Source organism: Uloborus diversus, chromosome 1, assembly GCF_026930045.1.
Source record: "Uloborus diversus isolate 005 chromosome 1, Udiv.v.3.1, whole genome shotgun sequence".
NCBI classification, from domain to species: domain Eukaryota; kingdom Metazoa; phylum Arthropoda; class Arachnida; order Araneae; family Uloboridae; genus Uloborus; species Uloborus diversus.
In genome coordinates, this window is record NC_072731.1 from 173,435,068 (window position 1) to 173,507,156 (window position 72,089).

The window sequence follows — 72,089 nt, forward strand, 5'->3', positions numbered from 1 at the left end:
AAGTACAAAGCTCCAATGACACGGACGCCAATTTTTGTTACTCAAACAAAACTTCGTAATCCCGGGTACAAAAATTATTGAAGACAACATGACATAAAATGCACAGGATATAATTCTTACATATTGAGCAACTTAAACGTAACTATCTTAAATATTTAAAACTGATCTCGTTTGTATCTATGTGAACGACAGAAAACTGGGCATCGAACCAGGTATCGATAGATTCGTAATTTTCTTGGCTACATGCTTAGCTATGTGGCATTGCTGTGCGACTTTAATTAGCGGAGATATTAATTAAAAACGTAACATATTTTCTTATCGGTTCTTTTTTCGGAAGACTTTTTGCTATAATTTTCCCCATCCTTCTGGCAAGAGGCTAAGCGGAAGTGACTCGCAGAGGGGTCAATCCATGTGAAATCATACAGGAAAAGAAAAATTTATCCTCTTCTAATGTACTACTATCTTCATGAATACGACTGTATCGCGCCCAAAAGGCAACCCAAGTCCTTGGCATTAGGTTATATTAGTTCAATACAACTTTGGAAGCTTCAACTTTCCAATTATAGCTGCATCAGTTGGCAAAGAAGCGTCAAATGTACTTCGACGTAAACAATGCTCGTATTCTATTTTAAGTTCCATAAAGCGATCCCTATACGTTTCCATTTTATCATATTCCTTATTGCTTTGCTCATAAATTTCCAATGTTTGAGCAAAAGCTCTAAATAAACGCTCGGCTGAATCCGCCAACTTATTAAAAATTACGTTCCTTACCTCCACGACTTCTTTCTCTCCTGTTTTCTTCCAAATTTATTGCAAACCGTGGTATATAACCTTCGTAAATTCGTTCTTTTTCTTTCCATAATATTTCAATTTTGTCGCATTTCTAGGAGACAACGACATTTTTGTTTTCGTTATCAAACATATTCGCTATCATATTCAAATCTGGAAGTACAAAGCTCCAATGACACGGACGCCAATTTTTGTTACTCAAACAAAACTTCGTAATCCCGGGTACAAAAATTATTGAAGACAACATGACATAAAATGCACAGGATATAATTCTTACATATTGAGCAACTTAAACGTAACTATCTTAAATATTTAAAACTGATCTCGTTTGTATCTATGTGAACGACAGAAAACTGGGCATCGAACCAGGTATCGATAGATTCGTAATTTTCTTGGCTACATGCTTAGCTATGTGGCATTGCTGTGCGACTTTAATTAGCGGAGATATTAATTAAAAACGTAACATATTTTCTTATCGGTTCTTTTTTCGGAAGACTTTTTGCTATAATTTTCCCCATCTTTCTGGCAAGAGGCTAAGCGGAAGTGACTCGCAGAGGGGTCAATCCATGTGAAATCATACAGGAAAAGAAAAATTTATCCTCTTCTAATGTACTACTATCTTCATGAATACGACTGTATCGCGCCCAAAAGGCAACCCAAGTCCTTGGCATTAGGTTATATTAGTTCAATACAACTTTGGAAGCTTCAACTTTCCAATTATAGCTGCATCAGTTGGCAAAGAAGCGTCAAATGTACTTCGACGTAAACAATGCTCGTATTCTATTTTAAGTTCCATAAAGCGATCCCTATACGTTTCCATTTTATCATATTCCTTATTGCTTTGCTCATAAATTTCCAATGTTTGAGCAAAAGCTCTAAATAAACGCTCGGCTGAATCCGCCAACTTATTAAAAATTACGTTCCTTACCTCCACGACTTCTTTCTCTCCTGTTTTCTTTCAAATTTATTGCAAACCGTGGTATATAACCTTCGTAAATTCGTTCTTTTTCTTTCCATAATATTTCAATTTTGTCGCATTTCTAGGAGACAACGACATTTTTGTTTTCGTTATCAAACATATTCGCTATCATATTCAAATCTGGAAGTACAAAGCTCCAATGACACGGACGCCAATTTTTGTTACTCAAACAAAACTTCGTAATCCCGGGTACAAAAATTATTGAAGACAACATGACATAAAATGCACAGGATATAATTCTTACATATTGAGCAACTTAAACGTAACTATCTTAAATATTTAAAACTGATCTCGTTTGTATCTATGTGAACGACAGAAAACTGGGCATCGAACCAGGTATCGATAGATTCGTAATTTTCTTGGCTACATGCTTAGCTATGTGGCATTGCTGTGCGACTTTAATTAGCGGAGATATTAATTAAAAACGTAACATATTTTCTTATCGGTTCTTTTTTCGGAAGACTTTTTGCTATAATTTTCCCCATCCTTCTGGCAAGAGGCTAAGCGGAAGTGACTCGCAGAGGGGTCAATCCATGTGAAATCATACAGGAAAAGAAAAATTTATCCTCTTCTAATGTACTACTATCTTCATGAATACGACTGTATCGCGCCCAAAAGGCAACCCAAGTCCTTGGCATTAGGTTATATTAGTTCAATACAACTTTGGAAGCTTCAACTTTCCAATTATAGCTGCATCAGTTGGCAAAGAAGCGTCAAATGTACTTCGACGTAAACAATGCTCGTATTCTATTTTAAGTTCCATAAAGCGATCCCTATACGTTTCCATTTTATCATATTCCTTATTGCTTTGCTCATAAATTTCCAATGTTTGAGCAAAAGCTCTAAATAAAACGCTCGGCTGAATCCGCCAACTTATTAAAAATTACGTTCCTTACCTCCACGACTTCTTTCTCTCCTGTTTTCTTCCAAATTTATTGCAAACCGTGGTATATAACCTTCGTAAATTCGTTCTTTTTCTTTCCATAATATTTCAATTTTGTCGCATTTCTAGGAGACAACGACATTTTTGTTTTCGTTATCAAACATATTCGCTATCATATTCAAATCTGGAAGTACAAAGCTCCAATGACACGGACGCCAATTTTTGTTACTCAAACAAAACTTCGTAATCCCGGGTACAAAAATTATTGAAGACAACATGACATAAAATGCACAGGATATAATTCTTACATATTGAGCAACTTAAACGTAACTATCTTAAATATTTTCATTTTATGAAGCATATCGTAAGAGCTGAGATAAGCCAGCAACGACAATCACATTGACATGTAAGTGTGATAACAGCTATTTATCTGCCTCACAATTTTATCAGATAAAGCAAACTTTAACCAAGGGTTTTTTTTTTTTTTTACTGGTGTTCGCTTTTCTTTGATACTTTTTATGATTTGTTAGCAGTCTTCAAAGGGAAAGGGTCATGGCAAGGTAAGTTGAATTTTGTAAAATTTTTAAGATTCGTTAATTTTTTCATAAAAAATACGCTATTATAATGAATTTTCATCCATTAACTCTAGCTCCTATTTGATATATCTTTACCTTTTCTTCATTTGTTTAATTTAATGGATAGTTTTACTCTTTGACACAACAAAATATTCACATTTAATAGACATCACAACATCAATAACATTTTTACAGTTACTTAATTTTAAGTTTTTCACAAATTGTCATACAGTTTCAATCATACCTTTTGACATTAAAACTGGATCACTGTCGAAAAAATATTGAGACTAAGAGTATCCATTTTCAGCGACTAATTTAAAATTAAATGCATAATTAAGATAGAAATGAAATCTGTTACAAAGAGTAAAGTTTGCTGCATTTAGTACAAAAAGAATAATAAACAAAATATAGATTAATAAATGAACTTTAAATAGATGTTCGCCATTGATATAGGAAAATAAACGCTGGCGCATGCATCGCTCGTGCATGTTACTCTTCTTAAATTGAAAAATGTTTAGTAGAAATTTGAAACGCATTTTTCATAAATGAGTATAATCTTTTAACCTCTCTTCGCGAAGAAAGTCACATTACACTTCTTATAACTGCCAAATAATTTGTGATCTGGATTGAGCAAACTTCATTACTTGATACGAACTTTTTAATGCCAATGAGCATACATTTTTCATTTGTAAAATCATTTTCATCATATTTTTAAAACTTAAACAATTTCTCTGACGGCATAGTGATAAAAACGATAATGGTATAATGAAAGTTCTCTCATGAAAAAAAAAAACTTAAACAAACTATAAATTTAATAAATAAAACAATCAGCAAACGTAGTGTTTTATCATTTACACAGCAGATCTAAAATTGTGTAGTTTTACTCGAAAATTTTGGAATTACAACGTTTTAAGATCTGAGTTGAATTAGTTTTTTCTTAAATGATTTTCAAACATAATAACAGGAAATTGTTTGAAAAAGAACGTTTATTTTAAAATTTATTTTCTCGTTTCGTCAAGTTGGATTGATATGAGAGAAAGGTACAGTCGACTCCCGCTACAACGCGATCCGACTTATGCGAAATGGTTATAACGCGAATTCTTCAAGAGAAAGAATTTTAGAGCTAAAGCGAATTTCTCGCTCTCAACACGAAAATATTTGGAAAGGAATCGTGATGGTAAGTTTCGGCTTTGTTATTGACTACAAAACATTAATTCGTGAATGTACTTTCATCCTTTCAGCATCACTGATGGCGCAAGTTCCCACATACAGCACTATAAACATAGCATTGTTAGTGTGTACGCATCACCACTCCTCATTTTTCATTTATTTATTCTAAATATGAAAGGTGATGAAATATTGTGGCACCTAGGCACGCTGTTTCGTCTAAAGTTTGAAGATGGTAACAAAAAGTGAAAGTTTGTTACAATTTAAGAAAATGCAAAGATTTTTGATACGCTTGAACAACTAAAAAGTGGGTCGAAGATAGCCCGACAATTAGGTATAGGTGAATCTTTCACAGGTATAATTAAAAGTCAAGAGAAGGTAATCCGTATAAGTCCGGGGGTCCCAGAGGGGTGTTACCATAGATGTAAATGTGAATACCATGTGGATACCATGAAAGTAAACGTAAAGCTACTGTATTTAAAAATATATTAGAATGACGATCAGATTGCCCAGCGTAAATCATCATCCTCAATTTTTAAGTTATAAAGGTAACTTATTGTATCTACTCTATAGTACTCTTACAGTGCACAGCTTTTTTTTACTAAATACTGTACGTACCGTGCTGTGTTATTTTTATATCTCTCTATCCCATTGATCATTCATTTTGTACATTATAACAGTATTTTATGTTGAATAATGCAACTTTTTTAAAAATACGGTAAAAATTCTGCTCTTTATGTAAGAAACGGTAATATATTGCTGAAAATGGTCAAAAGCAGTTCAAAAGGTGTTTATATGTCTAAAATGTTTGGGTATGTTAATAAAAAAAGATCACATACACAACACTTTGTCGAAATTTCGACTTATGCGAGAAGTCTTGGAACGCATCCCTCGCGTAAGTCGGGATTCGACTGTATTGCTGTAATTAAGCAAAGTAAAAGTTGATCGAGAAAGCTTTTGTATCACTACATTTTTCAAACTTTCGTGAGTATTGCTTAAGATAAACTAGCTCCCACATACAAGCAAACACAAGTACTGCTTTCTCTTTCTAACAGACAGTTATTAGTGAGCAAATGAAATTTCAAATAAATTTAACAAGCAACGAGTACAACATTATAAGCAGTATTCATTTAATTGATTCATACATTCAGCTCATATCTTCCAAATTGACTAAATCGGCGGCTCCCAGACTTTTTAGGTTACGGAACCCTTAGTAATAGGCTTTTACTTAAAGGAGCCCCATTTGTGTTTATGACTCTAACCATTTTCGGAAATTATCTGTTTGTGTTTCGCATGTATTTGACCGATTTCTTGAGGGCGATCTAACTCAAAACGTAGCACATGGAATTGAATGAAACTTGGTATACATGTGCATCTTCATGAGAGCTGGTGTTGATTAATTTTGGCACCAATCTCTTCAGAGGTTGACCCAATCAAACGAATTCCACCTTTAGCATGACTGCTGTCTGTCAAACAATAACGCAAGGATTCGCATAAAAGTTGGTACACATATGTACCTGAATGGTAGAGGTGGTGCAGATAAATTTTTGCCACCAATCAATTTCAAAGGGGTGGCACAACAGAATGATTTTCTCGTCAAGCATTTATTACTTCTATATCTCGAAAAATAATACAAAAATTCAAATAAAAACTAAAATATTAGGGACTTTAAATGAAACATTTCCTATTGCTCAAGAGAAGGACTTTGAATGCTTTTGTCATCAAGCATGACTAATATTGCAAACGTTTCCCATGATCATAAGGGCTCTGAAGGGAATACAAAAATGTTCATGATAAATTTTTATACAGTTTTGTGGTAGACATATAGGGGCCCCAAATATGCATGCCAAAATACCCCCACCCCACAAACCTATGAATCTGCCACTGGTCCTCCGTACCTTTCACAGAGGTAGTTTCATCAGTTTTTAAGGGACCCCTAAAGACAGCTTTTTTTTAAATCCTAACAAGGGACTAAGCAACTCCAGCCCACTTTCCACAGAGGTATTTATTTGGAAATGGAACCTTGGAAGATTTCGACCACAACTAATTGAAGGTGCACTTGTCAAATTAGCGCGCATGGTGGATCTTCGACCGTTATCAGAATAGAATCCGTGACCCTTTAGCCATGAACTCAGTGCTTTACTGAGCTCGGCTCGTATCCGCAGCGTACTATTTTACTATGTATCGAAAGTAACCATTTAAAACATTTTGAGGCAGCGTGAATAAAAAGTACTACCTTCAATTTGAAATAAGACCTGTTTATGAAAACATAACTTTCTTAAGAAATTGTTGCACTGTCCCTGCAACAAAGTACATTAATATGAAGAATGAAATTAATTCATTGTAAAAGCGATAATAGCTATTACATATTTGCTTTCTGTCGGAATGTTGAGTACGTACAGTAGGAGCAGCGTCCAAGAACTAAATTTGATTTTCGGGTACGCATAGACTGGAAAGCTTGTTTTGCATTGATAAGTTGTTACGAGCCGAAGAAGTTTTGAGCTACAGTTTTGTTACCCAATAGCGGTATTCATTTTCAACATGAAACAAAAATTTATTGAGTGAATCTGAATCAGAAAATTTGTTTAAAGCAGATGAATTCTGAAGTGCAATTTGATTCATACTCGGAATGGGTCATAGGTTTCTCAAATGAACAGTAATTGTTTTTATAATATCACAAAACAAAATCAATTCAGGAGTACTCGAAGTTCTAAAAGACTTGTTGAAACTTTCGAGTAATTGGAAGTTCCTTTCCCATCAACCTTCTCAAGAATATAATTTTTTTTTTCTTTTCATGTGTTCAACAACTATAGTTTGGATAAAATAAATTGTTAGTACCACACAAAAGTATCTTTACAGATAATAAATTTTATTAAGATACTTCGAAAAAGGAAGTTATTTTTGACTGCTTACATTGTCTTAGTGCATCTTAAACCGTCATTAAGTATTAAGTTTTTATATATCGAAGGCCCAATTTCTTATCTCTTGATTTCAGTTCATATTGCTTCCAAAACGTCTTTTCATCTTAAAAGCAGATTATATGAGTCATCCAAAAAATAAAGGCTACTTTTTTCAGTTTTTGGCAAAATTTTAAGTCTCACAAAGATTATTAGTAATAAAAAATTAAATTGTTGGCAACCGCAAAAAGTAGCCCAATCAGCTGCTTCTCACGTAATCGCGCAACACTACACAGAAAGGAACACTATTGTAAATGAGTTATCCCCATCATCATAAGCTGATAAACAAAGCAATGTGTTAAAGGAGAAAAAAAAAAACTTTTTTTTTTTTTTTGACTGCATTTTTATGCATAAAATGGAAACCAAATTCTCGTAAAGCTTCGACATAAAAGGAGTACGTTCGAGATATAGAGAAAACTTTGTTTTGAAAACACTAAATTATTTTAGAACCGAATGAAAAATTCGTGAGAAAGGAATGTTCATGTCGTAATGCTTCGAGTTATCGAGAGTCGACTGCAGTTGCACTGCGTTTTCTTCATAGAGATTGTTTCCGGCAGAAATATCCTTAAGAGATCAAATAATTCTACGTTGTTCTCTTTAAGCAGGGAACACAAAATTTTAGCGTTCCTTTTAACTATGTTGTTTTGTCTCTCACAATAAATGTGGTTACTGTTTCCCTTTGTGTAAAAATAGTCACTTCGTTCAGTTCACCAAAAATATCAGCAAAATATTTATCAACTGCCGTTCCTCATGAAAAACATTGATAACAGATGAAAATATTGATGCCTTTTGTTCCAGTTGAAAAACCCTTATTTCATCTGGAAGTTCATACAACCTTCTAAAAACTTTTGTTTTAGATAGCCAGAGAACGTCATGTGGAAAAAGTAGTGATTTGTACTGCTTACCCATGTCTTCATAAATCTTGCTAAATAGTCTTGACAGCAAAAAAAACGAGATTTGACAAAAAAAAAAGTTTCTGAAGCTTTACTAAGAACTTTCCTCAAGTCAGATAGTATTTACTTGATTATGCTGGCATGGTTATGCAAAACACTATGACGCCTATTTACTTCAATTAGAGCGACATTTTAGATCCTCGATATTGGTTATTTCTATTTTTTTTTTTTTTTTGAAACTAGTGGAGAATAAATTTATGCAACGGTTAACTTGCAGTGGAACCCTTTTTATACTTCTGCGGAACCCAAAGGTCCCGCGGAATGCACTTTGGGAAACGCAGGACTTAATCAATAATTTGGTTTCTTTATTTTAGTTACACTCCGATAAAACTAGCCCATTATATTGCTGAGCCAGAAAATGGAACAGATGCCCAACTGTCACCAATCATTTTCCTTCATGGACTAACTGCAACAAAAGAAATATGGGAGAAAATTCCTCAAATAGTAGCATCCAAAACGAAAAGGAGAGTAAGTTCAAATTTTCTATTTTAACGGTCAGCCTTGTAACTTCATTAAATTTTGCTGAAAATTTACTCGTAAATAAGCAGATGTATCAACAAAATTCATTAGATTTCGTCAATTTGATCGGAAGTAGGTGTAGACTTTTTAAACATACTTTGGTAATTATTTGCTTTTGATATATTTGATACTCTCTATTTATCTCTTAAACTTATTCTTTGAATCTATAACTTCTTGTTATGAACTAGATTCACTCGAAAAACATCTGGTTATTTTTAAAAACTTATAAAAATAATAACAATTTTAGTTTTTTGGGAAATAAGGATTATGAATGACAATACGAGGGTAGATCCAAAAAGAAGGTTCCCATCAATTTTACAAATAGACAAAAAATTTTATTCTAATAGAAATTTACATCGTTGAAAGATGAAACTTTCTTCTATTTTTCTACATAATCGCTATCTTTTTCTATACATTTTTGTAGAGGGTGCTCCAATTTCTGTATCCCAATATCATAGAACTCCTCCGCCTAACCGCTGAAAAAACTTTTAAACCTCTTCTTTAACTTCATCGTCACTACGGAAGCGTTGGTCACTCAAAACTGTTTCTTTAACTTAACCAACTATCAACTTAGACAGTTATTGTGCAACACTAGGAAAACTCAGGCGAGCTACAGGGTGTCCTGAAATAGACTGACTGATTTCAAAAATTTATAACATTAAAACGGTTAATGATAAAACCAATTCTTGCAGAAAATTCATGTGGTGGGCCGTAAATTTTTTTTTCTCCAGAATTCCAAATTTTAGTTCAAAAATTTTTTTTAGTAGATGGCGCTGCAGATAGTAAGCTTTTAATTCAAAAAGGAAGGATTGAAATTCGCCGGTTTTTTCCTCCGATTGTGACATGTGGTTGCATTCGGTGGTAGACAGTTTGAAAATACTGCTGTGTGATTGTGTTTATTTAAAACACTATTCGGAAAACAATGATGTAATTTTCTATCTTTCTTTGAATTATGATCTGCAGCGCCATCTATTGGAAATTTCTTGAACTAAAATTTGGATCTCTAGGGGACAAAACTTACGGCTCACCACATGAATTTTCCGCAAAAATAACTTTTTTATCATTAACCGTTTTCCTGTTACACATTTTTGAAAACTGTCAGTCTATTTCAGGGCACCCTGTATCAAGAATCGCAGGCAAGGACGACTGACAGCTGGTGTAACGCTGTTTCCCACATGAAACCCTACAACTTTTGACAGCCTTAGGGTGGATTGTCATATCCCACCCACCTTACAGTCCGGACCACGCTTCCGTAGTGACGATAAAGTCAAAGAAAAGGTTAAACGTTTCCTCAACGGTTAGGCGGAGGAGTTCTATGACATTGGGATACAGACATTAAAGCACCGTCTACAAAAATGAGTAGAAAAAGATGGCGATTATGTAGAAAAATAGAGAAAATTTTCATCTTTCCAACGATGTAAATTTCTATGAGAATAAAATTTTTATCTGTTTGTAAAATTGATGGGAACTTCATTTCTGGATCGATCCTCGTATAAAAATTACTGACGTGTGAGACGCGTACTGTATCTTGAATGACTAGTACAGTGTTAAAATTAAGTCTGAAATTTTACGATAAAAATTACTGGCATTCATGTTGCCAGCAACTTTTACCGTAAAATCCTATTTTACTGTAAAATTTTACGGTAGGATAAACGAGAGTTAAAAAAAGCAAAATGAGAGCAGAAAGTTTCGATCTCGGGATCATCGCATAGGCAGGCGGCTTTGTTGCCCACCGTACGAGTCGAGAAACATCGAGTGAGGGGAAATACGGTGTTATGTGCTTTGCACTCTAAGTCATGTGGTGTATCAATTGTCGCTGCAATCGTTTATGTTTTTCAGTACAATTTACTGTAATTTTTTTGTATATTGTAAACACTCCATTTTACAGTAATATTTGCCATAAAAAGTTTCCTGAGTTTTTAATAGGTACGATACGTGATTATATATCTGATAAAAGGCGTTGAGAGCAACTTTGGTAGCTAAATCCGTAACATCAATCCATTTTTAACGTGTTAGAAAACATTCTTTGCATGGAATCTGCATCAACACATCAAAAAGCATTTGCTAATAAGACTTTCAGTGGAAAGTAAACTCTCATTTACAAACCTCCTCTTTTATGCGCCTTCCGCCTTTTTCACTTATATGACGATTTTCAGTGGACCCGGCTCATTCTTTAGGATATTGTTTACTATTACTCTACGTAGAAGTTTTGCGCATGATTGCTGATCTCCAGAGATTCTGGTAGTTATTTAACTCATATCCAACACCGTCTAACTATATCTAGTCTATCCAGCAAGTCATTCATCTAGTTAGTTAAACCTTTCAGTAAATAATTTAAAGTAAGCCTGAAACTTAAGCCTGAATGTTGAGAAAGAAAGTTAAGCCTTTAAGTAAAGCCTGACAACTAAGCCTAAAAGTTAAGCGTTTACGTTAAGCCGGAAAATTAACTCGAAATTTAAGCTTTAAAGTTAAACCTTAAAGTTAAGCCTGGGAGTTAGGCCTTAATGTAAGCCTTTTACTTGAGACTTTTAGTTAAACCTAAAACCTAAGCTTTAAAATTGAATTTAAAAGTTAAGCCTTTAAGTTAACCTGAAAGTTAAATCTGAAAATTCAGCCAGAAAGTTAGGCTTTAAGTTAAGTAAGCCTGGAAGTTCAACCTGAAAAACATTTTAATGAAGCCTAGAAATTTAACTTAAAAGTGAAGCCTTTAAGTTAAACCTGAAAGTTAAGCATTTAAGAAAAGTTAAGCATTTAAAAAAATTAATCCTTTATTTTAAGCCATTCGGAAGAATTATCATCATTCAGCGGAAATTTGGATTTGGCAAAATTTGGAATTCAATTCGGCAAAATTATCATCAACCGGCGAAATTTGGATTCAGCAAAATTATTATCATTTGGCAGAATTTGGATTAAGCAAAATTATCATCATTCGACAAAATTCGAAATTATATTCGGAAAAATTATCATCATTCGGGGAAATTTGGGTTCCGCAACCTTATCATCATTCTGAAGAATTTGGAGTTCCATTCGGCGAAGTTTGAAGTTTCATTCCGCAAAATTATCATCAAAAGTTTGGATTCGAAAAAAATTACCATCAATCGGCAGCATTAGTCTTCGGCAAAATTATTATCATTCTGCAGAATTTGGAGTTCCACTCGGCGAAATTTGGATTCACCAAAATTTGGAATTCCATGTGATCAAGTTATCATTATTCGGCGAAATGTGCAGATCCATTCGGCGAAATTTGGAGTTCGGCAAAATTATCAGCCTTTATCAGCAAAGTTTGGAGTTCTATTCGTCAAATTAGGATTTTCCGCCCTCTAAAACATTTAAGTTCGGTGCGCCCCTCGACGTACACCGCAAAAAAGTGAAGAAAAAAAAACACGTTTTCGCCGATATTGAAAGCGTTTGCGCTCTTAATAACTCGACGAAAAAAGTCATTGTTGCCTCGAATTTCAACAATGGTCACCGCCTTAAAGCGCTAGTGCTCCAAATGCGGCCGTGGTTAAGTCTGAAAGTAAGGCCTAAAAGTTAAGCCTGTAAATTAAGGCTTTTTGTTAGGCCTTTTAGTTAAGCCTGAGATTCAGGCCTGATAATCATGGCTTTTATAGCTAAGCCTTTTAATTAAAATCTTTTAGTTAGGCCCTTTAGTTAAGCCTTTCAACTAAGCCTTTTAATTACGCCTTTTAGTTCAGCCTTTTAGCTAAATCTTTTGATTTTAAGCTTCAAAGTTAAGCCTTTTAGTTAAGCCTTTTAATTAGGCCTTTTTAGTTACGCCTTTTGGTTGGGCCTTTTAAGCAAACTTTTTAGCTAAGCCTTTTAATTAAGTATTTTAGCTAAGCCTGAAAGTTTTAAATATTTTAAGCCTGAAAGTTAAGCCTTTTAATTAGACCATTTAGTTTTTTACTAAGCCTTTTAGTTAGGCCTTTTGTTAAGCCTTTTAATTAAGCTTTTTAGTCAGACTTTTAGTTAAACCTTTTAGCTAAACCATTTAACTAAGCCTTCTAGTTAAGCCTTTTAACTAAGCCTTTGAGTTAAGTAATTTAATTAAAACTTTTAGTTAAGATTGAAATTTAAGCCTTTTAATTAAGCCTTTGTTGGGCCTTTTAGTGAAGCCTTTTAACTAAGCATTTAGTTAGGCTTGAAATTTAAGCCTTTTAACTAAGCCTTTGTTGGGCCTTTTAATGAAGCCTTTAAATTAAGCGTTTTAGCTAAGCCTTTATGCTAAGCCTTCTAACTAAGCCTGAAAGTTAAGCCTTTTTGTTGTGCCTTTCAATTAGGCCTATTAGTTAATCCGTTTAACTAAGACTTTTAACTAAGTTAGGTCTTTTAGTTAAGTATTTTATCAAAGCCTTTTAACTAAGCCTTTTAATTGGACCTTTTTGTTAAGCCTATCAGTTAGGAATTTTAGTTATGTCTTTTTGAGAAGCCTTTAAGTTAAGCCTTTTTGCCTTTTATTTAGCGATTCGTAACTATGCAATAACGTCAAAGGGAAGTTACTTTTAATGTCTAGCTAACAATGTAGTAAACATTTTCCAAATTCATGTAGAATCTTGTTAGGCATTTTAAAGGAAATCAAAAGTTAGAATTTTACTTTCACCATTGAAACATGGTTGGTAGTCCAATTAAGACAGGGAGATGAGCTGAATATGGGATCCACGAAACGTCTATGGATTTTTCCTTCTGTAAAATGTTTTGAAAAATAATTTAACTATAACAGCTTTGAATTTATTTGAATCTACTATTGTTATTTTCTTCAAGGGAAGAGCATAAACAATATTATAATACTTTCACACATTTGCAAAAGTCAGAACTAGAATATCAAATCATGAAAAATAAAATTTTAGTTTTAAGAGGGTCTAAAATTGACGAACTAAATGTCTAAGGTTCGAAAACGAATTCTTTCAGAAGATTTTAAAACGGTCAAAACAAAATCAGTATTTTTTTTTCTCTCCCCTTTTAGGCATATGTCGTTGATCAACGAAATCATGGAGATACTGAATGGACGGATTTATTCAACTTTGACATACTAACAGACGACTTGTTACATTTTATGGATGAAAAAGGGATTGAAAAAGCAGTGCTTATTGGACACAGTATGGGAGGAGTAGTAGCCTTAAAGGCAGCTCTAAAACATGTTTGTAGCGTTTTTTAATTCTATATTTCGACGTATCAGTCTTTTAATTTACAAATGGTGAACACTTTTCATTCAAAGATTTTTGGGTGCATTTTCAAGGTAAATAGGATGGTTAAGGTGGTTCAAAATTACGTGTAAAAAAAGTTTCTCCTAGATAATGGGACACCCCTAAATATTTTTAGATTTGTGGATAGTAATATACTGGAAGAATAGGGAAGTTTTCGATTTTTCAATATTATTTTTATATGATAGATATGTAAGAACATCATAGGTGAAAAAAATTTTGCGATACGATAAATAGTTTTTTTAAATTATTTTTTAAAGTTCAAGCGATTGTGACGTCAAATGGCACAGGAAGTGACGTCATACGCTCTTCCACCGCGGGAGAAGCCGAAGGACGTGCAGTTGACTTCGAAGACGAAACGTAAGGCTTACCTCCTCGCTTTTAACTCCTCGCGTTTCTGGAACATTAAACCTCTCATCCTCTCGGAAATATTCGAATACCATCATTGATATTACTTGAGGAAGATTATTAGATTGTGCTTTAACGAATCCGGCCCCCATAGCATGTTCAAAAGGATTATTGAATTTCTAAAAAATAAAAAAATCAGCGCGCTCAAAATGTCCTTAGAGAAAACAAGGGATCTTCGGTGGAAGGCTGCCTATGAGTGCCCTGTGACGTAAGATCGTCACGTTTCAGATAAGCGCACTTTTGCGCGTGGATTTTTAAAAATTCATTAAAAATCAATCACGGTGTTTTAAAATTCGGCGATGGTGAATTTTTTAGTTTTGAGGGTCAATTAACAATATCCAATAGTCAAAATATGAACATTTAACAGGTTGCAACTTCCCTATTATATCTTTCTATTTCAACTAAAACAGGGTGCTCAACCGCCGCACCCAAACTTCATACGTATGGGGAGGGGGGTTAAAAAAGTACATTAAACTGAAAAAACAATGCTACATATTATAATGCACACTGGTAATATGCATGTACATTGCATTAAAACAATGGTTTACAAAAAAAAAAAAAAAACAACTGGGAAAATTAAATGTTTCTAAACTTGTAGCATTTTTTATACTATACTGCCGTGTGCAGGTAAAGGGCAGTAACTTCAAATTTTTCTTTTTTTTTTTTTTTTTTTTTTTTTGTCATCTGTTGTACGTTAGCTTTACTGAACAAGCTCGCTTAATCGGTTTCCGCTGAAAAAAAGAGCGAAAAGACGTCTAATTACAACATTTCCCTATTGTTGGTATGAAATCCAAGACGCGTTTCTTCAAATATCTCAAAAACACATTTCTGCAGATACTGTCGTTTACCTGCACACGGCAGTATACAACGGCTAATGTTAAATTAAGGGGTCTTTGAGCACCCTCTTGAAATTTGAGTAAGAAGCTAAAACTTTCACATCATAATACTGTTACTAAGTCTACAGAAAATAAAGGGTGTCCTGGACATAAACTCGAAAAAAAAAATTGAGCCACCCTAAGGATGGTGGATGGATGATGTTGAAAATCGCTTAAAAACTTTAAATATTAAAAACTGGCAACGAGTTGCTGCGTATCGTTTGAGTCGCAGCGAGTTGTCGAGGCAGCCAAGACCTGCAACAGGTTGTTGCGCTTATAACGAAGAAGAATTAATTCTATGCGTGCAAAGAATTTCACAAATATATTTTTAAGTTGTAATAATGATCATCAGCAGCAGCAACTGCTCCAAGAATTAGGCAATATGTCTGTTCCGGCCTCATTGATCCATCCACTTTTTTTGGGGTCTGCCACGGTCTCTTCTGCCCTCAGAAGCATAATTGAGGGCAGCCCTAGGGAGTCTTGTACTCGGCATGCGCTACGTGATGACTTTTCCACTTGGTAAAGTTGTAATAATGTACAAGAAAATTACATTTTAAAACTTACAAAATAACTGAAATTTAACAAGTCATATTAATTTTATTACCGAAATGTATTCGCAATACCAATTAACACTCACTTAAAAGTTAAGATCTACTATAAGAGTCAAAAAAAAAAAAAAAAACTTTGGATACTTTTGAGCAATTGAGACAATGAAAGGTTTAATGCAAGAAGGGTATTTATTTATAGATGCAACACATAAGCTGATATCGAATATTTATTTACTAGTGTTCGCCCAGTGGTCGAAATTCGACCATATTCATAAATAAATATTTGAGAAACCTTGTATGAATTTAACTATTCCCAACATTTTTATTTCTACTTTTACTCTTGTTTACTGCATATCTGGAAACATACAATTTTTATACGTACACACAATAACAAAAGGTAATAATTTATTCCAATCTTGATTTTTGTCTGTTAATCTCAAAATATATGGATGAAAAGGAATATTCCGGTAATGGGTCGTTTCTGAAATTTTTAAAGTGTTTTTTTTTTTTTTTTTTTTGAAAGAGCAAGCTTAAAAAACATGGGTTTTAACCATTTTTTAAATAATTTTTAAAAATTTAATATTTTTTAACGCGCGCAGATTGAAATTCAGTTTTTGCGCTTCTGCACATGGCATCAAAAGCGATAAAATGCCATTCACTGATGCCATTAGCGCACAGCGTAAGTTATCACAGCGTGGAAAGGCGTTTGACAGCAAAGCGTAAACATTTAGCACGGCAATGAAGTAGCGCGCCAAAGTACATCACTTGTAAGTTGTAACGTCATAAAGATCACGCTTTAATTCCAAAATCAAACGTTTGAAATAGTAATAAAAAATAACTGTCGAGAAAACAAAAGTTTTTCTGGCTCCACGTTATTTCTTTTGCTTATTCTTTCAAATTCAGTGAATAAAAGTAGTACTTTTGACTGAAAAAAACATCCCCATTGAGAAATGGTGTGGCCCTCAAATTCTTGGCTTAAATAATTTTATTTTGGATACCATGTTGCTTTGTGCTAACCCTGTGCAAATCTCTTTGTTTACGAATGCAAAGGAAAAACATTTTTTGCGCTGGCATTGGAAACAAAAAAATCGACGCCAATGGATAAAAATCGTCAATAATACAATTGTTTTCGAAATATTCCCGTATGAAATGAAGCATCAAAACTCCGTATATACGAAAAATTTCTGTGTGAACAATATTACTTATAAAACGTCTAATATTACTGAATAAGTAGCTTCTTCGTCATTAGAAATATAAATTTCTAAGTATCAAATGAACGAACTCTACTTGTGGCAACATACAGTGGCTCCCAAAAGTGTTCGTACACCTACGATTTTCAATGAAATAGACCATTATCCATTGGTTAGAATTAATATTTCGGAATAGGTATTTTATTATAAGATCTATGATCTATATTTAACAAAACTGCATGAAAATTTTTAATAAAACATTAAAACATAATTTTTAAAAAATCAAAAACCAAAAATTGCCGGAAATTTTATTTCACAAAAGTCTTTGTACACTTTGAAAAAAATGTCAAAAAATTAGTAAATAATCTAACTTTTTACAAAGTTATTATTTAGTAGAACATCATGCAGTATCAACAAGAGCTTTTAAACGTCTGGGAATAGATTTCATTGTTTTTTCTTTCTTTTTCTGCGTAATTTCTGAGTAAGTGTTCAACCACAGTTTGAGTCTTACTGTTTCTAGCTCTATTTTCGTTTCAAAGCTGTATTTTCGTAATCTAGAAACCAGATATATCTAAATATGTTACATTAAGTTCAAATCTGGAGATTGAGGGGTATTTCTAAGCTTAAGGACAATTTTTGAGGCACCAAACGCAAACGTGTGCTTCTTATCGTTATCTCGATAAAAAGCAAAGTTGTTTCCGATTACCAAATTTTGGGCTAATAGTTTAAAATTGCTTTTTAAAATATTTAAATGAACAGCATGATTCATTATTCAATCAAAAAATTCCAAATTTCCAAGTCCTGATGCTGTAATGCACCCTCACACTAAAACACTTTCACCGTCCTGATTAACTGATCCAACGAAGTTCTTCAGATTAAATTCCTCATTTTTTCTTTTATTTACAATTATACAACAATTTAACCCCAAAATGTTAAATTTATTTTCATCTATAAGTAAGACGTTGTTCCAAAACGTTTTGGAGGTTATTTATCATTGATTTTGTGACGGAAAGTGTAAGCTTACTGTTATTCGCACGAACAATAAAATTTCTGCAGGAAGAGGTCCCATTTAATCCAGTTAATCAGAGAACTTGGCGAACAATTTTAAGTGAAAATTAAACGTAAAATGTTTCATTCAATTCTGCAGAAATTTTTTCAGCACTCAAATGTGTATTTTTCATAATTTTTTTAACTGTAAACCTCCGATCACGCATTGTTAACTTTGCCAGTTGACCTTTTCTTACCGTGTTTTCGATCCTATTCTTGTCTTTAAAGCATTTTATCAAGCACTTCACTATAGAATGGTATAAATTACGTAATTTAGAGACATTTCAAACCAATTTACCGCTACTGTGAGTAAACAATTCAAATTTCGAATGGTGTTTGTGGTGTTTTTCAAATACCAGTCATTTTAAAGTAATAAGCACAATATTAAGGAATAAATAAACAAAAAATTAAAGCCAAATGACTTTTAAGGGTCAACACAATGCAAAAATAATAAAAAACTAACATATGATAGTTTTAATCATGAATTTATTCGAAAAAATTTGAGTGTACGACGACTTTTGTGGTGTATTATTTCTCCGTCTCTTCATTTTTTGACAAATTTCAAAAATAAAGTCTGGCAATATTTTGAAAAAAACTACCGAGTGTTATTCAGAATGGCATAAGAATGGTGTGAAAAAAAAATTGGACTTCATATTCAAATTCAGTTTTGCGTTATTTTGGTTTTACTACAAAATTTCAAGGTGGACGAACACTTTTGGGAGCCACTGTATAACTGTCCATTCGAAAACACTGGACGTCGCAATAAAGGTGCAGTTTTAAAAAAAGGCCATCTTTGAGATTTGTTTATGGTTGAGGGCGGTGCATAACTGATGTCACACTTTTCAACATTTTCGACCCTCTCTCCTCTTTGTCAAAGTTTCGCAGTTAACCATACCCCTCTTCCTTTTGTCACATGTCACGCTGTTTACATAAACGTTCCTATTAGAAAAAGGCTTGTTGTCACATTCTCCCATTGTATGTCTCTCTTGTCATTTCTTTCCTCTCCCTAGTCACAAACTTTTATTATTTCGTGAACCCCACCTTAAAGCGGGACTTCATTCGTTTTGTGGTAACCGTATGGAAATATGTATTTCCCTACTCTTTGCTTACGTATGCAAAGAAAAAATATTTCTCGAAATGCAATTGGTGTCAAAAATTTGACGCCAATAGATGAAGAGCCCTCTCCCTTGTCACAAACTTACTATTTCGTGAACCCCACCTTAAAGCGAGACTTCATTCGTGGATAGCCCCTGTTTTGTGGTAACCGTATGAAAATATATATTTCCCTACTCTTTGTTTACGTATGCAAAGAAAAAACATTTCTCGCGCTGCAATCGGTGCCAAAAATTTGACGCCAATAAATGAAGAGCTCCAATTTTCCAATTATCAAAATCTTCCCGAATGAAATGATGTTGCAAAACTCAGATTATACGTAAAACTTCATGAACAATATTTCTTTAAAAAGTTTAATATTATTGATTAAGTTGCTTTGACCTCTTCCATTAGAAATATGAAATTTCAAACAGACAAATGAACGAATGATACTTGCTACATTAAAAATTGTCCATTCAAAAACACAGGACATCGTAATAATAGTGCAATTTTATTTTTAAAAAAATCGTTTTTGTGATATGTTTACGGTTTAGGAAATAACTGACTAATGCACTTTTCAAAATTTTTAACCCCTCTCCCCTTTGTCACAAAGTTTTACAATTCACCATGCTCCCTGTTCCCTTTGCCAGTTGCCACATGTCATACTGTTTTTTATAAACTTTCTTATCAAAAAAAAAAAAGGCTTGATGTCACATTTTCTCCATTGTATGTCCCTCTTGTCATTTATTTCCTCCGCCTTGTCACGAACGGTTAGAATTTAATGAACTCCACCTTATAGAGGGACTTTATTCGTAGTCAGCTCCTTGCAAATAGACATTTCTCTACTCTTTTTTTTTTTTTTTTTTTTTTTTTTTTTACGAATGAAAAAAAAATATTTCTCGCGCTGGCATTTTGGTGCCAAAACTTTTGCACCAATAGATAAAGTTTGACAATTTCACAATTATAGAAGTCTTCCTGAGTGAAATGGTACCGTAAAACTCCTTTAATACGTAAAACTTCTGTATAAACAATATTCTTTGTAAAAGTAGGCATGACCGTTGCCGTTAGAAATATAAAATTTTCAACAGTCAAATGAACGAATTCTACTCGCGGCAACATCATTGTCCACGCGTCCTTCAGATTTGTTGCTGGCGATAGCAAATACAGGTATTATTGTGAGAAGAAGGTAATTTTATCGAAACTGAAAGCCCGCCCTCCATCACTCCGTAAAATGATTTATTTAAATATTAAAATCGCGAAAACATAATCAAAACGAAAATATTTCTAATGCCCATAGTTACCCAAAAAGCCTCAATAATAAAAAAAATGCAAGTATTTCATTTCTTTATGCTCAAGCGAGGAATGGCAACACCCTACTAAATTATCCAGCAATTTCTTCACGCTATGTCGCGTGAAAAAGCAAATAAAAATGAATTTTCACTCATTTTTAATTGCTTCTAGTTCTTTTTCCAGTTATCTTAGCGGGTTTTCGTTTTTTTTGCCGTAAACGGGAGGTAAACGTTTTTAGAAGTAGTTTTCACGAGCTTTCCAACCATACCAAGCTCAAAGCATTAAAATGCATTTTTCGTGTAGAAAAAGCGGTTTAAAAAATGAATTAAAACTTAATGCTTCACGAACAATGAATTTCCAACAATGAATTTCAACAATGGAAAAGTGATAAAATTAAAATTTTTGAGTTTCGCTAACTAAAAAACGCGTATAACTTTTTTTCTAGTGGATTTAGGTTATTGGACCTTGGGCGCCTTGACAATTTTTTCGTGAGGAGTATTTTTTAAAGATCTTTCCAACCATATCAAATTCGAAAAAAATGGACCATCCGTTCGCGTAGAAAGAGCCATTTAGGACGAAAATGCGTTTTTTTATTAATATCTCCGTTAATTAGCGTTCGATTTCAAAAATTCTTGTTGATGACACTAAAACTCGGCAGTAGCTACCGAACAGAAAAAGAATGAAAGAAATCGGATTACAAACAGAGGAGGAATCGGTACCGAAAAAAACAGCTTGCCTATTAATATATAAAGATTGTCGATTAGAGAAAAATTGAAGACTTAAAACTCGTAATAAACTGCATTGACATCCTCAGTAATGTTATAAAATACATTAGGAGTTCACACGTGAACGAAAATTGATGCATTTTGTCATTTAAGTGTAGAAATTTCATTTCGATGAACTGATCATATTATTTGACACTTTAATTTCCAAACATTTTATCTATTCGTGAAATACACCGCCAGTTCAGTCATTTCCAGCCGAGGACTGCAGTTTCGTGCTTATTAGCACTCATCAGCCAGGCATAGGAAAGTGACTGAGCTGGAAATGGAAAACCTCTTAAGGAAGCCAAGAGTGCCAAACAAACTAGGGATGCAACGAATAGTAATTTGGCCGAATACCGAATATTCGGCCATAGTCAAGGCCGAATATTCGGCTATTCGGCCGCCGAATAGTTAACTTGTTTTTGTCTAAAAACAAAGCACAGTTTGTATTGAAACCACATTTGTGTGCATTAAACAGCTTAAAATACTATATCATACTAGAAAAAAAATGTTTTGGAGTGAATTAATTATTTTTTGAAAGCATTAGTATTATCTTTAACAATATTCGGCCGAATAATTACTAATAGCAGGCACTAAGAGCAATCCTATTCATCTTATGTAAACCTATTTAATTTTCTTTTTAAACTGGTAATCTAAAAAATAAAGAATCTATTCAAATAAGCTTCTTTTTTTACCTCCCTTTCATAAGAACTTCCTTTTTCAACATTCCTCTTTTACTTTCAAAATCTGTTCTTTTGACTCCCTACCAAATCTTGTTCTGTATCCTTTCCCCCTTAACCCCTTCTAACTAATGGACTGGTTCTAACTGATAAGGGTTGTAAATGGCAAGAAGGCAGTAGCTCTGTGCAGATCCAGGTTTTGGTTTAATCTGGTATTACATTTTTTTTTACTTTACAAACCTGTTCTTTCAATAGGCTCAATAGTTGTTCTGTCACTACCCTAACCCCTTTCAAAAGAGTGAACTAGTTCTAACTGATAAGAACCCCTCTCAAAAGAGTGGAATAGCTCTAACTGATAAGGGTCAGTAATATTAGTTGCTCTAAGCAAGTATTTTATTCTGTTCTGAGTTCAAAGAAAGCAAAATGGATTTTTCTGTCAATAAAAGAAGTATTGTTTGGAGCATTTTTGAACCTATACCAAATGATTGCACAAAAGCAAGATGTAAATTGTGCAAAAGTATTCTGTCAAGAGGAGGAGTTGGAAAAAAAGCAACTACAAGCTCACTGATGAACCATTTGGCTAAAAAGCATCCAGAAGAATATAATGAAAAAAGCAAAAACCAAACTTGTGATGCAGTTGTGAAAGCAAATATACCATCTACATCTACACCCAGTACAAGTCAAGGCGTAAAAAGGAAGCAAGAAACCATTGATTCACTTTTTGAAAAGAAAAAAAAATGGGACATTAATGACAACCGATCAGTAGAACTGCACACTTTAATTGCGGAAATGATAGCATGCGACAATCAACCATTTAGTTTTGTCGAAGATGAAGGCTTCATTAATTTAATGAAAAAAGCTCAGCCACAGTATAAAATTCCCAGCCGGGAATATTTTAAACAGAAAGTTATTCCTTCTCTTTATGAAGATTGCAAAAAAAAAATTGTAACATTAATATCAGATGCAGAATTCATATCACTAACATCGGATATTTGGACTAGTTCTGTCAGCAATGAAAGTTTCATGAGCTTTACTGCCCACTGGATATCAAAGGATTTTATTTATCATCACGCTGCCCTGGAAGCGAAGCATTTTCCGGGAAGCCATACTGGTGAAGCTATCTGTGATATGGTCAAAACAGTGGTTGACGATTGGAAAATGAATGACAAAATCCACATAGTATTACGTGATGAAGGATCAAATATCAAGAAAGGAGTACGTATTTCAAACTTGAAAAATGAATCCTGCTTTTTACACTCCTTGCATTTGACTGTATGCGATGGTTTAGCATCACAAAGATCAATAAGCGATTTAATTGCTCAAGGAAAAAAGATTGTTAAACATTTCAGTCATTCTCCCTTAGCATGTTCAAGATTGAGAAGCATTCAAGCGAATGAGTTAAAAGTTCCTGAGAAAAAACTAATACAAAGCGTGTCTACTCGATGGAACAGCACATATTACATGCTGGAAAGATTATTAGATCAAAAAAACGCAGTTTCTCTATATGCCTCTAAATTTGGGGATATAAGCAACTTAAGTTCAAATCAGTGGACAGTTTTGGAAAAGGTGCTCCATCTTCTGAAACCATTCGAAGAAATAACAAAACAAATTTCACTATCAAAATCATTTATTTCTGAAGTCATCCCAATACTTACAACATTAAAATTATATTTGGATAAATTAAGCGACTTTTCTGGAGTTGGTACAATGAAGGATACTCTTAGCCAAAGTTTAGAGAAGAGATTTTCATCAATTCAAAACAATGAACACTACTGCATTGCTACAGTGTTAGATCCGAGATTTAAATTATTTTTTTTCAACAAAATTGAAGCAAAAGACACTGAAGTTAAGTCAAAACTTATAGCTATTATGAAAAGTACCAGCACTAAACCAGCTGAATTACTGGAGAAAAATATTTCAAGTTCATTCCTTCCAACATCTGAAGCACAAAATTCTTTGTGGGCGTGTTTCAATGAAATTGCAACGCAACCACTAAGTGAAGCCCCGGAAGAAACCTCCACTCAAAATGAAATTGACCGATATCTTTCCCAACCACTTTTGCGAAGAACTGACTGTCCCTTAAAATGGTGGGCGCAAAACACTGAAGCTTATCCTAATCTATCTCAGTTAACCAGGAAATACCTTTCAGCACCAGGAAGCACTGTTTATAGTGAACGATTGTTCTCAGAAGCTGCAAACATTTATGAGAAAAAGAGAAATAGACTTTCTCCTGAAAATGCTGAAAAATTATTGTTCTTACATCATAATTTGCGTGCGTATAAAAATAAGTAACTGTTTTATGATAACATATGATAAAATTATGATATGTTCCCAAGTCCCCAAAATTATTTTTTTCAAGTTTCAATTCATTTTTTCCCGCATTTCTTTTTTCTAAGTAATTGTGTAATATTTATGTTTATCATTTTAACCACTTCTCTATCTCTAGTTGTTGTGTCCATTCAATTATTTTTGAAGAAGCCAATCTACACTAATAGTTATTGCTTAATGCCAAGAGGGGCAGTTTTCACCCCCCCCCTTTTTTTTTGTTTAGTGCAAAAAATTCCATTTTTAAGTGATAGAATACTAGGTTAGATTAGAAATACTTGTACTCTAAATGATTTTTATTTTTCTCTCTGCCTTTCTAATTAAAATAATGATGCATTTTGAGATTTCGTAAAGTTTCACGACACTGAATATTTTTGCAATATTTTTTAATTTTTTATTTTCGTTTGTTCTAAAACATCCAAAGAAAACAGTTCCACTTTTGCAATCATAATTTTTTTTTATTTAGCTGAAATGTAATTTTTCATATGGTGTTTATAAATCAGTGTACTTCTGTTTTTGTATTGATATTTTTTCCCAAAATATGTTTATACCAAAATTTCTGAATCCTTTAGTTAGTTGTATTTTAAAACTTGATAAGTCTTATTTCCTTTATTTTGTAAATATCACATTCACAATTGACCATTACACCTATTCTTGGTCCCTTGATTTAAATTTTTATTTTTAAAATAATGATTTTGTCCCTCTATAATCATGCAATGTTTCTTTTTCCCTTGTGAAGGCTTTATAAAAATGTTCATTATTTGGTTAAAACAATTGAATCTAATTTTTAAACAATCATATAGTATTTTAATATGAAACAGAACTTCATTATCTTTGAAAAAAAAAAAAAAAAAAACTTATTGCAGTGTCAGGATCAGGATTATGCATATGCAATATTTACTGCTAATGAACCAATTGCTCTATGTTATTCAAAATGAAAATTTATTACTTACAATTACTTTTTTTTCTCATTCATAATCTATTACTTGAAAAATAGCATTGTCACACTGTATATATATTTTTAATGTTTTAGTTGGATTAGTATATAAAAGTGGATTAAAAGACTTTTTTAATTTTTATGTATTAAGTTTAGCTATTATACAAAGTACTAGTAGTTTTAGACTTCAGGTCCCTTTTTTCCCTTGCGGCTAATTAAAAATCTGGTTTGAACCTGGACATATCATACTACTGCAGACATTACAAAGGTGGTTTTCAAAATGTTGTAAAAGGAATCTTAATACACTGCTCAAAACAATTAGGGGAGCAAGCAAAAACGTGAAGAAAACCGGGCGAGACGGCCATGTATTGGCATACAATGGATAGTACACGCGTATCAATGCGCAATACAGAAAAAAAGACGTAAAATAATTGGAATTAAGTTTTAATGCTTTGAAAGTATGGAAAAAAACGCTAAAAGATGATTTAGGGCAACAATTTGGTTACATGTAAATGATGAAAAAAGACACTGTTTAGACATGATGCATAAGTTTTAATAAGGCGTGTGGGCTCCTCGAACACCTAAGACTGCTGCACACCTGTTTGCCATGGATGCGATGAGGTTATCTATCTGACTTTGGGGAATACTGTTCCACTCCCCAAGAAGTGCAATTTCCAAGTCTCGAACAGTAACAGGCGGCCTTGATCGCGCAGCAATGCGTCGTCCGAGCATGTCCCAAACATGCTCGACTAGATTCAGGTCAGGAAAGCACGCTGGTCATTCCATACGCTGTATTGTTTCAGCTTCAAGCATGTTCTCTACCAGACGAGCTCTATGCGGTCGGGCAATATCATTCTGGAAAACAACGGAATCTCCAATGGCTCCAGAGTAAGGGATGACATGAGGTCGCAGTATCTCGTATGCATACCTTCGGCCAGTCAAAGTGCCATTCCGAATGATATGCAGGTCCGTACGTCCGCCTATGCTGATTTCACCCCATACCATCCAACCAACTCATCTGTATTGTGACTTTTCACGAATGAATACGAGGTTATTTCGAGTGCCCCTGTCCCTCCATACCAGAAAGCGTCGGATGTCACACTCTAGGCTGATTTGGGACTCATCTGTAAACAACACTTGGCTCCAATCATGTTGCTCCCAATCTCGATGTTCAGCATCCCATCATCTTCGGGCAGCACGGTGGCGTGGGGTCAACGGAATGAGGACCATTGGCCTACGTGCATAGAGCTCTCCCTCATGAAGCCGATTACGTACTGTTTGGCTGGACATCCTTCGTCCTGTTGCCAAGAGTAACTGTCTTTGCAGCTGCGTAGCATTCTCTGTTCTGTTTCGACGGGCTATTAACAGTATATACTGGTTATCAGTTGCTTCAGTGGCATGTGGCAGACCTTGCCCTGGTCGACGTCTAACATTTCCTGTCTCTTGGAATTGATTCCAAAGCCTTGCAACAACACTTCTGGAGACTCAAACAGCGTCCGCGACACTACGTTATGTTTGCGCGGATTCCAGTCTGCCTATAAGATGTCATGTCATGGATTCCAGTAAATCACTCTGTTAAGACATTCTCAAGTAACCTTGTCTCAAGAAAAAATACTGTGCAATCGAATTTCACAGTTACGGCAATAAAACGGACGTTTCTGCAACATCTCGATTTCTGCTCTTATCTCCTTTTTCTGGTTTTTGACGTCATGAACACTGATTGGCATATAAAGTTTTCTTTTTCCGTTTCCTGGTAGGCTTAACATTATGGATGTTTATATGTACATACATTTTCTGTTATTTATTAGTATGCATCTTTGCGTAATTTTGTTAAAACCATGTGCTCCCCTAATTGTTTTGAGCAGTGTAGTTTATGTCTGGACGAAATTTTGTATTTTAAAGAATAAGAAAAATAAAAGTTTTTTGAGTCTTTTTATTTAAGTTATTCTTAAAGTATGGTTTATCAGTACATTATAATTACTTTAATAAGAAGTATCAACCCTTCCTAATATGTCAGGGGAAAACTATTTTGTGTGGTTTTTTCAGAGGTAATTTTGTAGATATATCTTAGTAACCATTCATTAATGTCCACCATTAAATATGACAATGCACTGGATAATGAACCTGACAATGTGCTAGAGGCTGACTTCATTGAAAATATTCAACAAACATGATGAATACAAATTTAAAGATGTAAAATTTTCAACGAAAAAGTGACAAACAAGCTTCTTTTCAAGTATTCGGCCAAGGCCGAATAGTAAACTAGGTATTCGGCCGAAGCCGAATATTCGGCTGACAGGCCGAATATTCGGCCGCGGCCGAATATTCGTTGCATCTCTAAAACAAACTGGTAGCTAATACAGAATTAGCACTGACCAGCCGAGTGACCGAAGCAATGGTTCGGTTCAACTCGAATTTTGAAGGCAAGGCAGGTATATTCAGTAAGTTACCGCCCTTTAGCCAGGGCTAAGGTAGAAATACGTGAAATACACCGCCAGCTCAGTCATTTCCAGCCGAGGACTGCAGTTTCGTGCTTATTAGCACTCATCAGCCCGGAATAGGAAAGTGATTGAGCTGGAGATGGAATACCTCTTAAGGAAGCCAAGACTGCCAAACAAACTGGTAGCTAATACAGAATTAGCACTGACCAGCCGAGTGACCGAAGCAATGGTTCGGTTCAACTCGAATTTTGAAGGCAAGGCAGGTATATTCAGTAAGTTACCGCCCTATAGCCAGGGCTAAGGCAGAAATACGTGAAATACACCGCCAGCTCAGTCATTTCCAGCCGAGGACTGCAGTTTCGTGCTTATTAGCACTCATCAGCCCGGCATAGGAAAGTGACTGAGCTGGAGATGGAAAACCTCTTAAGGAAGCCAAGAGTGCCAAACAAACTGGTAGCTAATACAGAATTAGCACTGACCAGCCGAGTGACCGAAGCAAATGACTGAGCTGGCGGTGTATTTCACGTATTTCTGCCTTAGCCCTGGCTATAGGGCGGTAACTTGCATTTTATCTATTGCTCAATTTGATTACACTCAAACTGGTTCTTGTGCGACGGATAGGAGCCACATAAAAAGCGCATAAATCGTTCAAAACTTCACGGTTTTGCGGAATCATCAGACAAAATTTCCCAAATAAGGAAATTTTTGGGAGGTCACAGTGACCTCTCATCGAGGTGACACTGTCGTTTTATGAATAATTTCATCAATTGATTCCCAATCTGATTAAAATTTTCATATACCACGGGGAAAAAAAATCGCACAAAAAAAAAAAAGACCCCACAAAAACAGGTTTGAGTGTGAATCAAATCAGATTCTAACTTTAATGTGTTAAATAATGAGTTAGCTGAAACTTTTAGGTCTACCCAATATTGTAACTTATTGATTGATGATTTTGTTAACTTTTACCAAAAAAAAAATGTTTTTTAGTCTTTAATTTAACAAAAAATCTAACTCATCAAGTCCAGAAAAAAATGTGCTGAACTTATTTTAATTCGCATGCTAATGCCCTGAAAAATGATATAAGTTGTTCTTAAGTCTTTTTATCTTTTTTCAGCCTGAAAAAGTTGAAGCATTGATTGTAGAAGATATGATTGTTGGAAAACTACCCAATGACAGATTGAAGTTCCTGAAGTCAATGTTACATAAAAGTCGTGAATTTGTTCAAAAAATACCAATAGAAGTTGATGAAAGTCAAGCCGTTTCATTATATAGAGACTTTCTGCAAGAAATAGCAAAAACGGCTTCAGAAAACATAGTACGTTCTTTTATTAAAATCAGCAACTAGTATTTAAATTATTTGGTTTGTTTTATGAGCAATGCCCTATTACTCTAGAAAAGACTTTTGCTCCCACTGCAAAAAGTAATACGTACTAACATTCTAGCAAAATCTATGATGCAGTTAAATAATAGAACTCCAATAGCACTGGTCAAATACATTTCAGAATATATCAGACCAGATCACACAAAAACTATGTAACCTGGCAAAATATACTTTCGTTTAAATTATATAGGGGAATGCGCAGCAAAGTGAAATAGATAATTTACCTTTTTCAAACTGACCAAATTGGAAATTTTGTTTTGAAAGTTATATACAGAAAGATTTATCATTAATTTTAAAGATGTATTTTATAATAAAACCTGTATTAACACGTTATTTTGTTTTATGCTCGGCAGTTAATTTTTACCTTCCAAAAAATGTTGCAACAATTCGTTTTTTTTTCTTTTCCTTATGGCAAAGGTAAAAATTAAATAATTTGTGAGGAAATATTTTCTACTAGCTTTTACCCGCGGCTTCGCTCACGTTGATGTAGTTTTTTTCAATCGATTCAAGTTCATGGTCAACACAGGCAGAGGTCAAATAGTTACCAAAAAATGGTTTGTCCCCAGTTTCGCCATTGTTGCCATTAAAGTAGGGACATTTATACCGCAAAATCCTAATTAGCATCATTTATCCTTAAAAACACACTCACAAAAAAAAAAAAAGAAAGTTTTAAAGTTTCATAACAATTTACAATAATTCGCCAATGCATTAAAGTAGTCGCCTGGTGAGACTAGAGATAAAAAAAGAAAAGATTTGGCGAATTAATTTACATTTGATTAGTAGTTTTAATCTCATTTAAGCGTGTTGTTTCACTAATTTGGCGGATTAATTTTAACTTCAATACCTGACACATAGCATTTAATGATCTTTTAACAAAAATTAATTTGGCGAAATTTTCACATTTTAATGCAAATTTTGTAATAGCTGTAGCGCCAAGACTTTTGAACACTCGTCCCAGAAAAAACATTGCATAGTCTTTACCTTCAAAAACAGCGACAATTGAAAAAAAATGTCTAATGCCTTAGCTATTGAAATGATTTCGCAAAAAGCGTTTGGCGAGATTCCTGCTGGTCGATCAACACAAACAAATACCCAAATCACCACAAATAAAAAAAAATAAATAAAATAAAAAACCCATTAATTGCCTCTAAGGTGCGCTAAACTGGAAAATAATCACCCAAATCCATGTATTTTTTACTCCATCTTGTGCAAATACCTTACTTTAAGATATAATTTGAGAAAAGCCTTCAACAGTCAGACGAAAAGCAAAAATAGTCAACAATATCATTGTCGCTATCGACAGGGAGTTGAGATGATACACTAAATACTATATTGATTTAATGAAAGCCTTCAAACATGGAACTAAAAAGCTTATAACTCGTTTTTTATTCTACTTAGAAATTTCGAACAGGTGCCATCTTCAGCAGAAAAATTAGAGCTTTCGATGGACATATAATGTTAAGATGTGCAAGTATTTTTTCACCCCAATATTAGAGAATTTGTATGAAAATTGTGCATTATTGCCCCCTATGGGGGTTTTGCCCCCCATAACGGGACGAAACGTATCCTATGTGTTATTCTGATGCATAAGCTATGTTATTGTAAAAATTCATCAAAATCCGTTCAGTAGTTTTTGCGTGAAAGAGTAACAAACATTTATACAGACAAACTTTCGCATATATAATAGTGGTAAGATTTAGATATCAAAAATATGTTCGAAATGAGTAAATCAAAGAATGAATGAATAAATGAAAAGATATAACGGAAAAATAAACGAATAAATCAATAAATCAATTAATTAATGTATTGAAAAAATAAACAAATGGATAAATGAGTGAATTATTAAACGTAGGAATATAAATTATCTACTTAATAAATAAATTCGCAAGTGGTTTGATAAATAATTGAATAAGAGTAAACGAAAGTAACTATTTCGCTTTGCCCTGCATGGTTGTTTATTTGTACAAAACAGTTTTAATAAAAATAAGCTAAATAATAAATAAACAAATGCTTCACCAACTATTAGTTGGTCTCAATTAATAATTAAAAGGTTAAAAACATTTTTATCACTTAAAAAAATAATTAATTTTTGATTTAGAAAACAATATTACAATGTGATTGTTGCATGTATTATTATATGCTTTGATCTTCAGAGTTAACTTTTTCCTGAATGAAATAGACAAGTGCTGCTACATAGTTAAAATATTACCAGATAGATGCCGCTAAAAATAAAATAAATATTTTACTACTTCATGTTGCCCTACGTTACCCTGCTGTATTTATTTTAAAATGAACTTTCCACTTCCAAATTGTTACGGTCGATATTTTTAGCATCAAAAAGTTGCCAGTGTCAGTGAATGGGCTTGCTTCGCAATTTAATTACAACTAGTCTCCAGGTGGGATAGATTTGCCACCTACGACGGAATGGTGTACACAGCCTTTTGCAGTGTACTTCGGGGGCTTCGTCCCCTTCATGCCACCTACAGTGGCTCGTCCAACCTAGCTGCTGCGGATTGGTGTTGTACACCGCCCAAAAGCAGTGTACTTAAGGGGCTTCACTTCTTTTTGCCAAATGCGGCCATACCGGTACATTAATTAGTGAGCAGTGCATTAATTTTCGGCCAGATGCACTTCTTGAGTCATTTTATTCCGCGCGCCTTCACTTCATCATTAACACGAACCATTCAAAGATCGAAACACTTCCGCTAGGAGGAAAAAAGAGAGAGAGAGAGAGAGAGAAATTATAAGTCTCTCTAAAAAGAGGCCATACTTTTGCTGAGGCAAAAGGCGAATTTGGGAAGGAAAATTTCAGTAGGAGAAATTGGCACGCTGCCAATAACTGACCGTCTTTGAGAATGGATATTTTAATTAATATTTTCGCTATTTAAAGTCATAGAAAAACAAAAGTTACCCAAATATGACGTCCGAGAAATTTCGAATCTATCAATACCTGGTTCGATCATTAATTCTCTGGCATTCAGATGAAGATAGAGTGACATAGATAGATACTTAGATTCATACACACACTTATTAATAAACAAGATGATAGGTGTAATGTAATGACGAATTTAAATACTATTTTCCAAGGGCTTTGCCAACTTGATCGGCAGGATGGAGAGAATGAATCCTTTACCCTTCTTTGTCGTACTGAAGAATAATAAAAATGCATTTTATAAAACTTATAATAAAGTGATTTGACTGTTCAGTAATACTACACAGCACGCAAAAGAACTCGAAATAAACGTAGCATTCTGTTGAATTCTTGTACGTTAGTAAGGAACATGGGATTTGAATATTTTTAAATAATTTGCCAAAGTTTAATAATTTTTAAAAATTATTTTAAAGGGTACGCGCAGTTTCAATTTTATTTTTTACGCTTCTGCAAATGACATTACAAGTGATGGAATGCCATTCACTGATGCCATTAGAGCAGAGCGTAATATTTAATTCGCATCTTTACTTACATGTGTATACTGGCAACAATATGGTTGATAGCAAGCGTAGAGCTCAATATTTAATTCGCTTCTGAATTATCATATCGTGAAAACGCAGTTGGCAGCAAGCGTAAGTGTTCAGCGCGCCAGCGGAGTACGCGCCAAAGTTGTTCATTTGCGACGTCATGGAGACCATACCTTGTTTGAAAAATCGGACATTTAAAAAATTAATTACAAATTAAACGTTTTGAAAATAAAAGATTTTTCTCGTTCCATGCTTTTTTTTTGCTCATTCTATCAACTTCAGAGACTAAACTCCATTCCTGCCAAAATGGCTACGCGGTAACAGATGTGCAACATGAAAGAATGGATAACAGCTCTTAAAAATGCATTAATCTACAAATGGAGAGAAACTAATACGTAGCCCCTTTATAAAACATACTTTCCTTTTTTCCACACGAATTTTGAAAGTTTGTTCCTTTCTTCGTAAGCAAAGAAAATAGTCCTTCCTATCTGATCTAAACAAGATCGGGCCTTCTACGTGTTTTAACAATTTGTTAACAATAACAACAAACAATGCCTGATTACCCAAAAGGCTCAGGAAGCTTGAGCTTCCCCTCAGAATTAACAGGGGGCCCAAAAATGACTTAAAAACTTCGAACTATACTTTTATCACATTAGATAAATTATTTTATGAAATGATAAATCTGAAACAATAACTAACCAGTCTTATCTGCTGCGAATGGGAGTACAAAAATATGTAATGTACAAAGGTTGAATGTATCTGGGGGGGGGGAGGGGATTAACTTAAACTGGAAGTCTGCTTTGCCGTTTTTGAAAATAATACATGTAGCATTAGTGAGTTTTGTTTCAAAATGTGCATAGAGTTTTTAAAAACTATAACTTGAAAGCAAAAGGTGAGGGGCCCTGAATTGAGACTTAGCTTCCTCTAACTTCAGAGGTTAATTGGGCCCTGACAACAAATACTGTTTAAACATGCAAAATTCCAATACATTTTTGTACAATTGAACTGTTTTTGGAAAGCACTTATGACTAATGAAGAACATTTTTGTTTTAGAAAAGACAAATAAAGAAGAGAGACACTGGTCCGGACTATTTAAGACTCAGGCGCGATGAAAACGGTCGATGGGACTTCAAAAGCAATTACATTGGAATAATTAAAGCTCTTAGTGATCCGGATAACTTGGTGTCAGATCCTGAAGGAACTTATAATGGACCAGCGTGCTTCATTTATGGAACTTTATCACATTTGCCAATGTAAGTACATAAGTAATTATTGGTTTATGAATACTTTTCAACAGTTAAGCTATAATTAGCGAACGTAGTTGGTTTGCGTATGAGTATGGCGTAATTTCACTGAACGTTAAATAATGTGAACAGAACAAAGCTGTTAGTTAAATAAAGTCAACAGAATAAAACATGGTATTTGTGAAAGTTTTGGAATTTTGAGTGATGACGGCTTAACACGCTTTAAGGTTTAAGAGGTGCTGAACACATTTTGAATACTTAAGAAAATGTCCGTTGTATCACAGGAGGAGTCATTCCGATTAAATATTTGCAATCAGCGTATTAGTAGGTTATATTTTTTGTGAAATTTTAATCACAATTACAATCCAGATATAAAATATCCGTATTCATAACCGTAATCAAAAGTCATAGATTTAGTCATAATTCTAATTTTTAACTCATTCATCCTGTTACTTCGATTGAAAATTTAGAAAAGAAATTTTATTTACTGGAAATCTTTATAATATTAGTAAAGAGATAATATTAGAGGGCGGATTTTTGTGTGTTTATATGTTCGAGGTAATCTCCGGAACCACTGCACCTATTTGAAAAATTCTTTCACTATATGAAAGGTACTTTCTAACTGCGTAACATAGGCTATAATTCGAAAAAATCCGATAAATAGTTTTTTAGTTCAAATTAAGGCCGAAATTTCACGTAAATTGCCTATTATTGGCTATTAAAGGGGTGAAAAATTACTTGCACATATTAATATTATATATCGTTAAAAAGGGTAAAATTTTCTGCGTTCTAAACAATTTATTTCAATGCTCTAACTTAATTACGGCGGGAGTAATTTGCGTTTTTAGCTCGAACTTTTTTAGGCTTAACTGAAATTTAGGCACTACTTTCTTTATTAAATCTATCAATAAAAAGTGAAGGAATTGTCCCACAGTTTTCTTTTTGACAGCATTGGAAAAAGCGGGATTTTTTACTCCAGATCTTTCTCGACCTATGGTCGGAAAAATTAGCCTCTATTATCAAAGGAAAAAAGTTACAAGCGTTTTTAAATCAATTTCGAAATATGTCATTTTGATTCAGGTTGTCAACTATTTTATTTTCGCGTTTCCATGGTTACGCTTTTAAAATCCATCTTTCGCATTTTAATTTCTTAAAAGTATTTTAATATCTGTCGTCATTGTTTGGAAGGGTAATTTTGCATGGTGTTTGTTTTTTTTTTCCTTTTATTTAAGTTATTCTTTAAGTTATTAAGTTATTCTTTTAATTAATTGTTGTTGAATATATGTCACTTGACACAATTTTTGTTCTCAAGGTAAACCGGGCAAAGTTGGGCAACGCAGCTCATAATACATAAAGATTTGAAAGCTACTTTTAATGTGATTTTATACTTTTTTGTTTGTTTGGCGAAACATTTATTATTGTCAAAGAAAAAACATCCGCTTCACTCGCAAAAGGGCTGGGTTCCGGTAGCTTGGTCGCTTAGCACGTTAGGCGCTGAGCAGTTCAGTCTAGGGTTATTGTTTTAAGGCAACCATTAATGTAATACATTGATTTGGCGATTTGTTTTAAAAGAAAAGAAACTCTTGATTTGTTTATATCCGAGTGAAATGTACGACATTTTCTTCTTTTTTTCTGACGATGATTTTTGAATGTTCCACGGGATGTTTTTTTTTTCGTTAGACAGATGGATTATGATAGCGTGGTTGCTGGGCAAGTTTGGCGATAAACAATAGAGCTGCAGAATTATTTTTACATTTGAAAGACATTATTTGATGTCTTTTTTTTGTTTATTTGGCGAAATATTTTAAATTACAGTAAAAACCGCTTCACTCGCTAAATAGAGTTTTAAAGCAACTGTAAATCTAATTTAATGATTTGACGAAAAGTTTTTTTTTTTTTTTTTGAAAAGGTGTGTACTCATTTTATACAAAGAAAAACGATCATTTCACATCAGAGGCGGAGGGGGCGTCAATTCTTTTTATTCAACGGACGTCCATTATATTTTTAGCACGGGCATCGCTGTGCGGGTACTGCTAGTGTAAAATAAAAATGCAAAAGATTCTCGACTATTTGTTGAAATAACAAAAAAAAAAAAAAAAAAGTAGGATAGATTGTGTGCCTTGATCCTGAAATGAAAACAATATCTTTGTGTTGACAGTATTGGAACTTAACTCCATAACAGCTCCATCAACTTCTTCTTCTCTGTAAAAAAATTTCGAAACGTTACTGAGTACTTCCGTGTAACGTTTTGGGATTTCAATGGTTTTTATCCACTTCCTGGAAAAATCAAGCATCATGGTCAAAAGTTTCCTGAATTGCAACAAGTTGCGCCAATGCAGACTTCTCACTGTTGTAAAAATTATCTTTAGCTCCCAGTTTAAAGATTAACTGAGCATATTTATAAAATGTATTGGCTGCAATTCTGTTACGGCTCGTCCAGACTGATTAAGGTCCCAAATGTATCGATAAGTCCACGGACTACGTAGCTTAGCAAGAATTGCAGGTGAGTAAAACTCTTGATATGTACTTGCAATTCTGTCTTAGCTTTGGCCATGATTGCTATACTGCAGTTAAAACTTCCTTGATAATTCAGGAAATTGCCAAGCTATTGTATTATACCAACTAAATAAGTTTATTCTAAAGTTCCAGAGACACGACTGGCTTTAAGCGGGAAGATTTCTGAATTTTTCAGGAAGCTTCCAGGATAACTTCAGGAAGGTTACTGAATTTTAGTGGAACAGGTTCCTGGTTTTTGCAAGATATGTTACTGGCAAAAATTGGGCACATCAGCTGCCCATTATTTACCACGAACGTTTCTGAATCGTTCTTATAGGGCATTACTTTATTCATTACTATAAACCAAGGGTTCCTCTTAGGTAGTTCAGACAAATCTCTCAATGGTCAAAGGGGTTCCCAAACTTTTCCAATCCGCGGCATCCTTTGAAGACTTCAAATTTCCTCACGTCACCCTAGTCTAATCTTATTATATATATTGTGAAATCCATGGGTGCCATATAATTTAGTCCTAGTTATACTCATAGGAGTGTAAAAAAATTAAATGTATAAATTAAATTATATCTTTACGGGTGTCCTAATTTAGGAACCCCTGCTATAAACAGTAGTAATTCAAAATCAAAGTATTGTACAATAACATTTACTTTACCTCTCCAGACCAGCAAATGAACCTCAGATTAAGAAGCACTTTCCTAATGCTGAATTGGTGCCAATTGAAGGAGCAACACATCATATTACTGCTGATTGCCCAGAAGAATTGACAAAGGCCTTTTTGGAATTTATATCAAGCATTTCATAGTGAAAGAGAAATTTTTGAACTCTTCATACACTTCTAAAGTTTTTTTTATACAATTTTTTAATAAAACGAATTCACCGCGCTAAAAAGATTTCCGAGTTTTTTTGGTTTTACTTCTACAGCAGTCAAATCCCGAAAAGGAACTTTCGGGACTCGAATTCGAAAACCTACAATCCTCTCCCGATTCAGGGTTGTTGGTGAAGGTACGACGTAAACTGGTTCTGTTTTAGAGGTGGGCAATGTTGTTCTTTTTAATGATCCGTTCATCAGAAGATCGTTCATTCTTTTGATCCGTACATTTAACTCATCATTTGAATGACTTCGTTCATTAAAAAAAGTTGCAGGTGATCCCTCTGCACGACATACTCACGTACATTCGATATATGTTTCATTAGATCAGTAATATTCTTCGAAAGAAAGAATAATTTTGCGGAGCAGTTCCGTACTTTGAATAAAATTCAATAAAAGAACTAAAACCACTTGTCTAAAATTGTCTCATAGCTTTAATAAATCATTTTAAGCAAGAATATAAAAATAATAAAACAGTTTGAAACACTATTTCAAGTTTTGAGTACAAGCATCTTCAATGTCCCATATTTACACATTTGTTATGATAAAATAGCAAAATTTAAGCTTGAAAACTTCCGGCCCGGGAAGTGTGGAGAAAAAGAGCTTTTGTGGAGTCGTAGAGTTTCGCCATTTTTGTGGAGCAACTCCGCAAAATGCGGAGCAGTTGGCAACCCTGCTAACACTAATTCCTGTGTAAAGTTTTGTGACTCTGAGTTAGTATTCTACTCTGGCAAGACTTTAATTTTTGAGATTTTTAGAAAAACATCAAATAAAGAGAAAATTTACAAAATATTTTAAATTCCGTTGAACTATAAGCCCTGGTGCGGTAACTTTTTAACTTCCTAACACAAACTACTCGTAAAATTTCAAGCCTGTGAGTTATTTGTTTCAACTCTGGCAAGAGGTCATACCTAATACGCTGCAATACTTCGAATTTTTAATCACATCAATGGTGTAAGACCACCCCTAGATCCATTTGTTTTCTTTCTCTGTTAGGGTGAAGGAAGTCAATGCCCCTCCCTTATTTAAAAAAAACTAACGTTTTTACATATAAGTGGGCATGGTTTTGTAGTTTTTAATAAAATTTCATCGAGTTCACGCCCCCCCCCCCCCATCTCCTCTGAAAATATTGAAATAAGCGGCCTGTTCTGAACTGAAGTAGGCTCTATTTCTTTGTTTATACTAGGAAAATGATAAGAAAGTCATGTGGTTCAAATATTTGTGAAACCACGTGACTTTCTTATCAGTTGTCTGTTGTATCTGCTAATGCATATTTCAAAATACTTTCAATTCACTACATTAAAAGCTGGAATCATTCGTCAATTGCAGTAAAAACTTCGCAGACCCCTCCAATGGGCTGTTTTTCTTTTACATCTTAACGAACTTTCATTGCGGCATCTCCTCCAGTTTTTTTAATGGTTCAACATGAGACTGCAAATCTTACTACAGTAAAATTCAGAAAAGGCTGTACGACTCTGAAAAGTGTCCCATAGTTGTTTTAAGCCATTATTCCTATTCCTATTCAGAGTCGCAACTGACTACAGTCGAGTCCTGACTTACGCGAGGGATGCGTTCCAAGACTCCTCGTGTAAGTTGAAATTTCGTGTTGTGGAAAAATATATGCATACAAATTTTTTAAAGCATACCAAATACTTTTAGGCACTTATAAACACACCTCAAACTGCTCTAAAGCATTCCTTAACCATTACAGTTTCTTCCATAAAGAACTGAACTTTTACTGTATTTAAAAAATAAAAATCAGTTATTCAACATGAAATACTTAAGATGCACAAAATGAATGACCAATGGGAATAAAAGATATAAAATAAAACAACACAGTACGCACTGAATGCAGTAAAATTAAAATGATACACAAAATAGTACTGTACAGTAGCAATATTTACGAGTTAAAAAATGAGGATACTAGTGATGATTTATGCTCCAAGATCAGATCGTTATTCTTATCTAATACATTTTTAAATACACTTCACCATTTATTTAAAACGTTTCAATTTGTGGCTACGTTTCCTCTACCTGATCTTTTCATTAATCCACAATGCAAGAGTGCGGGTGGCTTCCATTTTCATAATTTTTACTTTGCTAGACTGCTCTGCAAGCTTCAATATTGAAACTAAGTTCTAAACTTTTACGGACATCTTTTTGTTTTGACTTTTAATTATACATATGGAAGATTCACTCACACTTATTGTCGCGCTACCTTTGAAGTTTTGTAATTGTTCAAGCATATCGAGAATCTTAGCCTTTTTAAATGTTTTATCAGAAACTTTCTTTTTCTTCACATTTTCAAACTTTAGATGAAGGTGACACTAAGGTGCCATTATGGTTATTTATGCACTAGACTAGTTTGGGGTGGGAGCTTTGGCTGTAAGTGATGCTCAAAGGGATGTAATAACATTCACGAAATCAATATTTAGTAGCCAATAACAAAGCTAATACTTCCTTCTAAAAAAAATTCATGTTGTGGGCAAAAAATTCGTGTTAGCTCTAAAATTTGTTACTCGTGAATAATTCGCGTTATAGCCATTTCGCGTAAGTCGGATCGTGTTGTAGCGGGAGTCGACTGTACAACTGTATTTATGTCGAGGACTGCATAGTAAGTGCCTTGCCTCCATTATTTTATATACCGATAGATGGCAGCACCATTACCGGATCGAACAGTTAATGAGAATTTAGAACTAGTCCAGGAGCTAATAGCTACCAGGTGCTAGCACCCCCAGAGGTATCGTTTCACTTGGAGGACATTGAGACCACGAGCATATTTAACGTCGCCCAGTCCCCTTTAATGACGACGGTGGGTCTTCGACCATCGAGGTTCGAACTCAGGACCCTCCGGCCCCGAATACTGATATGTGTAGCTGATCCGTTTGAACATGTCCAGTCAGCCACTAGGGTTTCCAATCCAGCACCGAATTCAGCCCCGCAGAATTGTAAGAAGCCAATCCAGCAGGACTGAAATTATTGTTCTAAAAACTAATTTTAATGTCAAATAGAAAAAGTTGTGCTTTTTAGGAAGGACTGCTTTTGTTACTTGAGTTTTCCCGTCCGTACACCAATTGTAGAGCACAACAAAGTCAGATCCCAATTAGAAATTGTCATTTGGTACACAAAAGTGAGCCCTATAAAGTTCAACTCCTTTTAACAAAGCATTGCTCCTACCGAATAAGAAAAGATTTTCGCTCAAATAATTATGCGTTTGATGAAAAAGCGTGCTGTGGCTGCTGTGCAGTTGGATGTACTGAGATTAAATGACTGAGGTAATTTAGCAAAAGATCCTCATTAACTTCTTAATCTTTTTTTGCAGTAGATTTTTTTTTTAGATTGGTTTTTGGTCAAAAGCTGCAATTTTCGAACAAAAACAATGTCTACTGCATATGTGTTTTGCTGTATCCAATTTAACTTTGTGACGTGTTCCTTTCCACATCTATACTGATGGCCGACCTTGGAAGGTCACCAAGATTGACAATCCACACCGGCCAGTCTGAGTAGTGGATAGGCTGGGATACCGGAAGGTCCTTTGGCGGTGTCGCACATTTTGAGGGCCAATATTCACGGTCGCGTGTGATCTTGTGCCATGATGCCGAGTGCAATGGGCGGGTGTAGACTTTTTGGTGGCCTGTGGTCAAGCAAATCAAATCTCTTTCCGACTTAGTTACGATCGCAGCGCCAAGAAGTCCACCAATTAAAATAAAAATTGGCAAGGGGACGCCTCTGGTTAGGTTCCGGTGCCAAGAAGATTTTTTAGTGGAGCGGGGAGACGATGTCTGGACTCGGTGGTAAGGAGTCGGGGAGAAATACCTGTGGTCTCGCGTACTTGGTGTACGGGGCAATTTTTTATAAAGTTGGGAACTGTGTTCCAGAGGCACGACTCTGTTGTCGTGCCGCTACAGTTGTAAAGTGTGAACTGCATACCATTTCTTAAAGTCCTCCGTTTGAGGCAAAAAGGGTGATTAAAAAATAACATATGTTAATTTTCTTGAAGAAGACTGTAAATAGTGTAAGTACTTGCATATGCATATAATCCAAAGAGTACAAATAAATTTTTAGTCCTTAAAAACTGTTGTTACTGGTTGACGCGTAACACAATCATTTCACTACGCCACAACTTGCAGTGAGAATAAACTTGTGGCTTCATTAATATTCATAATTAGAATACTTTTGTGGCTTCATTCGTTTGTCATTGAATTAGTGCATTTGGTTCATTACAGCAAGGGGTGAGTGCTACTTGGTTAGACCAAGTCGCAGTCTCAGTAAAAGTTTTTTGACAACTTCGCTAATTTTACCTCTCACTTTAAAGATACATTCAAAAACTTGAGCAGCTTAATTTATTGCGCTGTCATTTGAATTATATTGTGTTCTTCATCCAAGTTTCTGTTGCCTCTTTAAAAGTTATGCCGAATATACAAATAATGTCAGGTTTTTCACTGCTTTCTTCTTCGGAGCAAAATATTGTGCACATTTTGGAAGTTAAAGGTTTTGAGTGTATTCTTTAAGCTTACAAAGTGCTTCAACATTGCATTCAGGCTACTCCAGCGGCAATCAGCAATGCACTTTTACTCGTTTATAAGCGGCAAAAGTTGGAAAATGTTTGAATGGAAAAAATTTGCGGGATTGGGATTTTGCCCTAAATCCCGCGGGATCAATTCCGCTTAATCTAATGCGGGATTGGAAACCCTATGAGACAAGTTCTAATTCCTTTCTCCACAGCTGAATTTTTATTTGAACCCGTTTAGCCTATCCATACATATAAACAGAATCTTTCCGTGCCCCTGGATTCTTTGATTCAGTTTGCCAAGATTCTCAAAAATATCAGCCATGTATGTTTGTTTTATCAGACAATATTTGTGCAGTAACTAATTAGTAGGTTTTGTTTTCTAGGGAAACATCAGAAATTAGTACCTCCTCACCCAACTCCAAAACACTTGGCTAGAACTTGCTTCTTAAAAGCCAGTGATCTCTCGTGTGAAGAAGTAGGGAGTGGTAACATGCCCTCACTCTTCAGAAAGTGCAATAAAAATATGAGAATTAAGGGATCTTGATTGTATGATAAGGATTTTTTCGCCTTCAACCACAGCTGACTTCAGCTAATTTGGCATATTGTTTTCCAGGAGAGGTTCAGGATGGGGGAAAACTGATGGATCTAAATCCAAGGATACTTGGATTTAGATTTTTTGCATCAAACTCTTTGTTATTTCCCCTAATTGCAACTGCTCCATCTTTGCAAGTGCTTTTGAAGTTGTAACACTGTATCCCGTTGCTTTCTATTTATTCATCTGCAACACGAAATAATTCACCACCAGTTGCAATTTGAGAAAGTTCTAGGCAGAAAATGTAATTATTTTGAAAGTTGTCTTCATGTTAGTCTGTTGCTTCATCAGCTCAAACTAAAAATTTTCCAACTTTTTGTAGTTCATCAGCCAATGTTTTTTAAATGTCACCGCCCCCCCCCCCTTATCATGTCATTAATTCATCACCTCTTGCCTGGTAGCATGATCTGGAACTGGCACTCTGATCATCTCATACATTGCATCAGAGCATATCATTCATTCCCTGTATGACTTCTTTTCAAGCAAGAAAAATTAATTTTTCACTGTTGGTATGCAGTTTTCAGTGTAATTTGACAATTAATTAAACTAGCAACATTATATCTGATTTCTTGCGGAGGTAGAATACAATTCTGTTTTTCCTTTTTCTACAACTCCGAAACTACCTCGGCACACCAAGGATCTTGTCGCAGCACATATAATGTGCTGAGGCACACTGGTTGAGAAGCACTGCTTTAAATAATGGTTAGATTTGCAAGTTTGTTGCACACACAAACAAACAAACAAAAAATCAAATTTTATAGAACATTTGTGGGAGCAATAATGGGTTTTCTGCAGTGAAAAGTCATGGTATAAATAACAGACATCTTATTATTGTTACTTCTTTGAAAAAGTAAAATTGAGTTTTGTTTCCTTCCACAATTTTAGAACCTTAGACTTTAAGAGCCATTATTTTGAAGTTCAGACAAGGTGTGGCAGTGACCATTTTTGATCTTTATAATTTTTTTATATGTCAAAGTAGGTCATGAGAAGTGAACATTCTGAAATTTTTAGCCTTCCAAAAAAATTTTTTCGCTCGTTAAAAATTCCCTAAGTTTGACGTTTTTGCAGCGCTTTTTAGAAAAATTCTAAAAGTCGCGTTTCAGTGCACTTTAGCTCTTTACAGAAACACCACCCCACGGTTATGTTTATATTTATTGGTTGTACTGTATCTAGTGATGATGACTTCATAGTTATTTTGGTTGGGGATTGTTGCTTTCTTCAGATAAGGGGTCGCAAAGTATGGATTTTATCCGTTTTCGCGCAAGTTGAACCTGCGTTATTTCCCCCAAAAAGCCACCCCCCGAAAAAAATGTAACATATACTGAAAGTTTATACTATGAAGAGAGTAAATGACACAAAATTTGTTTGAGGTTTAATTTTGTTTAGGAGAAAAATACCCTGATATTTTTCAAATTATCAAAAATTGTGCTTTTTTGATCGCAATTAACTCAAAACAGCATCACTAGGAAAAAAAACCTTTTATATATTATGGTACCTGGCTATGTGTAAAACATCATGAAAAAGAAAGCAGCATGGGATCTCTTCTTGTTTTCCAGAAAATAATTTTTTTGTAGCTCATTTTATGCGTTTTCTCGTACGTAAAACATGTGTCCAGTATGCAGATTAGAGCTTCTAAAACTTTAAGGATGTAGTAAGAATGTATATATGTGTGTATAGAGAAAGAAAAAGACTAGTATTACCTTATTTTTCTGATTTTTTCAAATTGATGTTATTTTAATTGCAGGTAAATCAGAAAACGATAAATCGATATTATATATATATATATATCAGGAACAATATCTGCTTCACTTTCCTCTAAATGTCTATTTTCTATGTCATCTTCAAATACCTCTAAAAGGCTGTCAGTTCTTGATAAATCAGTATTATTCGCTTTTTCTTGCTTGGGATATCAGCTAAAAACAGTTTGAATTTGACTTTTTGTCAGATATTCGTTCGGTTGGGATATTTTTATGTCTTCAATCATCTCTGTTCTCATTGTATGTTCTACTTGGTCGGACGTCTGTTTTCTGCCGGTTTTTTTTACCATAAAGAAACTTTTCATAAAGAAATTCTATTTGTTTCAATGAAAATTGTGTACTTTTACGAGTTGGGAGAGCCCACCCCTCACATGAGATTTCCAAAATGTTTTCTTCTTTGTTTTCTCTTTTGTTGCAGAACATGCAATGAGAATAGAGATGATTGAAGACATAAAAATATTCCAACCGAACGAATATCTGACAAAAAATCAAATTGAAGCTGCTTTTAACCGATGTACAAAGGGAAAAAAAAAAAGAGCAAATAATACTGATTTATCAAGAACCGACAGCCTTTTAGAGGTATTTGAAGATGACATAGAAAAAAGGCATTTCGAGGAAAGTGAAACAGATATTGTTCATGATATTTCTTCCATTGCTACGGACATAAATAAGAAAGAATTATTTTGGGATTGATACGATAAACCTATATGTATATATATATATATATATATATATATATATATATATATATATATATATGATATCGATTTATCGTTTTCTGATTTACCTGCAATTAAAATAACATCAATTTGTAAAAATCAGAAAAATAAGGTATTACTAGTCTTTTTCTTTCTCTATATACACATATATACATTCTTACTACATCCTTAAAGTTTTAGAAGATCTAATCTGAATACTGAACACACGTTTTACGTACGAGAAAACGCATAAAATGAGCTACAAAAAAAATTAATTTCTGGAAAACAAGAAGAGATCCCATGCTGCTTTCTTTTTCATGATGTTTTACACATAGCCAGGTACCATAATATATAAAAGGTTTTTTTTCCTAGTGATGCTGTTTTGAGTTAATTGCGATCAAAAAAGCACAATTTTTGATAATTTGAAAAATATCAGGGTATTTTTCTCCTAAACAAAATTAAACCTCAAACAAATTTTGTGTCATTTACTCTCTTCATAGTATAAACTTTCAGTATATGTTACATTTTTTCGGGGGGTGGCTTTTTGGGGGAAATAACGCAGGTTCAACTTGCGCGAAAACGGATAAAATCCATACTTCACGACCCCTTATCTAAAGAAAGCAACAACCCCCAACCAAAATAACTATGTAGTCGTCATCACTAGATACAGTAGAACCAATAAATATAAACATAACCGTGGGGTGGTGTTTCTGTAAAGAGCTAAAGCGCACTGAAATGCGACTTTTAGAATTTTTCTAAAAAGCGCTGCAAAACGTCAAACTTTGGGAATTTTTAACGAGCGAAAAAAATTTTTTGGAAAGCTAAAAATTTCAGAATGTTTACTTCTTATGGCCTACTTTGAGATATAAAAAAATTAGGAAAATCAAAAATGGTCACTGCCAAAATTTCCGTTTTTGTCTGAATTTCAAAATAATGGCTCTTAAATGCTTGTTGTTTCATTTTCATATTTGTTTTCTAAAATTTAAAAAAAAAAGAAAAATAATTCATTAAACATTATTTTTATTCACTTATTTATTCTGAACTTATATGTTGACTTTAATATGTTATCACTCATTAAATAAAATTAAAATTATTCTTTTAACCAATGAGAATTTTATATGGATATGCAGTAATTTTTTTTAACTACAAATAAGTCTTAAAACAAAAGAAAGCACAAATGAAGTAAAAAATATGCATATAAAACAAGTAAGACACTTCTGTTCACATAAATATAAACACGATAAAATAAATGCATTTTCAAAAAATATTTGACATTGGTCTAGAAAACATTCAAATTCAATATACAATGTAAAATACTTAGACGCTATTCAGGCTTCAATGATAAAGTAGTATACAACTCACAGTCGTTTTGGGAGAGATAAAATTCCAGATTTAAAGAGAAAAGTCTAACTGGAGATAAAGAAAAAAAAATGAAATACTGGAGATAAGAAAAAGAAACCATCATAGAATTTCAAAATATTTTGTATAATGATAAAGATAAGAGATTTAAAAATTTTATATAAATGTTTTGAAGTATACTTGCTTATAAAAAAGAAAGTGTCCAAAACATCAAATCAACAATACACAGATTAGAAACAAAGTAATTGCTCTGCATTTACTTTTTCTAAGTCCAAAGTTTTATTCAACATGATATAAAATACTTTCAATCAGCATATAAACACAATTTCAACTGGTAAATTACAAAAATAATTTTAACCATACTTGATTTTTTTAAAAGTATCAAAAGTTTTTACTGGCCAAATACCTCTGAATTCAATACACAACCTTATCATAAGGATACTTCCACTAAAGTTTCTTTGATCGATTCATAGCTTTCGATGTATAAGTTTAACAGGGAAAAATTCTACACTACGAAGCCAAAAAATAGACCTGGGACAGATAAAACTGGTTGTGTCTTTTACATTTCATTCATGATTTCTCAAGAAAACAAAGCCATGGAAAACATTTATGCCATCACTGAAACAAAAACATACTACATCTACAACTAATCATAAATTAAAATAAATAAAAATTTAGTTTAATTTTAAAGATAAATAATCTAAAATAAATATACAAATAAAAAAAATAATAAAACACAGATATAGAAAGGAAATGGTGCAGTTTTATTCAACTTCAGAGTTCCAAAAAGTGCCAAGAAAGAACTGATCAGATGTGAATGCAATAAAATGGAAAAACATACTAAAAACTTAGTAAATATCAACTACTGGGCTTTTCACTTCTAATTTTTGGAAGGAAAAAAAAGTACAATTTTAGAAGATGAAAGAAAAAAACAGACAAAATCATTAAATTCAAATATAACTCAGCCGATTCTTTGTACCTTTTTATTATTTATTCAGCAATAACAATTCAAGACAAACAATGAATTTGATGGCATATGTGGGCAACTCAATATGGGAATTTTTTTTTTTTTTTTTTGAAGTATACAGTGCAGTCTCGAAAAACCGAGGTACTTGGAGCTTACCTCACCTCATATTACTGAAAACTTGGGATATCCGGAAAATTCTTCTAGATATTTACACTACTCAGAAGACATACAATGGAGCGCCTTTTACTTCCTTGTAAAAAGAAAAGGAACTATTGCCTTCACAAAAAATTCCTCACTCAAATTTCAAAATAAATTTTTCCTTTAGTTGCATCTAAACAAACGTTTGCAAAAAAAATTTCTCGATATCCATATGTATTGATGTGCTTGCAAAATATAACCAACCTCTCAATGCATTTTTAATAGTTACTATGCAAAAGTCAATAAATTTTACAGCAGCAAAAGAGTTCTACTTTCAGATTTTAATGAAAATCAAATCTTGAGCTACTAAAAAAGATAAATTAAAATATAAATGAAGCACCTTGGATTAAGAGGAACCTTAAACGTTCAAGACTCTACTGTATATAAGGTATGAAATGATTACATTGAGCACCTGAAGAGCTTACAAATCTTAATTTGTTGTCCTTCTGTCTGGGGTGAACAGTCCCAACTAAAAATAAACCAAGGTGGCTTAAGCAGCCACTTGATAGCACCAATCCTTTTAAAAATATTAAGCACTGCATTGAAGGGAAGGGAGAATCTCCAGTCTCTTGCACTCAGAGTACTGCTAGCATCCAACCACAGAACTTTTGAATGCATACGTACTGCAGAGGAACAGAATCCTCAGATTCCGACCCAGACCATCTATGAATCAACTTGAATTGTCTGTTATGACAAATTTATATAAGGAGTAAAAGTTTGTAGACTGTTATGATCTTGTTTTCTTGGCTTTGTTAATGATTTAAATTTGTAAAAATTTTTTGGGAAATTTAAACATCTTTCAAAAACCATATCCTACTACTTTTGCCCCCCCCCCATATAAAAAATAAAATTGAAGGATTCTTTAAGGACTGGTATAGCATATCTAATTTAGAATACTCATTATTAATTATTGCAAGATACTGATAATGATTCATTGAAAGATTTCATATTAAATTTCATCTTGTGTACTTACATCTAATATTTAAAACAGGCAGCTTACAGAGCAGTGAATTGGGAATTTTGTTATCAGAATTTACAGGGGAAGAATGCCTTACATGAAACAGCATAATATCTTTTTTAGCTGTCATGTTTAGAAACACAACTTTCTAGAAATAAAATTCAAGAGAAATTGAATGCTTTTGTGGTAGTTTTTTTTTGTGTGTGTGGAGGGGAATGGGAGGCTTAAAGTTAATAAATCTAACCCTTTAACCTTGATCACAATATCAAAATAGACCAACTTACCACTGCACTATACATTTATTACAACCACATTCATTCTAAGCAAATATCACAAGATAATTCTGAAAGATTAAACTAAAAATAAGAACTCAAATAATCTTCACAGAAATTTATTTTTCATAAAAAGAGATCAGAGAAGTATGTAAATAATTTTATCACAATGTGTAGCAAAAATACAAAGTTACAAAAACATTTATAAACCAAGAATGAAAATCCACCACTTTATGATATATTTATACCATAAATATTTAGTTGACAAACATATACAACCATGAGAGCAAAATGCAACTTTAATGGCAGATAAATGATGATATGACATTGGAATGAAATGAACTCCTTATCAATAGTGGATGCATAGTAAAATGACATAACAATAAACTTTGAAAACTTCTTACAGAAGATACATTTATTTATTTATTTTTCAAGTTAGGTGTTTGAGAACAGCTTTTAAAAACTTCTCTGGATAAAAGGAACACACTTCATGGGCAGCATCCTCAAAGCAGAGAAATTCAGCTTTTGGAAAATAATTCAAAATGAGATCTTTATCTTCAATCCTGAAAAGTAAAATTTAAAACAATCATACTCAAACAGTAACAATTAAAGACAATCACCCTTAACTGAAATGAGGCAATCACTAGAAGTATGATTTTCATAACAGTTCATGAAATTACATCATAAAATGAAGTTCTAAATTATAAATAGTTTTTTGGTAAACTTAAGCAGGGGTTAATACAACACTAATTATTTTTAAATCAAATTCGATTGGCAAAATATATTTCTCTTTAAAAGAACCAAACAGTAACTGATACAATTATTATGACTGCATGATTGTAAAATTATAGTTCAATGTTTGAATTTATATAAAATCTAGTGTTAGGAAAAAGTTTTTAAATCTAGGTGTTATGACCAAATATGAAATTTTCTAGGCATCAAAAAAAAAATAATTTAGGAGTTATTTTAAGTAAATCAAATGAGTGGTTATTAATAGTAACTGAATAGAAATAACACACATGCAAAGTTGCATAAGGTAATATATAATTCAAGTCATCTAAAAGAATGCATCTTTCTATTCCTTCCATCAAGTTGCATGGAGTTGGCTAGTATTTCAGAGAATACTAGAGGACCCGGCAGATGTTGTTCTGTTCAATCTTTGTAAATTGAAAAGTTGAAAATTTTAAGAAACTATCAAGTGTTTGAACCTTCTTGTTGACAAAAATAAGTGAATAGAAAATGTTTTAAGCTGCTGTCAGAATGCATATATTTATTACAACTTGATTTATTTAATGCCCACTGAGCAGCTGTTTCATTAACTATTTTTTCTCGTGTACTTGAAAGATTTTTATAAAATTTACGATTTTTTTTCCTTTAGCCATACTCAAAGGATAAAAATCTTCCTCAGATATTAAGTGTAAAACTACCCACTCTAAAACAAACGGCAAATCCCGCTGCAACGTCCCCCATATGAAAAAGAATAAACAGTCGAACATTTGAAAAAATGATAAGGGTAAAAACAGTTCCCTGGATAAGCAAAAACCACTCACCCTCCCTCCCGATATATAATAAACATTCTTCAACTTACATAATTAAACTCTTTAAAAACCAAAAACAATTCTTTGCAATTTAAAATATTTCGCGAAATAAACAAAAAATACAATAAATTACATTAACAGCAGCTTTAAAATGCAAAAAATAATCTCGCAACTCTATTGTTTATGGACAAAGTCGCCAAGCCACCACGTTACTGTAATCCAGCCGATCAGTGAGCGAAGCGAACTCCGACCGATTAACGACCTGATCTTTTGAACGAAAACTTTTAAATCCCGCTCTCTCCTTGAGCATTCTCACTTGCTATCTTTCTCTGCGCACTTGAATGTTCTGCATACATTGCCAAATTTGTTCATTCCGCTAAAGATAAAAAATCTTCCACTGCACTGATCTTCTGTGTACAGAACTACCCTGTTGTAATTTATCTGGACAAAAATAAAATTTGTTTCACGCCTAAATTCCAGTCTTTTCCTTTATAATGTACTGATTAGTTTGATAATCCTTAAAGTATTCTTGCTAAAGTAGTCTTGCGGTGCCAAAACTCGAATGGATTTGTGAACCGAGAAACAAATGTTGCTAGGTACGGTACTTTCGGTTAGTGAAAGAAACTTGATTTCTTCCAGTACTTAACTTTAAAATGGAATATCACGGGACCTAAAATCGTTGCTTTCAAGAAATTAAGGTTTCACTCTCTCTCTCTCTCTCTACGTTTTATCTATTCTCAATTGACATATCACAGTTATAAAAAACAGAGCTGGTTTTTTTATTGCCCTTTGGCAATGGGTTAATTATTTATCTCAGTTCTCACTCAACAATAGGTTAAAATAAATATTAATCATTTGGGAGATATAACCATCCAAAGTTTAAATTAATTAAGAAAAACGTTTTCATTTCGATCCATAGTGCTTCTATATATTTATATATAAACCATGCTTGACACAACTTAATTACACGCAAAAAATTTGATCAAAATCGGTCCAGCCCTTTAAAAGCCTTATGGTGACAAACGTCCGCACAGAAGAAATGTATATATATTAAGATACTCAACTAAATTGATTTATATTCAATTGCTGAAACTGAAAGAGAAGTTCAAGTACCATCCTAATTCATGAATATACTCCATGATGATACTGTACATTCAAAATTTAAGTTTCATAGCATTAAAAAAAAACTATTTTCTAAAGCTTAAAAATGTGTATAGGCATTTAGGGGCAGATTCAACTGAAACATTTTTCGAACGTTTTCCCCTTTTCCATCGAATGCTTCGATCAAAAGCAGCGACTCTGGCTTCAACTGAAACGATTCGAACGTTTTGTACCACGTGACCCATCCGAGTGGTTGGATTCGAATGATTGGGAAGAATCGATTGATTTTTGTTTATCTTCCAGCAATGGCGTACGAAGTGTAGCAGCCAGAAATCGCTATCGTCGATGACAAATATTTTGCTATATTCGCATCCGCAGTTGATTTGCAGGTGAGTGTTACATTTTTATTACAAATAAATACTTTTATGACTTCTGTAACGATGATTGCTGCTTAAAATTAAGTTTTTATCTAGTTCGAACATTCATCCTTTTTTTAAACTTGATAACATCGTGGCAAGCTTCCAAAATTAAATCAAAATTTGTTTGCCAAGAAGCTATTTTATAAAAGTTCCTCTAATTACGAAGTAATTGTAACATATGACAGCATTGAGTCTTGATTATTTTATGAAATTATTTAATGAATTTTTACTTTATTTAATGAATACATCTACTTCTGAAAATTCTTTTACTGCTTACATTTAAGGTTAATTAAAAAATATTGCTTATTACTGAAAATACTAGTGTTTTTTTTTTTTTTAATTTATTTTAAATTCTATGAATAACAACTATGTCTATAAAAACTTGCTTCTTGTAACTGATTAGATTTCAATAAACAAATTGAAGCATCTAGGTTTAGTTAAACTACTTGGGTTTTCAAGAAAACAGTTTTGTATATTGCTCCTCCCTCCCCTCTTCCAAGCGTTTAAATGCTTGTTATTTGTATAAATGAGTATAATATATATTTTTTTAAGGAAATGAATAAAAAACTATTATTCTTCATTAAAAAATACATTATTTTGAGAACTTTGAATCATATTATTCTTAGCAATTTCTTTTGACATTCCAGATGCTGTCCACTTGCACCTTCTCAACGCTGGAATCTTCCAAGGGGGGCAGGAGAATGGAATTCTTCCAAAAGTTTCAGTTCCCAAGAAATATGAAAATGACGGACGGAATGCAACTGATCAAACAAAGGTGCAAGTACCTATTGGGTTCCCTACTTGAACGGAAGAGGTAAATTTGCTGTGAATATCAAATTGTGAGTACAAAACATGAATTGTTACATATGCATGTAAAATTAATATAGTATATACGCGTACAGTGCATGTGCAGAGTCCGACAAAAATTGTGAACTCTTGGTAGCCAGAAAAAAATTGTAGGCTACCAACAAATTATTTATCCGAGTTAATAGGAAAAATCTGAAAGATCTTCTGAAAGAGTCTTGCTCTAAAACAACTTGTCACCTAGACTTTTTTTTTCTTAAGTCACCTGTGTGACATGTTGGAACAAGTATATTTGTAGAACTGGTGCCAGACCTGTTACTTTGAAATTTCCAATGCTGAGGAGATCAATTTCAAAGCTGCTTTTTATTTGGCCTTTCTTTGATTAACCTTGTTGTACCAGAAATTGAGCAATCCCTGGTCCAGCACCATCAGAAGTATTGTTTCACTTGGAGGACTTTGTGACCACAGCATATTTAACATGCCCCAGTCACCATCAGCAAACTCGGAACCCTTCAGTTACAAGTCCGAGGTTTTTCTGATCAGGCCAGCACTGAGCATATACTTTAAACAGGATTGTCATAGCGCAGACTGCGCCATTAAATTTTAGGGGCCAGTGAGCATATCGTCACCTCAGAGCAACAGTAGTGTTATTTCTGGAATCAGATAGCTCACTGTTGCTCTGAGCAACGATATACTGAATACTGGGTACAACACTAGGTATACGAATATATTAAGCTTAAAAGAAATTGTAGACAAATGAATATGAATTGTTTATAAGGTCACCCACTTCTAAGATCAGTTTCAAACAGTCCGGAAGGGTGACCTTATATCGAGATACAGCTTGATTATATCTATTATGATTCATTTTACGACACTATTTTTGAAATTATTGATTAATATATTCAAACTAATTCATATAACTTTCTGAAATATATATTTTTCACGGATAAGTTTGTTTTCTTTCTTCAGAGTCAAGTAATGAGGTTCGGTAGAAAAATCGAGTTAGCAGATAAAATGTTATACTTACTATAGTTGGGGCAAACCTAACTTGGCAGTATTGTGAAGGCTAGACAGATCCTATCTCAGTATTGCATCGTTGCCAGGTTAAGTTTGGCCGAACTATAGCTACCTGAAATGCAGCGCCAGCTCAGTCATTCCAGCCGAGGACTGCAGTTTCGTGCTTATTAGCACTCAACAGCCCGGCATAGGAAGTGACTGAGCTGGAGGTGGAAAACCTCTTAAGGAAGCCAAGAGTGCCAAACAAATTGAGTGCTAATAAGCACAAAACTGCAGTCCTCGGCTGGAATGACGGAGCTGGCGGTGTATTTCATGTATTTCTGCTTTAGCCCTGGCCAATGGGCGGTAACTTACAGAAATTATAGCTACCTACTTGGCGAATCAGAAGAGATTGAAAATTATTTCCGAGTTATTGGCTGGCACATTCCATTCTAACACATCTACTACAGACTGCTGCTTGTAAAATTGAAATTATTAATTAAAAAAATTATAGCAAAAAAAAAAAAAAAACATGCAGCAGTTTGACAAATTAACTATGTATTTAAAGTAAAACGCCTAATATCTCTTCAAACTCGACACAGTGCTTTGAACTACTTATTTCACTTGCTGTCAGCTTATTTTCCTGTTGCCAAGAAAAAATCTAGTCAAGTATCCTACCCTAGGTAATTTTTTTGTTTTTACGTGTATGTTTATGACGGGACTCCTGATAGTGTACTCAATAAAAAGTTTATTTGTTACCAGGAGTGTGCACAGGAGAGGGAAGGGACACCCGCGCCCGATAGGAGCCCAATATTTTCAAAACTAGGCTTGGAATATAGAAGTAAACAATATGAAGGAGGGGGGGGGGGGAGGGGCGGAAAACTCATTTTGTGATGGGACCGAAAATTTCTGTGGACGGCCTTGTGTGTTACATATTTTTGATAATGCATTGATACTCTTATCCTTCTTTTGTAATTTAGGTCTCTGACAATAACTGCAAACAATTGGAGTTGTTGAAAGATGGTCAGGTTGTACCTACGATTCTTACGATCTCCAAGTATGAGTGCCAAAGATACTGATGATGAATGCAAAGGATACTAATAATTCCGCATTTGTGAAAGCAAATAATGTTAGAAATTGTGTAGCACAAATCTGCAATAAATGAGTTTGTACTTGTAATAAATGTTTTGTTTTATTGAAAACAATGTTAACTATGCACAATTGATAAATTTATATAAATTTGATAAATTTAAAATTAATGGTAGTTATTGTTTAATGAAACATTGCATGGCTAATTACAGGAACTGTTTTTTTTTTTTTTTTTGGAGGAAGGGGGAGGAGTGTAATTTCTGTGAAGACTGATTTAAAAAAAAAAATAATTTGAATTTTGACATCTTGAATTCAAATTATGTTATTCGCAATCACATATTTTTTACGTATGTGCAGGCATGTGTGTGTGGGTATGCGTGTAAGCGTATGTTGTGCAGGCATGCGTGTGTGTATGTAGGATATGGACGCAACCTGGAGACGGTTTTTGCTGGAGGAGCAGCATCGTGAGGCCAGTCGACGGTGGTGCTGGCAGAGGGAGGCGGTGGGAAAATAAAATCACAGCACGCCAAAAACAGTCAAGTAAGAACAAAAAGCAATCGTGATTGCTCAAAAAAAAAAAAAAAGTTGTAATGCTATTTGCAAAAAAGCAGAAAGTATTTCAAGGTTAAAATATTTTTTTATATTGTTTTGCCTTACTTGGTTATTGATTGCATCTTTCTCTCAATTATACTGCTACTCGTAAATTGCATTTTTTGTCATTTTCTAAACCAAACGTTCTCTCTTTTTTTTTAAAGTAATGTTTTTTATTAAAAAAAATAAATCAGTAAAAAGAAATTTAACAACATTAAATATTTACAGAATACTGAACACTTAACTGTAATTTGTTTCGTAAAAATATTAAATCCAATGATAAAATGAAGTTCTAATTATTTAAAAGGTTACTTTTATACAGAAAACATACATATCATAAGTGTAAAAATAAATCAATAATTTGCAATTAATAACTATTCATTAAATTTCAATATTTCAACTATGGTGTTGCTTTTAATAGATGTAATACACCACTGAACAATCAAAATGTGATTGAAAAGATTTTTTGTTTCAAAGTTTTATGTACAGGGTATCTGTTATATTCAGAGTTTTCGAGTCCATGATTTCCGTTGACATTTCTCACAATAATTATGCTTTGTGAAAATAAAATTTCATCTGAGCTGCGGTTACCCCCCCCCCCCTTCTATATACTTCTAAAAATTCAACTAAAAGCAAAATGTATTGAGCTAAGCTATTGTTATAACTAAAAACCAATAAAAGCAACAAGCAAGTTACATGGAAAAAGTAAGATCAATATATTTTTTTGCAATTTACAATGAACCATGAAAATTTAAAATTACAATATATATTAACTTCATGAGATCAAAAAAATATTTTTTATTCTAAGAAGAAAAAGAAGAACACAAATAAATGGTTATGGTTAAAAAGTTTCGGTAGCTTTCTAGAAAAAAAAAATGTGTGTGTCTTTTTTCAGATTTGTATTTAACACTAAAAGATAACTTGCAGATATCCGGGAAAAAAAACACACGAAACGAGAATGACATGACAAACGTAAACAAGGACAACAGCTGCAGTTACAGGTAACTTCATTCCCTCATTCAATTTTGTGATTGGCTGCCTCAAACTTCGGGCCATATGACGAAACGTCGAGCGAGGATAACATTCGATTGCAACCCTACGCGTTTCGATCGAACGTCAAAAAGCAAGTTGAAGTGCAAAATTCGAACGATTCCGAAAACGTTCGAATTCGAAGGAGAATTTCAACCGTTCCTGATTCGATCGAACGCGTTTCAGTTGAATTTCCCGCTTAAGCAAATTTCACAGCAAAAAAAGTGACACTACTACAAGCAGGGCCGCCTCTAGTAGTTCTGCCGCCCTAGGCGATATTGATAAGTGCCGCCCCCTCCCCCCATTGAATAACAATAATAATAATATAAAATAATAGTATATTAATAAAATAAAAATAATAGTTAAGTGCTTAAAATTAAAGTGAGTTTCTAGTTAAATTCCAAATAAGGTTTTGCGTATCCAAGCACTGGTACACACTTTAAATGAAAGTAGTGCATCTTATGGCACTGAAACAGACATTAATATTTTCATAAGGCTATTAAATCACGTATAATTTGCCTCCTTCAAAATTAAATTGAATTTCTAGTTCGATTCTGAACAATGTTTTTTTGCATATTTAAGCACTGTTACACATTCTAAATTATTATTTTTAACATTGAAGCAGTGAATCATATGGTACTAAAACAGAAACAGAACAGAAACAGAAATTCATACTTCAAAAAGAAATTCAATTTCGAAATTTGCCGCACCTAAAATCTGCCGCTATAGGCAGCCGCCTAGGTCGCCTATCCCTGGAGCCGGGCCTGACTACAAGCAAAGAACAACTATTTCTGCTTTTATTTATTATTACTTTTCTGTAGGATGCATCATTAAAAATAATAATATTTTCTCTAAGAAGGTTTTTTGGAGTTAGTAGATTTTGTAAGACATTTTCAAAAAACTTAGGGTAGTAAAAAAAAATCTTGCAAATATTCAGTCCTCTTCAAAAGTCCTAAAATTAAAACAATATTTAAAGGTATGAGTGCAGAACCTGCACCCTCTGGCATAGCATTTTTTAGCCACGAGTTCATATGAAGGTAGTTCTTTTTCTTAAAAAAAAATGTCTAGAGAAAAAAAGAAAAAAATTAAAGAAGTTCTCGAGATAAGATCTTTATTTATACACACTAGATCAAATAGCTCGAAAATTCATCTGAAAAAAGATTTTCGAACTTTGAAGGAAAAAAGAGCAGAATTGAAAATTTCAATTTTCTGTAACTAGCTAGTCGCCAGTAGATCCTGTTAGCTTACGGATCCCTTTTTTCTGCAAAATTAATAACTGTTCTAGTAGCAACCAAGACATAAAAAATATGCAGGAAAATTGGCATTATTTAAAAAAAAAAATAATAAACATGATTTATTTTTTAATATTTCAGTAGTTGAGGTCTTGTCAAGTGATTTGTCTCCAAGTTAAATGTCAGAAATCCCACTCATTTAGCCTTTACATATTAAATACTTTGCATATTTTTATGCATTGCTCTGATGTAGTGTCAAGCCTATGATAGTGTTTACAAATAATTTTCAGCCATCTTTTAGCATCAGTTATCGGATTATGATATTTCTTATTATTTTCAAACAGAGAAAATCATACAAATTAAGAAAATAAAGTGTATATATGTATACATATTCTATTAAAACAATACTTACACACTAAAGTTTGATTGCCCACCATAGATGAAAAGGGTGTTTCCATTATAAGATTTACCTTTAGGAAAACTACAAATAGGAGGATTTTGTACAGCTTTTAGAAGTACTTTCAAGTTTGTTAATGGTTCATAACCATGATCCCCCTTCTTAATGGGAAACTTCATTGCCTGTATTACTTCTTGATCAGCATCGGGTATCATCTGGAAAAGATAACCAATTATGTATTATTTGTACTAACCACCAGTTATGTAGTTATTAATATTTTACTTTTTTAATTACAAATAATTTAAAAAAAACTCTTGACTGAACTATAAAAATAGCCTGCAGGGGTGGGTAATCAATCCATATAATCATTTAACTTGTGAGCCTAATTTTCCTACAAAAATAAAAAGCATAGAACACATCAAATTTAGAAAAGCATAAAGGTATCCTTATATTTAAAACAAATTTTACTAAAAACAGGAATTATCTGCTGAAAGGAACTAAATTGAATTTTACTTAAGTGCGATTTTATCATCTATGCAGTGGCGTAGCTACAGTGTTTGCCGCCCGGGGCGGTTCCTCAACTTGCCGCCCTTTGGTTGTGAAATAGCTAATATATAAAACTCAAAGGTATTTAAATTAAAACTAGAAATTTAATTGAAGAAAAATAAGACTTAATTAATCTCTATATTTTTCAAAAGAAAAAAAAAGTGAAGGGGTATAAGGGATAGGGCAAGGCACTTGGAGAAAATTGCTAAATTTAAGTCAAAAACTGCAATTTTAGTAAAGTTATTAGAAAGAGCACTTCGGATTTGCTTCCGATCTTTTTCAGAATTAGTCTCTTTTAGTTTGATTTTTGGAGGCGTTAGGTGGGAGGGGAAAGTAGATTAACCCGTTCGCACCCAGCGTCACGCGGACGCTACGCAACGATTCCTCTCCCATCAGCCCAGCGTCTCTTATCCGCTACACGCTCTGATCGACGCTGTAGTCCCAGCGTCACGTATATGCTTTCTCGAAATGGAACGATTGAATTGAATATTTAAATGATACTAGATGGCGCTAAATGGCTATAACTTTGATCATATTCGAGTCACATGGTATTTGACCTTCATGTACACGCTTTAGTTTCTTATTTGGGCCTCTCAATGGGCTAGATTTTTTTTTTTTTGTAAACAACAGTGAATCACTGCTCTGCGCATATGATTTATGAGGTCTCAATTGCTCTTGCTTATATCTTTGCTTCTCTTTTTTTTACGAGTAATTGAAAGAGATATACATCTAGCTGAATAAATTATGGGGGAGGGAAGGAAGGTTAAAATATTTTTGCGTATGTGTTCCAGACTTTTGGGATTCCCCGTTCAATGAGAGTACAGGAATGAGTTCAAGAGGCCTGAAGTTTATGATTATTTTTGAATCCTTTCTGATATTGTTCTTCTGTATTTATTCTTTTTCATTTGGGGATGGGAAACTGCAATAAAAATGATTAGCGAAGTGAGTGAAAGGGAATGTTTTCGAGTGAATTATGAAGCAGTTTTGAAACTCGTCGCCTGTGAAATATAACTAGTTTAAATTCGTTGACCTAAGTTCTTTTAATCAAAATTACATAAGGAACATATTTTTTTGCTACATTTCTTTTTCTTTGATTCCACACTCAGGATGTCAAACTCTAACTTTGTTTTTGTGCACATATCATTTAATTTTGTGCACATGATTAAAGTTTTAGTATTCTACTTATTTCGTTCCTTCTAATAATGTAATAGTCTTTATATTAGTAATTAGTAATCAGTAGTACATTGTTTAAACAAAATTAAAATTTCAAGCCATTATTTTGAGATGCTGATTTTATATGAATATTTTTGTTCAGTTAGGCTTAACTGCTGTAAATGCTCGGGCCGATGGCGGCGTTCCATTTCAGAACGTTCGGTCCCGTAGCTGCGCTTCGTTTTCCGAGCGCTGGTCCTCAAGGGGTTAAGATATCTCGCTCGGAAAATTTCCAAAATTAAAATCCTAAAAACGTATTTTAGGCTGTATTTGATCACGTTAGGGGATCAAAGACACTCAGGGTTCAAATGCTGTTTTCACAAATTGATATTGAAGTATCGAAGCTTTAAAAACTTAATTTTAGGCTAGATGTTGAGACTTTAGAAGTGAGAGTGGGTGTTTTCTCCAGGAATTTTTCCAGAATTAAAGGCCTAAATATATACTTTTTGGCTGCTACGTTAGAGGAAACGACAGGGGAATGGACTCCGTCGAGAAATTTTTCAACATTGAGGTCTAAAAACGTATTTCTAAACTATTTTTGGAGATATAAGGAAAAGGGATGAGATATTAAAGCGCTCTACAGCCTAAAAACATCTTTGTACTATTAGACTTCAGAGTGGGGATGGGACAGGTTTCCAACCGGAATCAGTTGAAACTGAATTCTTTAAAACGCATTTTGGACTATGTTTGTATAAGTCGAGGGTCCAAACCAAACGTTAAAAAATGAAATTTGCTTACCTTTCATATCCAAAATTGTCGTATAGATTATCTACTCTCAAAAGCGAGAAAACGGAAATCCCTTATACTTCGTTTGAAGAAGAGATTTTTTGTAAAGAGTGGGGAATTAAAGCAAACTCTAAAACATTTAAAGTGAGATGAGCAATAAATTGTTTAATGTAACATTTTACACCTCCCCCTTTTTTTCTTACTATTGCAGGGTTGCCAACTGCTCCGCATTTTGCAGAGTTGCTGCGCAAAAATGGCGAAACTCCGCGGTTCTGCAAAGAAGTTCTTTTGCTCCGCATTTCCATGCCGAAGTTTTCTAGCTTAAAGTTTGCTGTTTCATCATAACAAACATGTAAATATGGGAAATTAAAGATGCTTATACTCAAAGATTGAAACTGTGTAAGCTGTTTTATTAATTTAGAAATTATTATTTTCATACTAGTGCTTAAAATAATTATTAAAGCTCTAAAAAACTCAGATAAGTTGTTTTAGTTAATTTTATTGATTTTTATACAATTCAGAACTGCTCCGCAAAATTTTGAATTGCTCCTCAAAATCAGCACAGATGCTCCTCAAATTGTTTCTCCAAGGTTGGCAACCCTGCTATTGTCATCATTTTTCTGAAGGAAATAAAAAAAAAGTTTTCGTTTTAGGAGTAGGCTTTCAAGAAACTCTCTTAAAATCCTGTTTTAGCTTTTTCTTATAACAAAAATTGGAAAAGTTCATTGTTTTCGTCTTCCTAAAGTTAACCTCTACAACAGTCTAAGTAACAGTTTTTTTAAAAAATACCATGCACTTTTCATAATGCACTCAAAGAGACAAAACAACTTTTCTGAGTTAGAATGGAATATTTAAATATTCCTTTAGTTTTCAATTCTTCCAATAAAATGACACCACAAACGAAGAAAAGTGTGGCTCAAGTCAGGTAGAGAATTTCTTATTATTATCATGCTGTCATTCATAAATTTGAGTGTTTAAACACGCATATTTTTCTGGGAAAGTTTGGTTTGAAATGACTTGAGCCACACTTTTCTTCGTTTGTGGTATCACTTTCTTGAAATTATTGAAAACTACAGGAACACTTATGCCCCAGAAAAGTTATTTTGAGTGCTTTAAGATTCTTTTTGCCTGCAGTAACAGATTAAAACCATAATTTTACTATCTGGAAAATACATTTATTTTTTTCCATATCAAAAGGGTCAATTTGCCGCCCCTAGAAAAGTGCCGCCCGGGGCAGACCGCCCCCTCCGCCCACCCCTTAGCTACGCCACTGCATCTATGATGATATAATTTTGTAAATTCGAGAAAGTTAGAAGAAATCAATGCATAAATTGAAAAATATGCAAGGTATATTTATCAACTTAACCTAATGTTCATTCATATAAAAATATTTATTTGCACAATAATAGTACTTAAAATGCTCGTTTCCTACATATTTTAAAGTTGACATTTAATTAATTTTTTAGCTTAATTTTTTTTGATTGAGTGATCATTATGCATTGGATCACAGTGCATCAAAAATACAAAAAAAAAAAGGCAGAAGCATCCATATACTCCTGTATGCACATAAGTTATAGTCAGGTAGTCAGGACTCAGGGGCGAATAGGTGCAAAAAAAAAATGTATAAAAAAAATACAAAAATTACATGATGCTAGTGAAGAGAAGAGAGTTAACATTCCCTATTGATTAGAATGTTTATAGATGACAATAAACCACAGTAAACATTTTTACAACAAAAATTAACTTAACACATACCTAAAAGAAGAAATATGTTTTAGTTTGAGTTGCAGCAATTACACCTTCAACAATATTTTTTTTTCAAACATGAGCTTGACAACAAGCCTTGACTGAGAAACTAGAGAAGTTTTTTTTTTTTTTTTTTTTTTTTTTTTTTTTAAAGTTGAAAGCTTTATTCCGGAATATTAACCACTTGGCTACGGCTAATTTAATATGCATATTGCATGCACGATCATATTACAATATTACATACATAACAAAAGCTGCTCACTCATTGTATGTAGTGTCCTTTCTTCACAATAAACAAAAGAGAATAACATCATCACAAGGGTTATACTGTTCTTTTATGTCCTGTAGAGGAAATATGATGCTTTTTTCCACATGGGATCAGGGGAAATTTCAAACCAATAGCATACCAGAAATGTTAACTCCAAGAAGGAGGAGCGATAGAACTGATTGACAAAGACACTTTGACCCAATAGCATACCGGAACGAACACTTTAAGTGGGAGGGCCGATAGAACTGATTAAATGGCAACGAGGATTGTTTTCTTTTTTGTATTACTTTATTAATGTTCAAAGTAAGTGCCTGTTTTTGTTAGTGATTTATCAATTTTAGGCCACACGAGTGCTTTTGTTTTAAATTTTACTTGAGAATTCAAATGAAACAAGGATAACAAAAATTATAGTGCATAACATAGAGTGAGATCACCAGTTTATTATTGTGGGCTTTGTATCTATGTGTCTCTCTGAATTGTCTTTGCTTTCCTGCAAAGCCTGGTGGCAGTAAGCCATTTGCTTTTTTCTATGACATACTCAAATGGTTAAATACTTTTTAAGGATTTCAAGCATTGATCTGCAATAAATACAAACTTTTCTTTTCAGACTAAGGACAAGGTTCTTAATATATAACAGCAAGATTTACTCTTATTTGGTCTCAAATACACAGCTTCTAGGTGAGCATAATCACTTTGAATCGGAATGACTAACTCAATTTTAAAACAGTTAAAAAACTTACTGGTATACTACGATATATACACTCTCTGAGCTTCTGTTGAACAGTCCCTTCAGTATCTGAGCTAGTTAAAGTTGAAAAGCACTTGATTTGCTCTTCCAACATAGCTCCAAAAATGTAATACAGTTCTGGTTCTGGTTCTTTAGGGCTTACATCTTCAATAATGAGTTTTTCTACTTTCTCTGGCTTAAAATTAAAAAAAAAAAAAAAAGATGTTATAAGCAAAAAGATCAATAATACAAAATGTCTATAAAATTCAAAACTTTTTATCAAGGTTTCATTCAGCTTGAATTATGAATATCTCAAAATTTTTATACCAATTTTAGACGTTTAAAAGAATGTGCCTCCTCATCATCACTCAATTGCTTTATAGCAGTTTAAAAAACTTATTTACTTAAAATAATTATGTTAAGCAGTAATAATATAAAGGAAGGCTATATAAGGTAGAGTGTAAGAGTGAAAAATGTCATATTTTTGAAAGAGAGATTTGCACTCACACAAAACGATTAATGTGTGGGATATATACAGGGAAACCTTGATAACTCAACAACCCAAAGGAATATGAACACATGTCGACATAAGCAGTTGTCAACTTACTGAGGTTGCATAATTTTAATACCTATTAAGTCTAGGCGATGCATTGATGACAAGCAACGATAAAATTAAAAATTAAAAAAAAACATTACTGAGTAGCAACTGTAGAATCAAGAGAGAAAATTGAAAATCCTTTTAAAAGCCTTACATTAAAAATCAATGTCAAGATTACTATTTGCTATTAAATAGAAACTGGCAACAGATAATTTTAAATCATTGCATTTTATTTCCTTGTCGGCCAACAATGAATTTGGTTATCAATCCCGTGAATAAAAGCTTACCGTTATTAAGATCTGCTTTGAAAAACGTTATAGTTCGAATTCTATGAAACAGGGAAGTTCCAAACACATTCTATGAGACGCGGAAAAACACTCTTTATTTTGGTATTAAATTTTACAATTTTTAACTATATTTTCATTGCAAAAATTGCCAAAAACCTTTTAGAGGTTTTTAATTAATATCTTTGTGAATTAATGTCATCCAAAGACGCAAAGTAGCTAAGAAGACGCTCGATCAAATCTCCTTTTGGACACTTTTTTTTTTCAAAATTGGTTCATCCGTTTAGGCGCTAGAGTGCCACAGACAGAAACACAGATACATCAAACTTATAACTCCCTTTCTATGTGTGTCATGGGTAAAAAACCAATGCACATCCCCTATCATTAAACTGGTTTAGAATCTTTCTATAAACTGATGCGTTGTTGCTGCACCGATCCAAGAGAGACACAGTGTACAGGCAAAACACTGGTCCATGATTGTTGCCATTGCTGCCATTGGACAAGAATAGCAATTGGATGTCAACTTGTATGGGTTTCTGCAAATGTGTGTCAAGTAAAGGAGGTTTCTGCCCATTAAAATTAGCAAAGGGCCAACCATTAAAAAAATGATTATTTACCGAGGCAGTCAAATTATCTGCGTGTCGAGTTATTGAAGTTTCACTGTAGGGATGCAAGAGTAAAAGTTATAATAAATTTTGATAAGCATGAATTACACAAAAGGATTAGTGTGTGGGACATGCTCGCAATTTCACTATGCCCTTTAAATCTAATTACTAATTTCGACTTATAAAAGAATTTTAAAACCACTGGTTCTTTTACACTTCAATCACCATAGTATTTTCCTCTTGCTGGGTTTCTTTTGAAAGGAATAGAACATTTTGCCTTCAAATGTTTGACAAGTCTCTGTAGTAAACACACTATTTTAAAATATTACATTAATTTTAATTTAAGTAAGAACATTTCATATATATGAAAGCAAATCACAAAAATAGCACAAAATTTAGTGATTTTAATTAAGTGGAAAAGGACAAACTCAAGTTCTCACTGTGCTTGATATTTGAAAACATTTTCAAGTACAAACCCTGCTATACATCAAGTCGGAAGTAGATTTTTAAAGCTACACATCCTTAAATATTCCTCTTTTATAAATGATTATTTCATTTTAAATCAGGCAAAGAAAGTTAAAAATGATTGGAAACAGTCCATCAAGGACGTTTAAACAAAAAGAGCTGAACCTTGATAGTCTAAAATCTGGAAATCTCAAAAATCCCGAGCTTTCTTATTTTAGTTTTACAAATGTTTTAGACTTATTTACAAAAAATTTGGATTGTTCATGAAATACAGTCAAAAAAACTTTTTCGATCAAGCCCTGAATAAATAACTCCACATTTACATTTGAAATTTCATTAACCACCAACAATAATAAATTGGTGAAATCATTCAAAACAATGACGAGTCACTGGTGGTCAAAAACTGATTGATGAATAAATTTGCAAAATGGTCTTCAGGTGAATGAAGCTGACAAAGAGTGTAGACTTGATAAGTCATTACACATTATAATTCAAAAACTTATAAACCATAAATAATATTATTAAAAATACATGTAAAGATATTTTAAATGTCTTGAGCAGTGGAATTCGGTAAAATAAAACAAATTTAGCTGTCAAAAACAAAAAGTTAACAAAACAATAAATCAATTGCTGGAATGTTTACTTAAAAGAATACTTTAAAAAACAGCAGAAAAAAAAAAAAACTTTGAACTAGAGTATTTTTCAATGAGTAAATACTTTATTATCTGCAGTGTTAAAAAGTAATGTACATTGATTTTAGCTTAAGTACATTTTTAGTCATTATTCCTACTTTATTATTTAATTTGTCCATTTGAACGCCACTTGTGTCTTTTACTTTCACAAGAAAAAAACTCAATGTTTTAGTATGTTATTTCAATATCACTTCTTGACGATATCTCTAAAAGCTAGAAAACTCTAAACTACGAAATTGCCAGTCCTGCTTTTTATAGATTTTCAAAATTAAACTGTACTAAAATGTAGTAATGACATTACTGACCCAAAATAAAGCTTAAATAAAAACTACTACCACAGACTGAATTATTAAGCAAGAAACAAGAAACATATTTGAGAGTATATAAAAAACTGCTAAAAAAACTAATTTTGCTGCTTAATATCATTTTAGTTAATTCAATCAATTACATTTAGATGTGTACATGAAGTAGATAAAAATCTAAAGAAAGGTCGGCATACTGAACGAATGTTACTTGTTTAGAATTACCTCAATTAATAACTACTCAATGAACTAATTATTTTAAAAGATAGATTCTGAGAAGTGAGAAAATGCTCCACATAAAAAATTATCATGTAAAAAATTATACGGTCATAATGAATTCACTATTAAAATGTTAAAAATTAGAAAGAAAAAAATATATTACTGAAAAAAAATTTTTTTTGAAACAGAAGATAAAAAAAAAATCCTTTTAACTGAAATATTTTGACCTGCACAGAATTTCTTTTCATATTTAGCACCAGCAGTTATATTGAAACATATGTATGAAATTCCAAGTCATATTTTAGAAAAAAAAAAATTTCACCTTACACTTGATACCAGGAGGATGAACTTATTATTACTTCCCTAGGTTGACAAATATTTTGAATGACAGATGTGGGATTTAACTAATTTTAGAACAATCAGTTAGTATTACTTACGCTGTTTAAACCAGAGATGGAACAAAGCTTTGGCTGGCCGAATAATGAGTTAAAATTTGGCCAATTGACCTTTAACAATTTATGATGTGAATCTCTTTTGAACAGTTATTTCATTGGTATGTAAAATAATGCCTTTTAAGCTCTATACAATTGTACTTTACAATAAAACATAGTAGAAGTGTACAGTTAATTTAAAAGTATGGATATTGAACAAGAGCGCTCATATAGGGGGGCAAGGGGGCTTGAGCCCCCCCCCCTTGGAAATTAGGACTTCCTTGCTTTTAGTACTTTTTTCTTTGCAAAAATATAAAATATTTCTCCTCCAGCCATAAATGAATAAATAATTAAAAATGTCAAATTTTAATGACTCTAATCTGCCCTGAAATCTGACTCAATTGGGAAAATATCCTGCAAAACCATGATTAAAATTTCTGAGCCCCCCCTCCCCCCATTACAATTTTGCATATGGCCGCCCATGGTATTGAACTAGATACCGTTCAGTAATTAAAATGAAATTTTATTTAATTTGAAAGTTGGAGAAAAAATGAATTAGTTACATGACATTATCATACCTACCAGCCTTCCAAGAAATAAATGCAGCAGGTTTTTTACGAATCTTTTAAGTTCAATCATAAGGAAGTTCTTCACTTCGTATATGCAAAAAATAATTGAAACATGAAACGGAAGAGTAAAAGTTAAACTAACGCTACAAATTAAGCAGCCAAAGCTTTCGGCCTTCATCGCCTCAGCATAACTCTGCTCTGTGCAATCAATAGTTTAGACAGCATTGAAGTGATGGGATTGTAAAAACAAGATGTTACACATGGAAGAATGAAAGATGGATTGCAGTTCTACTGTAACCTGTACAGTCAAATATAATGTGCACTTACAGTTGTAACAGCTAAAGCCATTGTAACAACTCCACCCATGCTGTGACCAATCAAGGTTGCTTTGGAAATGCCTTTTGATTCCATGAAGTTCTCAAGATCTTTTGTCAGAATGTCAAAGTTGAAAAAATCACTTCTTTCACTTTCACCATGATTTCTCGCATCAATTGCATACACCTTTAAAAAAGATTGCTACATTAATATTTTAGAAACATTCAGTTTTTCAGTAACCTTATTATAACTTAAAATATAAAGGGAGTCGGGAATTTGAAATTATGAATAACAAATAGCATATATACTCCCACAGATTATTATGTAAAGAAATCATATGTTAGAGTTAGGGGTGCAACATTGATGTCGTTGTTTTGGAAATATTGAGTATGAAACTCAATACTCAAACTGATTCCTGGATGCTTTAGATAAAAAAAAGCTCTGAATAAGTTTCATAACTTGTGTAGTATAAATATAGAGGTCTCTTAAAATTAGAAATAATTTTTGTTTTTAATGCCAGAAAAACTATTTACACCAAAAGATAAACAGCTTTCTGGAAATACACAGCTAAGTGTAAAATATAGGGGAACTGATTATTTGCTCGGCAGTTCACTGAAAAAGAAAAATTTAAATTGCATAAAATACTTTTATCAAACTTACCACTCTTTTACTCTGATTAGCTAAGGTTTGTAGGATTGGCTTCCACCTTTCTTTACAGCTAGTAAATCCATGATGTAAAATAATAGGAGGAGAATCACTTTTGCCTCCTTCTGGTTCACAACATATGTATGCCAAAGTTACTGCTTTAACACTGAAACATAAACCTTATATCAATAAAAAATTATGTACAAGCCCTTAAAAAAAAAAAGATAATAATTAAAGGTACTTTTCTGTTAAAGGTAAGTTAGTTGCTTGGTGACACATTTTTTATTTTTGGAGGTTTTAATTTTAACCCATTTATTACTTATTGCAAGCTAAAACTTTTGCAGTTGGCGACCTTCAACAACTTCCAATTTCTAAATTCTAGGGTTGCCATATACTTGCAGATATTGTTAAAAATATTTTTCCTTCTTTCGTCAAGGCATGAAGTAAACAAATCGGCAAACCAAATGACATACCTGTTACAACACACAGTGATTTCATACAAAGGTGAAAACATTTGAAGACCTCAATGCAAGAACTAGACATCTCCACCTTTTGAAGAGTTTTGTGTTGTATTTTGAAATACATGAAGAAAAATGATACAATCTTTCATTCTGTACAAGAATGACATTTTGAATCAATGCTACATAGGATATTTAAGGCAAGGAGTTGTATAACAGGCTACATTCCAAAAGAAAGTGATATAAAACATTAGGTACCAACTGTTCATCTTGTTTTGAAACTAACATGTTATTCATCACAAGACTTGCATTGTTGATTTTTGCTTCTTTTTTACATATGATTTACATCAAGTATTTACCCTTGCCCCTCCACATCCTTACGCACAGGAAAATTTAAATTGTTTGGCCAGAAGGAATTAACTGGACATTTTTCTAATTTAACAGGGCACATATTTTGTACTTTCTTTACTAAATTCAGACAAATTTTAAGTGACAACTCCTAAAAACCAACGATTACCATTGGTCCTTATCCTTACAGCTACCAGAATTTTTCTCTGAACTGCTCCTAGTGTTCGCCTATCAAATAGACAGTACCTGAAAGTTAAAATTTTCAGTTACTAACTAAAGACCAACAGGCCCATAAGATTAATGGCATTTGAAAATAAGGTAAAACAACTGTTTTCTTACTGTGCCAAAGTTTTTCACAAAACATTTTATTTTGAGAAGGGGGGAAAAAGCATTTTCCGTAAACTAACTCTGTGTCCAATAAGCTAATTGTTCTCCTGTACACATTTCAGAATAATTTTAAACACAGTATTTAGATGAAAAAAACATCACATGAAACATCATCAACAGTATTTCTTGCAAGCAAAAATTTATTTTGTAATTATCGGAAAATAAAAGAAAAGATCATGTTTTATTTTAAACAGAGAAATAACAATTTTCACTGAACAGTACCTTACACCATACGTAAACCAATACAGAAACGCATCTTTACTATTGAGGATAATTAAAACTATGGAACAGAGAAAATGTGGTGGAGCGAAAATACTAACCAAAATTCTCGAAATTTTAAATTATTTCTAACGTCCGCCAATTAAAAATTACATCAACAAAAATAGATCGTATTTTTTTCAATACATAAACGGAACTGAAACACTAACAGCAATATTCTCGAAAATAAAACTTCAAATCATTTTCAAAGCCCGCCAATTAACAATTATTCATAGCATCAACTCGCGCGTAATACAAAGATAAATAATGATTATAAACATTGACACTTTCTGATTCCGGAAGAAAGACTTTGAATATGATGTCTCAACTAAGGAGAAATCATTGAGGAAAAAAAAGAACATTTGTTACTTTTAATTGTTTATTTACTTACGACGCCATTAAATACAACCTTGACAACTACACAATTTATTAATTTTCCTTGAATGTTGACTGTTTCGTTTACATTTGGGGATGAAACGCCGTAAGTCATGCCAGATGCAAAAATGGAAAGTCACACAACTTCATTTACAGAGTTGGAGATAAAAGGGAGAAGTAACTTCCCTAAAGTAAGGACACCAAGCTGACCCAATTAATGCGAACAGTCCCGATTTCAGCATTTTGTTCCCATCAAGTTTTTTTTTTTAAATCATTTGCCCCATTAAAGGGTGGTGGTTATGTCCCCCTTCCCTTTTTCAAAAAAAAAAAAAAATCTTGGCCAGATTATACTTTTTCAGAAAAAAAAAAAATCATCTCTCATGCGTAATTCGCAACCATGCGTTCCACGTGTGTCTGTTGGTAAACATGCAGTTTGTTATGAGTATTTATTAACGTATTCGATGTGGCTTAGATTGCTTTCAGTTACAGAAATTGTTCCGCCCTTAATAGTATTCTCGAGCTTCTCAAAATAATGTTAGTTTTCATTATTTCCTACTAAAAAGCAAGTTGATTGTTAAATGGTGAAAGCGTAAACACAAGAAAACTCTGGATTAACAAACTTGGATAACGTTACACCAGGTAAAAAAAATTATATTGTTTTGTGTGAATTTGTAAGAATATAGGGTTATTTTCTTAAACCTTAAATTAATTTAACTAACCATACTTTACAGCAGCATTTAATTGAAATGGACAGTATGCAAAATATTTTCAGGAATGCATTATTCGCAACTCCAACGAACTATAGGGGGCACTGCAGTCACTGTCTAATGGCGGACGAAAAAACTAAAACAGAAAATGCTAAAAGTGTTGTGATTTTTGTTCGTATGTATGATTTTTTCGGTTTATTCTTTTTAAATTAATTTTCAAAGTCTTGTGGATATTCTTGCAAACGTAGAAAGAAATGAGAATTCAAGAAACATTACTAAACGTCAAAGATTAATACAAACTACGTAGTTCGTAGTTCTAAGCAGCTATTTCCACGATGTTGAATTCGATATTTATCAATTCTTGATAAAACTAAATAATTGTGGCCTGACAAGAATAAAAATTAATGCTAGAAAATTCAATATGACATTACAAATTATTATCGAAAGAAGATGATACTTTTTTGCCTTGCTTGGCTAGCGCTTATTGTTTTGCATTTGTAGCTGAGTTATTTCTCTCGAATTCCCGAATCGGTTAATTTAAAATTTTTCTGTTTCGATTTTTCTAATTTCTGAGTTACGATTTAATTGTGTCATGTTATGCAAATCATTAACAAAATTGTCACGGGTATATGGTGGTAGTTTTCTTTTCAGTTGATTGACCATTATTTCTTTTTACTTATCGAATTCTGTAATCTTACTACCCTTTTATTCCACTCATGATAAAAATTAAAAATGGTTTAACTAAAAACGCGAAATCTCGCCAAGGCTACTTTGCTCGCACAATACTAAAACTATAACCCTAAACAAATTTGGCGAAACCTTTCAGCTGAAAATAAAAGGAATAAAGTAAATTCTTTCTCGGTTAAACATTTTTCATTTTGTTCTACGATAATATATTCAAGAAAATATTTTGCATACTGTCCATTCCAACTAAATGCTGCTGTAAAATATGGTTAGTTTAATTAATTTAAGATAAAAAAACCCCATATTCTTACAAATTCATACAAAACCATAAAAAAAATTTACCTTGTATAACGTTATCCAAGTTTGTTAATCCAGAATTTTCGCTTTCACCAATTATTAAGGAAATAATAAAAACTAACATTATTTTGAGAAGCTCGAGAATACTACTAAGGGACGAATTAATTTCTGTAGCTGAAAGCAAACTAAGACACATCGATTGCGTTAATAAATACTCAGAACAAACTGCCAATGTTTACGTCAACAGACACACGTGGAACGCAACGTGGCAATGTTTTAGTTTCATTTGCAGTTTTGTAAATCACCGCAAGGTAGCGTATTCGAGCGCTGGAGTTCCGAATAAGAAAGATAAATCGTAATAGATTGTCGTCTGCGTATTTCTCGTGATTTTAATTGTATGGAAATGAGCGGAAATGTTCATAGACTAATAATAAGAGTAGACCGAGCTATGGCAACCCTTTTGCTGCTCATAAACCAAACCATGTGACTGGTGGATATCCTAGCAACAGCGGGCGTTGATCGTAGCAGACGATCAACGTGAGCGAGAAATAAAATAAATAGAATTGATGAAACACGGAAGAATGATCTTTTATGGAGTCTGATTTGTAAATTTGTTATTCTAAGTTGTAAAT

General features: G+C 33.3%; 2 protein-coding genes across 3 annotated transcripts; one reads left to right on the forward strand and one right to left on the reverse strand.

Moving 5' to 3' along the window:
- The first annotated feature begins 3,152 nt into the window (after positions 1-3,152).
- Positions 3,153-37,086, forward strand: LOC129223117 (protein ABHD11-like). The gene is made up of 6 exons (XM_054857686.1): positions 3,153-3,211; positions 8,618-8,771; positions 13,786-13,959; positions 28,735-28,935; positions 33,514-33,713; positions 36,876-37,086. The coding sequence occupies exons 1-6, from the start codon at positions 3,204-3,206 to the stop codon at positions 37,015-37,017; spliced, it is 879 nt and encodes a 292-aa protein (XP_054713661.1). The 5' UTR covers positions 3,153-3,203; the 3' UTR covers positions 37,018-37,086.
- An 8,609-nt stretch (positions 37,087-45,695) lies between these two features.
- On the reverse strand, positions 45,696-69,864 carry LOC129223125 (protein ABHD11-like). Of its 2 annotated transcripts, XM_054857693.1 has the most exons (6): positions 69,786-69,864; positions 67,959-68,109; positions 67,311-67,484; positions 62,832-63,014; positions 57,609-57,808; positions 45,696-48,960 (listed from the first exon to the last, which is right to left on the reverse strand). In XM_054857693.1, the coding sequence occupies exons 1-6, from the start codon at positions 69,791-69,793 to the stop codon at positions 48,828-48,830; spliced, it is 849 nt and encodes a 282-aa protein (XP_054713668.1). In that variant the 5' UTR covers positions 69,794-69,864; the 3' UTR covers positions 45,696-48,827. The 2 variants fall into 2 exon arrangements, with proteins under 2 accessions (XP_054713668.1, XP_054713675.1); XM_054857700.1 differs by lacking the exon at positions 62,832-63,014 and having other exon boundaries at positions 48,043-48,960.
- Positions 69,865-72,089: the final 2,225 nt, after the last annotated feature.

Coding starts and splice junctions, on each gene's coding strand:
- LOC129223117 (XM_054857686.1), top strand. Junction 28,936..33,513: donor AAACGGCTTCAGAAAACATA/GTACGTTCTTTT, acceptor TTTTTGTTTTAG/AAAAGACAAATAAAGAAGAG. Junction 33,714..36,875: donor ACTTTATCACATTTGCCAAT/GTAAGTACATAA, acceptor TTACCTCTCCAG/ACCAGCAAATGAACCTCAGA.
- LOC129223125 (XM_054857693.1), bottom strand. Junction 67,485..67,958: donor CTAATCAGAGTAAAAGAGTG/GTAAGTTTGATA, acceptor TCTTTTTTAAAG/GTGTATGCAATTGATGCGAG. Junction 57,809..62,831: donor GTATATATCGTAGTATACCA/GTAAGTTTTTTA, acceptor TATCTTTTCCAG/ATGATACCCGATGCTGATCA.